This window comes from Ciconia boyciana, chromosome 3, assembly GCF_034638445.1.
Source record: "Ciconia boyciana chromosome 3, ASM3463844v1, whole genome shotgun sequence".
NCBI classification, from domain to species: domain Eukaryota; kingdom Metazoa; phylum Chordata; class Aves; order Ciconiiformes; family Ciconiidae; genus Ciconia; species Ciconia boyciana.
In genome coordinates this window covers 106,573,078-106,645,166 of record NC_132936.1, presented here as the reverse complement: position 1 = coordinate 106,645,166, position 72,089 = coordinate 106,573,078, and the positions used below count along the sequence as shown (strand labels likewise).

At 39.4% G+C, this 72,089-nt stretch overlaps 1 protein-coding gene across 1 annotated transcript; it reads right to left on the bottom strand.

Annotated features, from left to right (window-relative positions):
• Positions 1–43,253: 43,253 nt before the first annotated feature.
• On the bottom strand, positions 43,254–70,585 carry LYPLAL1 (lysophospholipase like 1). Its single transcript, XM_072858371.1, has 5 exons — positions 70,395–70,585; positions 66,192–66,291; positions 55,636–55,805; positions 44,140–44,255; positions 43,254–43,515 (listed from the first exon to the last, which is right to left on the bottom strand). Exons 1-5 carry the CDS (start codon positions 70,477–70,479, stop codon positions 43,276–43,278), a joined length of 711 nt encoding a protein of 236 aa, XP_072714472.1. The 5' UTR covers positions 70,480–70,585; the 3' UTR covers positions 43,254–43,275.
• Between the last annotated feature and the right edge of the window lie 1,504 nt (positions 70,586–72,089).

The window sequence follows — 72,089 nt, the reverse complement described above, 5'->3', positions numbered from 1 at the left end:
GTGCTAGAGTTGAGGAATCATGATGCTAAGTACTAAAGAGACCTTCAAGACAGGAACATGGTTATCTTTGTTTCAGAGAATTTAATCCTTAAAAAAATGATTAGGTTCTTCACAAAAAACCAAAATTCATTTATTGTTTTTGTTTTCTATAAATGAAAGGGAAAAAAGTGTGTGGCTTGGCTTTTTTAATAAAAAGTTATTTTTTCTGCACTGAACCGCTGACTGGTATCATATAATAGAATGAAGGGAGCCCTTCCTTGGGATAATTCCCAAAGGGGCCCAATTGTTATTAGGATATGTTTTGACCCCATGTTGGAGGACACCCAAACAAACAGGCCTACAAAAATATCTGCCTGCACTACTGGCTAACAAATAAATTACTATTTTCTGCTGTAAGAACCATCAACAGGGGAGAAACAGGATGCTCAGCAGAGCACTTTTCATCCAAAAAGTCCAGATAAATTCAATCTGTTTTAATGGGTGGATAGAAAAAGGTCTCTTTCAGGTTCAACAGTCTGGTGATGATCCACTGTAGTTCCTACTGGGTTACCACCTACCAAGATCTTGTGTTCAAAGGCTGGGACAGAAAATCTTTCCAGTACCAAATGCAGGAGTCTGGCAAGTACTGCAGTAGGTTACTGAGATTATTAGGAATACACATTTTCAAATGCAACTCTTCTAGCTGCAAAATGCTATTGTTTTAGAAGCTCCAGCTATTTATCAATTAGATGAGGATGACTGTGATGACTGCCGGGAATCTGCTCCGCAAGACTCCATCTTCTCACTGTACTTGTCTGCAAAACATCCCACTGCAAAAGCCTGAACAAATGTCCTCAAAATAAAAGGCTGCCTTTGGATTTGGCTCTAGGTAAGACTAGCACAGCCAAGACTGGTTTTGCCACATGTCCTGGAAAAAGGGCAGTAAAACTGGACTATCTTAGGGCTAGTGGCCAGGCTAGTGGCCAGTTTGTTTTTTCCTTCCTCCTCAAGAAGGTTAATGATCTGCATCTTACCCATGCCCCAAACCTGGCCAGCTGCATGATGTTTTGGGAGGTGAACCAGAGGTCTTTGGTTCACCTCCCAAGGTGAACCAAAGGTTCACGTCCCTCACCAGAGGTTCACTTCCCTTACTTAAGGTTCACTTCTCTTACCAGAGGAGTTTCTCCTTTTGGCTACCCTGCAAGCTGCAGGTGCCCTCAAAGCCAAATGCAGCACAGGTAAATAGCAAGGAGGATGATGATCTGGCTTTCATGTAAGAATGGACACTTTTCTGAAGAGGTAAGAGACATGCAGGCACAGTTTCCTTTCCCTCCACCACCACCTTGGTCCATTCAAAGTCCTGCAAACACAAACTGGAGAACTGCTAGGTCAGCTTCCCGCCATCCGCACAGCTCACACAGAGCAGGGGAAGGTCGAAGGGGGCCAGCATCCCACCCAGCCCCATGGCTTCTCACAACTACGACCAGCAGGCGCAGACCCAGATGCGTCTTTAAAGGCGGCGTAGCGAGCACTGGGGATCGCGCAGTCCCCAGCGGCCGCCTGCCTTCGCCAAGCTTGGGCTCGCGTTACAGCCATGCAAAGCTCACGCTGCTCCTGCTCAGCCACCACAGCGGCTCACCCCAGCTCTGAGGGGGCCCAAAGGCACATCATGACCCTTCACTTGCACTCTGGCCTAATTGCGATGTTTCACTGCATCGCAGCATTTGCTGATTGTCATTTATTAGCGCGGTGGTAAATGTTGCATCACACCCCCCTCGCTCCAGAGCACTTCCCTGGAGAGCGGCGTGTGCCCCAGCAGTGCAATGAAAAATCTTTTTCCCCCTTTTCTGTGGGAAAAGAAAGTGTTGTCTCTGCCAAAGGACATATTTTATGTCTGTGTACTAGGAGGGAACTCATAGGCCTGGTGATTTTTTTATTGAGCACTGGTGGGAAGCCCCAAGTCCTGTGTGAAATAAATATTCGAGGAAAAGCATGCTCTGTGTACCTATGCCCCTGTCGGTGATGGGTCCTCCGGGTAAGACTGAGGCCATTTAGCTGACTGCATTTGAGACTGCAGGAGAGCTGGGAGGGTGTAATGGGTTCCCTGAATCATTCAAGCCCCACCTCTTTGTTTAGAAAAAATAAACCAGGCTGTGCAAATACTTTGGTGATCACAAAATCTACTGGCAAAATTATTGTATTCTTCGTTTTGTACAAAAGGGAAAACAAACGCTGGCAAGGATCGCAGTGTGGATATTTATGTCAAATCCAATAAAGGGAAAAAAACCACAAGTACTAGTCAGCATCTGAACTGATATGAAATCAAAAGCCATTTTTGTTAAAGTTGGTTGACATAATCTAGAGTAATTCTTAATAAATCCTTTCAACCAGAAAGAGGTAACAAGTTCAGTTTAAACTGTGGGGGATTGTTTCACAAGATTAAGAAAGAAAAATTGAAGGGCAAGATAGAAGGCTATATGAGGGTATAACAAACAAGAGTGAATAAGAGGTTTTTAACAGAGAAAGGGAAAGAGCAGTGACAGTGACAGAGTAAGGTACCTTGTGAAAAGGTAACACCCGTGGGACAGATGTTTCTTAAACAGGCAGATGCTATCATGGTGGTGGCAAGATTTCTCACAGGCATAGGCATGCCTTCTCCTGAGGAGCTGTGAAAGGTTTGCAATACCTAGGAGCAAAAAGGTCATCTTTTTGCTGAACAAAACATGGATTTTGCTTGTGTATATGTTCTCCTTTCTGCCTGAACTACAATGTAAGAGGTTTGCCTCAGATGCTCAAGCAGATGTTGCACTGTAATTACTGTTTTGGGTTATCATAATATAGGCCAAAGCCTTTTAATTCCTCTTTCAGCCACGAAGCAGCTACCGCTGCCTTGCAAGGTCCGGCTAGGTTACCATCTGATAAACATTAAACCAACTTTTGTTTCAAATCAATAGAAATATTTGCTTTGCAATGTAAACTCTCAATTTCCATTGGAAAGCTCAGTACTCAACTCAGTACCCTGCTCCCATCTTCTTTTCGTTGGGAGTGAGAAACAGTGTTTCATGGGAGCTGAGGTTCAAACTGATGGTACAAACCAAAGTGTTTCAGTTCCAGTCCACCAAATTTAAATATTTGAATTTCTTTGTTCTTATGAAAATTCTCAGTTTTTCCAGAAATTGTATTTTCCTGATGTGTTCCAATTATATCTGTGTACTGACTGACAGCTGAGCAGAGACACACCACAGAGGGGATGGCATTTGAACCACTTTGTGGCTAACTTTGGCAGCAGGAAAAGTTCTTCATGTCCTAATTCATAAATAATCCTTTTTTTTTTCTGGAAAGCTTCTTTTAAAAGAAGACAAACTGACTTGGCATGATGATAAATGGTCATGAACTTTAATCACAGAAAGGAAAGTACCTTTTAGAACTTTTTTTTTTTCTTTTAAGACTCAAAGAAAAGCAGATGACCTTTGCAAAATTTCCAGTGGGATAAGGTTCATATTCCTTGGTCAGAAACAGCTTGTCCTTTTGTTTCAAAAATAGGTAGGCAGCTGAAAAAACTCATAAGAGACCTTGTCCACGATGTACAGATTGATCTGTTATGATACGAAGAACAAAGACTGAACAATATTTTAAATTGCTACATTATAGCAGAAATTTATTGCCATATATGGTTCTTCCCTAAACTTGCTTTCTGGGTTCTCCCTGCCCCATTTTATTTTTCTTAAATAGACCACATGTTTCAATAGAACCTTTTTTTTAACCTGTGACTAACCCATTACTAATGAACCAACCTGATGCACAGAAGATAGGATATTTTTGATTATTGAAAACGCATTCTCTTACTGGAGAAAAGTAAAAGAGGGAGAGAGGCAAGGGAATTTCTGAACACTGCCGCCACAAGAACAGGCTCTTGTTATAAGCACATATATATATACGTGTCCAGGTGGAGCTGCCCAGGGATCAAAGCTCTCCTAAAGGTTTCATGCAGCTGAAGCAATATGCTCTGCTTTATGAATTTGCTAGGAGAGGAGTTTGCCTGCCATGTTACCTGCCTTCAACTCCAAGCCTCTTGAAATGAGTTGAATATGAATCTTCAGCAAGATACGGCTATAAATTGTGGGGAATCCCTTTTGGGACACTGTATTTGTTGATTCAGGACTAAAGACTCAATTTGCTATTTATTTAAACATTCCATTCACCAGTACACAGCCACATAAAATGCGGAATCACATTCTTGTGAAAGTCCTAGAGGCCAGTAGGCCACTGCCCCATGCCAAATTTCACTTGAGTCCAAGCCAGGTTTGTTCAGTTCGCACATACAGTGAATGAGAAAATGCAGTCCACATATTACAGTAGATGTTCATCAACTTAAAGATATTTAATTTATACCTCAGATTAAGGCCAGAATATTTCCCTTCTATTGTACAATCACCTGGCAGTGAATGCAGGCTAAGGAAGCACAACTTAGTTAAAGCATTTAATTAAGACCAAGGCAACATTTGCTACCAGCTGAACCTCTCTTGTAACCAGCTCCTCAAATTCTGAACTACAGCAATATTCTGCTGCTAGAGAAGGGCTGCCCGAGGCACCCTCCTTTCCCAGGAAGACATCCCCAGTTCAGACAGTGGCTATTCCCTGATATTATATTATTATCTTAGTTGTATCCCTGCCCAGAGGTAGAAACTGCTTTACTGTAATGAATGCATAAATATTGTTTAGGAAGTGTCATCCTTACCCTGGTGCAAGACGCCAGAAAGTGTCATAGAAACATGACATTAATTGTGTGCTTGCTGGTTTCACTGAAACAGTCGTTTTGACAAAAAAAGTTTAGAGAGCATGAAAATGAATGAAATATTTAAACTGTCCTCACAGGACTTTTCATTATTTAGTCTGTTCATGTAGGGAAGGATCACACATATGCTTCTGTAACACTTTTTAAACAAAAAAACCAGTTAATCTCCCCCTCTATAGAAGCTATTAATTGATCTGTTTTGCTTTGTTACACAGATCGTTTTAAAGAGAGGATTAAAGCATGCAGTCGCAAAGCAAGCTACTGCAGCTGAAGCTGGGGAATGCTTTGGGGAAAGCTTTAACCTACAAGAGGGAATTGACTGTGTTTTCTAACTGGAGGGTTTGAGCCCTTCTGAGCTTCTGGGAAGTTAAAAAAGGTATCACAGTCTAAGACATGCTCGCAGTAGTAAGTTTCCTCCATCTATAAGAATTCAAGTGGAAACATGTACTTTCAAACCAGGACAGTACTTCCCTTGCCCACGTCTGCCAGGTGGGAAGGCAGGTAGGGGACTGGGAGTCAGGAAAGCATTATGTCAATCCTCTACTGTTGTGTGGCCTGTTTGTTAGCCTGTACTCTGTCTGAATGATTTACAGACAATTCACAACAACTTAAAGTCTGGCCCCAGGACCTTACAAGTCACATTTGACACTCCTCTCAAGGATCTTAACATAAAAAGTGTATTAATCCCTTATATTCTATACAAAGCATGTTTTATAACAGGAAGTACAAAATGAAAAGGAGGTGCATTTATCTTTCCAAAACCAAACCCCTCATTTACATTTTAAGATCATTAAAAGTTGGTTGAAAAGAAAAAGTATAACTGAGATTCAAGCAGAATATGTGAGCTACCACTGCTGGCAAACAAAGCCACCTCCATTAACGACAGTTAACAAATGCGTAGCATTTGGGAACATAAGAATACAAGAAAAAAAAATTGGGAACATAAGAATACAAGAAAAAAAATAGTAACATCTTGAAACACAGAACTTTGGTAAGAGGTACAGAGACCTGCATGAGGGAAACACCATAAGCCTGCAAGCAGAAGTGAACTGCCTGATACAGTGAGGAGGAGAACTACAGAGAGAGATGACTGACTGGTAGCAGAAGAGGTGGGGTAGGTAACTTAGAGAAAGAAAACGAGCTTCATTAGAAATGCCTGGCCAGGTAAGAATATCACCAGCAAGATCTAGTACCTATGGAAGGTGAACTGTCACCTGGGGTGGGGAAAACAGAAATAAGTCCAAGCCACCCTGGAAACAGGAAAATTAAGAAGTGAACAGAATTACCATGACTGCTATCCCAACAGCAGACAGATACCTGGATCTGCATTGTCCCTTACCTGACTTTGATTTCCCTGCTTCTGTCCAAGTTTTGGCTGCTTCTTGTAGGGAACATTTTTTATTCAATTTAGCAATACAGGCTAGTCCGGACTGTATAAACTGGCATTTCCCTCCCTAGTGTACAGGCTTAGAAACAAGCTGCCCCACTGAGCTTTCAGAGCTAGCTTACTACTACAGATGGAAATTTCTGGTCCTTTTGACACTGCCTCCTAAGAAACCTGCTCCCTTCAGCTGTACTAAGCCTACAACAAAATAGCTTTCTCAGGTCATTCTCTACCCTTTTATAACCTGAAACCCCAGCACTTCCTTCCTGATGTCACCAGAGCCAGCCAACAGCTGGACAGGGTTATTCTTTCTAATCAGTGGCAATTGCTGCTTCAGATGACCCCCCCATATCACCCTTTCTTAATGAACCCTCTGACTTAGCAAGTGGGTTGTGCTGAGTGCCGTAGAGAGTACAGACAGGTTTTACTTTGCCCTAGGCATATCAATAGGTCAGTGGCTTTTTTTTCTCAGATGTTACTTGTTTTGGTGACTGTTCAATGTGGTTTTCTCTCAATATTTCTGCTCAGTGATTTGAGCCTGAGAAGTTCCATCTAAGTCTCCTCTTGTGTGTTCTGGCAAGTTAGCTGGTCGTGATGGGCTACGTGTGCTGTGTGGGCACTCCTGCCCCATGACTGGGAAGGGTAAGGCCAGGAGCCAGAGGGGCTGAAGAAATGTAGATGCTCTTAAGGGTATTCAGCAGGTGGTACACTTCTACCAGCAGCTTTGCCAAAATCTAAAGTGCAAGGGTGTTGAACAGTTCCTGTGGAGGCACCTTGCAGCACTGTATAAAGTTACTGGAGGAATGTGCTTCTTCCCTGATGGTCTCCAACTGCTGGATTCTTCTTTGAAAGACAGCAGGAGCCCGTTTCTACTCTCCTCTATATACCATCAGCTTGCATCACTTGGTACCCATATTTTCCTTACACCAGACTCAAGTTACAGATATGCAGGTAAAAGATATTTTAAATTTCCAGTTCACCCACACAAACTGGTTCTGCTTACTACATCTTCCTCCTCTGACTTTCATTGTGAACTACAAAGCCACCAGCTCAATCTTACAGTGTTGTTCTTAGAGCTGGGTGGTCAGGTCAACATTTTCTTTATAACAACAACAAAAAATCCTACTTTTTTCCTTCATCAAACACTTTTTAGGTACCCAGGTTGGTTTGTTAATTCACAGAGTAGCTGGTACATTTCATTCTCCTCACTTCATCCTGAGGTCATACATAGGAAAGGGTTCATGGATACCAAGAAATATTATACAGCTAGGAATAAGGAGAGACTGAGCCTTTTTTGAAATATCTGCCCTTGGCAAGGGTTGGCCATCATGGCCTATAGAAAAAGGTACAACTTGTTATAGAAATCCTTGAACACAGATTTACAAAAGTGCTCCTTCATGTTTGTATTTATACAGAGATATTGAAATAGATGTATTTGAAACACTTTCATCTCTGTGGTTTGCTGTCAATTTTAAGGATGTTACAGTATTCCTTATGAGTCAAAAGTGCCTTTTTTCCTTTATATGGAAACTTTATTTAAAAAAAAAAGCTCTCACTACTGTAAAGATCAAGTGTCTATCTCTGGGAGATCGTTACATTCCTTTTTCAGGAGCCAGGGCTTAACAATGCTGTAGGAAAAAAAAGAATCTATATGGTAAATCTTGTAGTACAAGTTTTTGTGGTTAACCGAGAAACATGCCATGAGTCAAGCCTTTAGAAACAGTTTAGTAATTAAAGACAAATGCTATGACATAATCATTTACACGCAGCAGAAAGATTTTTAGATTAAATTTGGCCTGACCCATTGCTCAGCAAGTGTTATCTGGGATTCTTGAAAGTCATTCATTTATTTACATACTAATTTGGCCCACATGTTTTATTAAAAACAAAAGCCTAGATTTCTCAGAGGAGTGAGCTCTATTCCAGCTCTGGTTAATGAGTTTGGTCAAGCAAGGAATGGACCTGTTCCAATGGGTACTATATGGAGATACTCATAAAACAACAGAGAAAGTTTTGGCTTTCAAATAACTTTTTCCCCCCAAACTTATGCTCTTTAACTGCATTTATTTCAGGTAAATAGTCCTGGTTAGCTGCACTACCAATCATGTACTTTTACTCTACACATTGTAAATAAGCTGGTCCATAAAGTTAGTGGAGAAACCAGCTAATTTGGCTAAGGCAGCTGGGCACTCCTTGAAGGGGAAAAAAACTTATAAATAAACACCAGGCACACACCTATGTGTATGTCAGAATATTGCTCCATGTTACCATTGAGCTTAAATCTACCTTTTCTTTCTTGTTCAGACAGAATTACATTACTACCAGTTCAGCTAGCTGAAATGCTTCTGCTGGGGATGAGCTGAAAAGGAGGAAGGAGCTTTATATGGACGGAGTTTTGGAAAGAGATAATGCAGTAACTGCTGATAGGGAAGCACTGACAAGAGGAGGAGCTCAAGGTGTAATATACTCTTGACCTGGCATAGCCAGAAGCAGACGAGTGTAGCTGAAAGACTGATGACTATAAAAAATTGAATAGAAATAGAGAAAGCATTTTTTGGTTATGAAATTCTGGGTTGCCTTCCTCCTTCCTTCCCTGCTCTATTCTTCCATTTTGCCAGTGAGACGAGCAGTGTGGGCTAATGGAAAATAAGGGATTAGAAAATGACAAAACAAATGGGATGAGGGAAGACTAAATTTGATGTTTCTGCAGGAAAACAGGGTTTCTTTCCAAATGGAAACATGTTCCCCAAAAGGCTATTTTTCTAGCCAAAAATTGGTCATGCTCCTTTCATGCAGGGCAGTGAATTTCAGAAGTAGAGTATTGTAAGCAGCTGTCAGGAAGGAAAGGTTAGGCTTTATTTTAAGTTGGTCCTCACATAAAAAGAGGCTTCTAATGACCTACGCAGCTTCCTATCCTCAGTTGGTGCCTACTCCCACAGAGACATAAGACAGACCAGTCTACTGATACTAGGCAGGCGCCTGTGTGCAGGCAGCCAGTGTCATCTCTCGGCAGGCCTCGGGGAGTACGAGCTGTTAATGCTTGTGTGGGAAGAGAAGCACTTTAGAAGTTGGGCTGAAAAAAAAACAAACCCGCATTGCCTCAGGTACAGGTGAGAGTACAGCTGGACTTCTCCAAGGGGCTGGTGCCAGCTGCTAATTCCTGCTTAGAGTGAGGGGAAACCAGTGGCTGATCTCTCTGTTCTGCTTTGCAAAGTCTCAGCCAGCTATAATGCAGTTGACAGTGTTGAAGTCACACGTGAGCACACAGAAATAATTTTCCCCAAAGCCCCCACATATTTGGATCTTGTTGCCTTTACAGCACTGCAGTTCTCATCCCTTAGCCCTGAGGCAGATGTGCTGACCTGGCAGTAGCTGTGTTTGCAAGCGCTTGGTTGGGCAGTGTCATTGCTCCACTCCTCCATGGTAGACTTCAAGTTAAAGACGGGCATCCACTCTGCATGGCTCTGCCCAAGCACCTGGGTGTGAGCGGGCAGGTGCTTTTGCAGGACCGCACTGCCACTGCCACAGCTCCCTGAGCACGAGCTTGCACGTCTCCAGAGTCAGGGCACCTCATCACAGTGCGTGCATACTTTGCGAGTAAAGAACCAGGGACTCTGGCCCTAAACATTCAAAAAGAAGTATGAAAAGGATTGCAATATAAGCTAATATCTTCCAACATGTGTTTTTCACTTTTTCATGCATCTGCAGATCAAACAGAGGTGCAGGAGAGCGGCTTTCTTGATTTGCTGGTGCAAATTTTTTAAATTTATTTGCTTAGGAGGGGTGAAATCTGATTCAAAGATGCATTTGCCATTAGTAAGTGCTTGGCACTGGTATTTAAAACAGCTCTTTTCTATCTGTGGCAGCTTTTACCTTTGCTTAAGCCTCACAAACCCAAGATTTACAAGCTAATGAACACCAACTGACAATATGTAGATGATACCCTGTGCACCGGCTGTTTGGTGTAGATAACTAAGGCTTGTGAGTTTACTCTCAAACTGACTGCCTAAGCCTGGATATCTGTTGAGATACTTTATCCTTTTATGAGGGTGAATCCAGAGTGCACTGAGTAATGCATAATAAAATTAGTTGGGGGGGGGGGGGGGAGAAGAGAGCAAAAAGATAAGCACAGTAAAATAAGCTCAAATGACTTCACTGTTCAGTAATGACTCCTACCAAATAACTGCATTGTAGTTTTATCTTTCCAACCAAGATTGTGTTAATGCTCTAAAATTAAATCTCTTGTGAAAGTTATCTGGAATTTCTCAAACAAGTTTTAAAGGGGTTTATTTTTTCATCAGAGGTCATGCCTCAAGAATTTGTAGGAATTCCGCCTGGAAAGTAATAATCAGTGGAAACTGGCAGTCAAAGCTAATTTATATTACTCTTCCAGATAAAAATTCCTTCCGTCTTAGACCTGCATTTCAAAAAAGATGATTATCACTCTTGAGAGAATACATCAGTGAAAAAAGAGAAGGAATGACTTAAGAGATGTCTCTCCTGCATCTGTAGATTTGGGTTTTATGGTGGGTTTTTTATAATCCTTCCTTCTGAAATGTGTGAAGGACAGAGACAAAAGGGCAGGAAAGGGAGAAGGAGAGGTATGTATAAGGAGACACCAAAGCAAACTTAAGAAATCAGCTGCCAGGTAATTTCCCAGGAATTTCAGAATAAGTGACTTCAAAGCAGGATGATACTTCAGCAAATAGAGATGCTAGAGCCTATTCTTTCTTTTTGTTCTGCTTGTGGTGTTATACCATGTCTGCCACTACTGTCTGTGGCTTTCTGTCAATATTCAGTTTAATAGGTTAACTGCTGCAAGAGCAAAAAATAAAGCCATCTCTCTAACCCAACTTAAAAAAATTTCCACCTCTGCACGCTGGTGGGCCAGCTGTCACTCATGGGCTTTCAAACTCCTCCCCACACCACCAGGCAGAGGCCGAAACGGCAAAGCTCCTAACGCATTCACAGAGTGGATCCTGGACCCGTCTGTCCCCGTGTGGGAAAGGGATTGAAAGGAGTGGCCACTCGCAAGGTCAGAAGAGCAGGAGGTGGTATGAAGTCAAGATGAGGGCATCTTTGGCAATGACACCTTAGGTGGCTGTCATGTGCCTTCACATGTGCCTTTTTCATGTGCTGGCCCTGCTGGCAGACACTGCTTGCCTTCCAAGTCCCACGGACTAAACTCTGTCAAAAGTGGCATTAGTGAGATCTGGTGTTCGTTAATCATCTTCCGCAGGGCAGCACGGAGCTGATGGGCAGAGCAGCCTCTGCTTGGTTTGTCATCAGCCTCGTAACTGAAGCACTGATCAATTGCCAGCAGCACCGGTTCACATAATCTGCTTGTAGAAAACCATGTTAAACAACCCCACGCAAGGCAGAGCGAGGTTGTTTGTTAATTGGATCTCAGTCTAAGATGCTGCCAAATGCTACACAGCCCATATGCATGTTACAAAACAATATGTTTTTGCTGTTCTCCCGCATAGTCATGCTAGATTAGATATTTTCCTGTTCAAGCACAAAGCAGAACATTTGTGAATATAGGAAGCCTTCTATTTATTACAAATTCAATCTCTTTTTATTGTAATGTTTCAACAAGTTTTTTAACTTAAATCTGTCAGTGTCACACACGTGTGTGTGTGTATTTATTTTTTCCACAGAATTCCAAACCATAATTTTGGTGTAAGGCCATCAATAACCCCATGCGCTTCAGAGAGTAGGTAATCCTTTAGGAGTGGAAACAGAAGACAGATTTGCTTCCAATGGTGAGCTCATTCCTAGGTCACCATTGAAAGCAGAAAGAGAAACATGCTCCAAAATAAACAACAGTTTGAACTCGAAAGCATTTTTCTTTTAGGGTGCCCAGCTTTGCATGAAGGAATTCCTGCAAATTCTCCTTAACTGTTCTGAGGGCTATTTTGGTTTCCCAAGTCATTAGTGTGCATTTCCAGAGAGCACTGTGACAACGTACTGACTCTACAATACTTTCTGAACGGGAGGATTTAAAAGAAATACGTAACCAGATCCCTCACAGGCTTCACAGTTGAAGCTACCTGGAGGAGGGAACAGGGAGGTGGACACAAAATCAGTTATGAACAATGCGAATAAAGACCTCGACGTGGTGAGCAAGACAAACCTGAGTAAGTGCCAGGCAGTTTAACTTTTCCTAACTTAGAGTTTTGCAGCAACTATTGGCTAGCAGATAGCTCTGTAGAGTTGCATCTGTAGACTCTTGGAATCCTTCTCCAATTAAGCAAATAAAATAACAGTTACAGGTAGGCTGCATAAAAGTGATTAATGAAAAAGCCAAATTGGTTACCCTTAAATAAAGCAAGAGAAAGCACTTGCTTGTGAAGGTCACATGTGAGGAGTACCATGTTGTGTAGTAACAGGTGAGGACTTCCAGTGGGACTCCTTACCAGACTGAGGGATTTCTGTGGCAGAAGAAATCCCAGAGATAAAAAATAGGCTATTTTCCAATGACTTGACTTTCATTCAAAGGGATATCTGCCTTTTGGAAATCCAGGTCGGTGATTGGTAAGATACGGGTTGCCTCTCATGTTAAGGCAGATAGCTGACAATTGGAAACAGCAGGAGAAAACCCCTCTGTCAGAGTGAAGTATTTGGTTTATGGAGAAGCAGAACAAATGGCTGGATGATGCAGACAACAAATGGACTCATCTGCAATGAACAGCCAAACCCATCCTTGACAAGGGGAGTTAGGTAGGAATCAGGATTCATCCCTGGACAAGCACATAGACAGTGACTGCAGTGGAGTGATGGCCCTTTCTCTGAAGGGACAGAGGATGGGAAGGAATCAACGGACCTATTAACCGAGTGAAAGGATTTTCACTTGTGTATTTAGGTGTTTGAAAGTTAGGGCACTCTGCTGCTGTTGGGAAACAGGTAGTCTTTAATTTTTCTTTAGAGTTGGATGCCAAATTCTGGGAGAGCTATTTTCAGAAAAAAGCTGAGGTTCAATATGACAGTGTTCCACTAATTTGTCACGGCTTTATGAAATTGGTCTTGCTGATTTTTTTCCAAGTTGATATATTTCTTTCCTGCATTTTTGAATGAGAACATTTTAGTATCTGATAAGCACAGTTGCTTTTCATTTAAAATATCACCTACTTTTATTAAAATGAAAAAATGTGAATTTGAAACAATGGAAAAAAAGGCCAATGAATGAGAAATTATTCATACGTTTGTTTCAGAGACCTTAATCTCATGTTACCCTCCTGACTCATGCTGAGATTTGTCCCGCTTAGGCAAAAGTACGCTTATGGGGTTGCAAGTTGTGTTCACTGGGGGCCTCCTTCCTTCCTCCCAAATGGAGGCACAGGAAACTTGTCTTAAATGTATTTCCTCCCATCCATCCATCTGCCTCAGAGACAAGGGGTGGCCTCCATCCAACTCATTCAGTGATCTGCTCTCAAAGGTCTTTTAAAATATGCTGTCAAATAAACAGATTATTTAACTCCTGCTAATCAAATCAAATAACCCATAACTATCTTAAAGACTTCCTCACACAGTGATTTCTTCATTCCCAGCTCTCTAACTATACCTACCATCAGTATCTAGGCCTTTGTAACAATCATCTCTTATTCTCTTTTTAGAATAATTGCAGTGATGAAGATTATTTAAAATAATACAGCTATGGGGAAGAAGTAAACCCTAAAGATCCCTAGGCATTAAATGTAATAGGTAAGCCAAAGCTGCTGGGAACAAAACTTGTTTGAGCAGAAGCTATCTACCTGCCCACCCCTGTTAGAGCTCAGACACAGTCATAACCTCAGAGGTATTAGAGGGGATCTGCTGAGACCATCCAGACACTTTTCCTGCAAAGGATGACTTTGTGAGTAATTTCTTGGCTTGTGATTCTCCCGGTAGAGACACCCTGAACCGCTGGAAAGAGAATGGCTTGTATTTGCCTTCACTGCTGGGAAGGAGAGATGTGCCAGTGGTGTTGTGGCAGTCTGCTCTTTCCTGAATGACTTTCCACCTTGTCCTTTGCATTTTATTCCTCGGGGGGTACTTTGCCACCATGGTTCTCCCCATTACTGTTGGTCTTGATTTTTTTTTTTTTTTAAATCCCTCAGTTTAAACTGCAGTCTCCTTTGAATCATTCTGATCATGGGAGCAAAAACCTGTCGTAATAGGACTGAGGAAAGACACTTTGAATTTCTCAGTATACAGTAATTGGGTGGGTTTAGTACCAGTTGCCATTCTAAGAGGTTAAATGAAGAGTCCAGTCACGACTAGTGATCTTTGAAGGTTCTTTGTAGACCCTGCTTCTGTGGGCTTGGGACCTGGGCTTCAACCAGAGCTCTCATTGCCCATGCTGCCTGTGTATGTCTGATCTGTACCCCGGTGGGAGCAGACAGAGGCAAAGCGGTTCCTCAGGTAGGCAAATACCAATGCAGTTTTGGGACTTGTTTGAAACAGATTCTCACTGCCACAAGTTTTGAATGATTTAAGGGGATTTAAGAAGTTTGGTATGGCTAACGAACAGTACAGACAGGATCTCTGTGAACATTTTAAGTCTGTTTCTGGGGTTTCTGAGAAGACAGGATGTGTTTTCTTTTTACATCCTCCTTTCTTCATTCTCTGCCCTGACTACTGCAAAAATACACCGAACTCTTAACTCCCCCTTCTTGTGCTGGCCTCCCACTCTCCAGAGCAACTCTGACATTTGTACCTGCCTTTCAGCTGAAAGCTGGAGAGTCAGCTGAACAACCTGTATTCTGTATTTATTTACTACCAAAGTGCTCTCAGCATGGTCTCCGCTCAGGATGAGGGAAGGGATGAGGCCCTGGAACCTCTGGCCAAGGTTTTTTATGGGTGATATAATCCAGTTGCAGATCCTGATTTATGGAAGAGAACCAGGCTGTGATGAGCAAATTACAGCTCCCACCAGATATTCCAACTTATGCTTTCAGGCAGGAGCTTTTAGGACTTCACTTGTACTTTCCTTAAAGTGGAAACATTTCCTTGTTGGGGAATGGGAGAGGAAGAGAGGACTTCTTTATATTGAAATTTTTTGAAAGAGGGCAGTAAGATAAAGAGAAATCACTACAGTTCAATTCTGTTTTTTCTGTCCTTAATCAGTTCCCACCAGCCTGTTCTTTTCATTCCTCATTTCTGCCTGCTCCTGCTTTGTTCCTGAACTGTTACTGGCTGCACCAGAAGGTGAATCAAGATTTTCTTTGTATTTACTTCTTAATAAAGAGTGTTGGTTATACGATCCCATATTGTCCAACAGCACTCTGAATCAACTGGTGAAAATTTTTGTAAAAAAATTACAAAATGTGTTCATTTTGTAATGAACACATCTGGGAAGTTATGGCATTGAAATGGTAATAAGGTGATGATTATGTTCCAGTTTCCTTCTGAATACTGGTGGTGCTTAAGGACAGGCAGACCCTGTTTTAACGATTTCTGAAACCTCAGATTGTTTTCGCCATCAGTTTCTGTCTAAGCTGAGGACCAAAAACGCCATTACAGCATTTAAAAAATAATTTCAAGGTATTTTAGGCAAGGGAAGCTACCAAAAAATTATGATATACTAATTCTAGCTCAATTACACATATAGGCTCAGCTGATTATGCAAGTTGTCCAGTTCTCAGACCCTTTCCATAAGGCACTTCTGGAAGACCTGATGTAAAGGAGTTTTAAAGGGATGACAGACATAGTGACTGGATGGCTTATGCGATGGATGCTTCAGGTTAGTTGGGGTAAGAGATTAAAAATGAGAACGTTTTTTAAGATTAAAAAATCTTGTAGGTTTACCTAGAAAAAAAATTCCTGAGGATTACTCATCACTAATTTTGAGATCTACAATATCTTCATGAATTAATATTTTCCTATATAAATGTAAAAATGTACTTAAAATTCAGCAGTTTTTTTCTGAAAGACAGAATTTGTAATGTGCTGTTAAAAACAAACAAAAAAACCCCAAAACAAAACAGCAGGACCCAAGATCTTGCTATTTTCCAACTTGCTATAATACTATATTTCAACGCTTCAGCTTAGCTACTGTGCCACAGGGAGGTCAATATCTGGATTAAAAAAAAAAGGGGGGGGGGGATAGTAAACATGGTTCTTGAATGAAATCTTCTTTCAGATAAGAAGTGATGGTGTCCTTTTTTTTTAATTTCTGAGTAGGAAGAAGTAAAATGATTGCTGCGGCGCTTGAAAATAAGCCATATGATATTTATTTTGGAAAAGAATAATAATTTGCTTTGAGCAATTTATCAAATAAGTATGGTGGTAGGCACTGCCCAAGGTTCATACGTGAAGCTGTAACAAGGCTCCTGGCTTAAATTTCTAATTCTGCCAGTGACTCATGGACAAGTCACTTAGTGCTTTTATTCTCTCGGGAAATTTTGTAAAATTTCCCTTGATAATAGCAGCACTGGTAGCCAAGTTACCGGTATTTCCCAAGAGGAGATGCAGCATCTGTATCATATTTTCCTTGTCTGCAAATTATTGATAATATCATCTACCTCATGCAAATGTTGTGAAACCCAACAGATTAATAGTGGTATAAAAAAAAGAGCAAAATGATTTTGAGCAAAGGTCAGACAAAAGCTACCACATATGAAGTGGAAGGTGTTACGTTTTATCGTTACTACTTTATGATCAGTATTAAAGCTGTATGTATAGTCCCTTCTCACAACTGAGAACTCTATGAAGAGTTCAAACTGATAAAGTCGTATTAAATACAGCTTAGCTATCCTCTTTAACCAAATGGAAAGGTCTGCAATGAATAGCTAAACTGAGACATACAGCTTGCCTTGCAGACTTGCAGACAAACGCTCAGGAAATGACTAAAGTTGGATGTTCATGCTCACAGAAACTGGCAACAGGGAGAGAAGTCAGTGGGCAAACGTGGGTTTTGGATGACTGGCTGTGGTCGCTTCAAGTTGTTTTCCATTGCACTCACCACTTACTTTCAAAATACCCTGTGGCAAGCAATAAATAAATAAAAAATTGGGTTCAGAGCCTTCACAATAAATTCCAACCCTTAATCCAGTCCCACAACAGTAGGAATTCATTCACATAGTTGGGGGCTGAATATCTTCAAATGTCACCCTGTGTTTCTGTAATGTCATCAGAAAGAACATGAAATTCCAGTTTCTGTATAAAGAATGCATTTTTTTGTTTTTCATTAATCCATCCTTTGTCAACATTGTACCTGTTCACAGTAAACTAATTCCTTTCAGTCACTATCCTTAAAAAGCGCAGCTGAGAAGACAGGGTAAACCAAAGTAAATGAACATTATTTTAAAAATTTTTTTCATTGTAAGAGAATTCATAGTGCTATATTATCCTGATCAGTTTCAGCCTTTATGTTTTGAGAGTACTCCATGAAGTAGATGTTTTACAATATGTATCACCTAAATGGATTTTCTTTACCAGCACCATTTTAGAATTAAACTCCTGCCAAGGCTGTCAGATTTCCATGAAAGTGACATTGCTTTTTTAATCAGACTTTGTGACAGCTACAACATTTGTTTGCAGCATTAAATACATGCTTGCAGCAAATATGTTTTGTGCCAAAGGGAGGTATGTCTTCTGAAGAAGCTGGCAAGCATCTGACTTTCTGGTCATACAGAAAATTAATGCTACATTTTCATGGAAATACAGAGTGCCTGATGGGAACTAGATTTTGAATGTATCAGAGTTAAATTTCAAAGGTTTTTAGATGCTTGTCTAAAGATGCAGACATGTCTGAGTAGGTTTTTCAAAAGTGCCTCGTCATATATGAATTATTTCTCTGAAAGTTTCATTAGGATCCCACTATTTCTGTCTCGTTTGGTGATTCAACATAAAATTTAATCCATAAAATCTCAATCACCTGGCTCTCCACATAAAAGAACTCAAAATATTTTGTAATAAGCAAAATACCATGTGTCTTTGCCTCAACCAAAATTTCCTACCTTCGACGGACAGCAGGGTGAAATTTTGAGCTGAAAACGATTTTCACCTTTATTTTATTTATTTTAAATTGACTGTGTTAAAATACCTTTTTTTTTTTTTAAAAAAAGGACAGTGACACTTTAAAACCTCAGCCTCACAGAAATCTAATGTGATTTCAGCCCCTAGGGCCTAAGGGAATTAGAAAAGTGAGATGTGGTGCTTTTAATTTTTTTTACTTCAAATCATTGAATTAAACATATGGGTGCCTGTCTTAAGACATTACCGATTTTTTTGAGATTTAATCAGGGAAGAAAGTTTATGGCAATAACCTAACTGGTTATACCACGTTTTATTGTCTCTTCTTTGTCATTGTCTCACTCCTCCTTAGAGCTTAAGAAACACTTTGTAGTGCTTTGTCAAAATCCCGGCTACACAAAGGCAGCTATATACTATTCACTGAGGGACTCCAGCTCTGTTTTGTATGAAGCTACTAATGAGCTAATGTGTTGTTACTGCTTTGGAAAGCTGATATATGTGCCCTGACACGGCCTTCAGCTGAACAGCGATGGGGACTGAAGCCTGTTTTATTGCCTTGACTGGAGGTTTTTTCAGAAAGGAGGCAGGCACATAATGGAGACGCTAATCTACTGTACTTCTGATCTTCCCTGAATGACTTTATTGCTATAGACAAAAAGCTGTGCCTATTAATCCTTGCCTGTGCCCAAATAATGCTCGGCTTCAGCTAAAATAGCTTTGAAGGATGTTAATTAGCATTTTGCAGAGAACTGAATTTGTGATCCTGCCATTTATCCAATGAGAAAGTGGATTAGGATCATTAGACAGAAAGCACCTGCAATACTAGATGGAAATGATTGTCATCTACAATGCAAATTTAATTTTAGTCATAATCAGAGTAGAAAGTTTTAATGTCACATTCTCAAAAAATTAGAATCTCTAAAAAAGCTAGATCATGCAAATATCTTTGACTCCTTATTTTGCTTTTATTTTACCTTACTAAAAACTGAGAATTACTTGGCCAGCAACTCTTGGTGAGATAACAAACATGCATAAGGAACAGAAAAACTTAAGAGGGAAAAGAAACAGCTCTACTGTATTTTTTCTTCTTTCAACAAATAGTTTTGTTTCTTGCTTCCTTATTCAAATATTTTACAGTCAAAATCTTTGAAGTGCAGGGATTTTGTTAATTTGATTTTTGTTTAATCAGAGAGGAATAACGTGAAAACCAGTGAGAACACTGAGGAAAGCAATAGTTGTCGACATCCCTGTTAGGATGCTGCTGTTGTTTTTGTGCTCCTGTAGTACAGGACCACAGGCTGGGGAGGGACCTCCTGGGCTCCTTGGGCCACTGAATAACTGCATTATACAAGCTCCTTTTGTAACTAACCGTGCTCCAACTGAAAGTAGGTCAGTGTTTCACCCATTTCTCCTGACTACAAGACTGTTCCAGACCTGTACTTAAGCTTCTTCTGAAAGCTTCATCTATTCATGAATTGTTCAAGCCCATTTGTTCATGGGTCAAGAGTATCCTTTAGTTTAAGTAATTCTTTCCTTTCCCCTTAATCCCCATGACTGGCTCACATAGATCAGTCATCTTTCTAATTTTTCTGTGCTGGACAACCAAGTGTCTACCCTCCCTTCACAGAAGAGACATGCTTTAATTTAATCTTTCCAGAGCACAGATGACCAGAGCTGTGTAGTGCAGTTTTGATGCTGTCTCACCAGCACCCTTCACAATGGCTTTGTTCCTTCTCTTATTGAAATAGAGTGAAGCAAGAAAGGTTGAAAAGTTCCCAAAAAAGTTTAAAGGATATCAGCCAGTTCCTTACATTCTAGGGAATTTTAGAAATGTGAATCCCTACTTTATTGAAAATTATTTGTATAAGATGAAATGGGCATTGTCCTAATCAGACCTGTATTTAACTGATGAACTACTTCCATCCTAACCAATTTAATACTTATTTTCAGGTTTACCCATCATCTAGCTGGGGCCAGGAGCTAGAAGGCAAGTTTTGCTTACTGATTCTGCAATGCTCCAACAGCAGCATTGTTTGGAACAAGTTCAAGGATTCATCTGAGTTAAGGTAGTTGCACAATAACAGTCAAAAATCCATTCTTCATCCAGCTCTCTTCTTAGGTCAGCAGCTGAACTTAAGAAAAAAAAAAAAAGAGTTAAAAAGCAAACAGATTCCAACATTAATATCTTTCTTAAATTTGTTTAAATTAAAAAATAAGTTACATAAAAATAATCCAAGTTCAACTGAGAACATTTTGTTCACACAAGGTGCATTGCTTCATTCTTTGGCGAAGTTTTTAAGACGTCATTTTCTCTAAGAGCTGAGGTAAATTTTTAACTGAACCTTGATAGTGAGTTAGTCCTGAAAAGAGGCTAGCAACTTAAAAAGGAATGTAAAAATAATCTGCACTTCAAAAAGTGAGAGAAAAACAAAGGAAATCCTGCATTTAAAAATTTCCACCGTGAAGTACTTGGATGTTTTCTAAATCATTCCTGCCCTCTTTGGGATCAAAAATGTGTGTAAAAAAATCCAATTGCTCACCTAGAACGAGGGCAGGGCAAAGCAACCAAATGTCAAGGTAAGGGAATTCTGCACCTGACTTCAGGCACTTACTTCTCTCAGATACCAAGATCTCTGCAGTTGGAGAAGTTTGCAAATGTGGTTACAAAGCACCTGAGGCAGCTTCTTCTGCAGGCATAGCTGGGGGGTTACCCTGAGATCATGGGAAAAACATTCATATTTTCATCAGGGAACTGACTGCTCTGAGTCAGGATATGGCTGTTCTTCAAAGACCATAATTGTTAATGAGCAAACTATTATGTGCTGAGAGAGCTAGCACAGTTTCTCTCAAGATTTGATAAATTCTGGGTCTTTAAATGAACTATAAAAATACTTGGAAGGGTCTGATTAGAAATTAGATAGAACATCATCTGGAAGATAATTTGTTCTGCGATTTGTTTTGGAAAAAAATTACATATTGTCCCCAAGTTAAATAAATACCCTCAAGTGCTGTAATAAATGCTTTGTTAAGACTCTTCTAATGGCTGTAAGATAAAAAACCCTAACCTGTTAAAAAAAAAACAACTAAGTGTTCTATTTGGCTCCCTGGTGCTCATGGACACAGGCTTTATGAAAACTGCTTGGTCAGTATGTAAGTCAGGTTTGATTGGTGTCTGAATGAACAAATGGATTATGAACACACTTTTCCATTAACACACTAGAAATAGAAAATATACACAAGCATAACTTGTAATTGCAGTTATTACTATGCAAAAGAGGTTTTAAACATCTTTATTGGTCCTGGTTTATCTTAATCTTTATTCTCATAGAACCATCCATCTCAGAGGAGGCTTGAAAATAGATTGAATGATATTTCTTGATCATTTGTAACTTTTTTTTCTTTTTAAAGCCTCTTGCCCTTTGTTCCCTTCTTTCCTAATTTACTGCATCAAAGCCTCAGGAGCCATGGATTTCTACTGTGCTGTTTAGACCTCCATTGTTTTCCTAGAGAGAGGCATTTCAACACCGGAAACTTTTCATAAGTTTCAAAACTTCACATCTCCAACCAAGATATTGAAATACTTGCTAAAGGTTCCTTTGTGACTTCCATTTGTCCTTGAGGAAACCACAAAGCACAGACTTTCCATCATAAACTTTGACACAAAACAGACTACCACAGACTGAAATGGAAGAGAAATGAAAGTCAAAATCAAACACGGCTAAGCCCATGTCTGAACTTGCCCCTTGATGAAATAAGTAGGTAAAAGGACACATAACAAATTAAAGTAAGCCTTCTCTGGCCATTTTTAAGATGTAGGCCCTAATCATCCCTGGAACGAGCGCAAACTAATGAGATGCACATTCAGTATGATGAAGATCATCACCACCACCATATGGTCTATGGTGACGCTTCTGTGGTTGTCAATGCTTTCTTTTAAATAGATATGTTGCACCTTAACTTAATGATAGAAGGGATTGTGACTAGTTAACCTAGAAGATCCTGTTCCACAGACCTGACTGCTTTGAAGGTTTATTGTAAGTGGATGAGTGTGTTTTGGTTTTAAAATATTGTTCCCCAGTAAAATCATTCAATAAGTCAAAATTAAAATTGGTTTAGGTCAAGCAACGAAGAAAACATCCAACTCTGAGAGTTACCCCACTAGTGCTAACTGTTGGTAAAAGATTTCAGCCCTGTAGAGCTGTTGGTAACATGGCTGTTAGAATTAATTCTAATTTCTTTCTTTGCTAGAGAAGTCCTACATTTAAACCATGCCTTTGGCTTACATTTGTAAGACTGAAGACAAAGAGAACAAACAATTGCTTCATGCTGACCCAAAGCTATGAAAAAGTGAGATTCCAGCAGTAAGCAAATGATGCAGCTAGAGAAAGCACACACAAATTTATAGTGCATTTATAGTCACTATTTTGTGAATAAACTGGAGGACTTTCTTTTTTAAGGCTGTCAGTGCAAAACCCCCTCCAAAGATCATATTAATTTTAATGCTTTCTCTCATTACACATTTTACTGTGCAAAATAAGTTTCATTTTTTCTCTTAGTACATAAATAAAACTCCCAAACTAATGAATCCATTGCTATGTATAACCTCATTGCCCCATTTACTGATATGCACCGAAGACAGCACTTTCATGCAACTGGGCTAACAGCTAGCATTCAGGGACTGGCAGCACTTTGAAGGCTTCACTTTTTATCTGACAATAGGTCACTAAATACATGATATTCTTTTTTCCCCCCCCTCACTCTTGCAAACTGAGAAATCTAGCTGCCATCTGGAAGTGGAAGGGTGCAGCGTTCATAAATGTTGCACAGTTTGACCTCTAACTGAATGCAGAATCGATCTTAATTGTTGTTCTTTGTCGATTCACCCCAGAGACCTCAAAGACTGTATAGCTCTGTTTTGGAAGATTGGGGCATTTATAATTTCTGCTTTTCTACAGCTCTCCAAAAAAATGTAATACATCTATGGTGATATCTCCTAACTCTCTTATTAGAAATATTTTTTTGTCAACTTATCCTTAAGACACTATTTGGTACCTTGCACTGCTTAAGTGTAAATCTGTTTCAAAAACAGAGCCCTTAGCAATCACATAATTTTCTGTACTGCCCCGTTCCAATTCATAATAATGCTGATGGTGCCACTAAGCACCAGAAGAAGCCGACCATAGTTTAACAGCTGTGAGCTTATTATGCACTCATTTCCTGAAGAAATGAGCTAGAAACAACTTTTTTTTTCTGCATCATACCAAATAGTTACAGAAGTATGGTAAGGTGCAGCAGCAAATTTAATTCATGTATTTGAGGGAACATGTTTCCAGCCTATGCAGGGGTTGGAAAGTGATGTGTGCAATCAGCTAGTTCCAAGGGCCACACAAGCTTATTTAGTCTATAGCAGATATTTCTGATATTTCAGAAAAACAAAATTAAGGTGACTGATTTCTATTACCAGCAGAGAGACCCACCCAGACTTGTTGAAATCCTGGGAGGCTCTGATTCCCTTGGAGAAAGTAACTGAAGCTGCATCAAGCATACAAATCAACAATTGTCTATTACATCCAGGCTTTTCAAGAAGAATTCAAATGAAGTCAAAGCTTCCAAATATTAACCTAAGAAGTATTCAGAACTAATCAAAGAAATTAAGAAGCTGATGGACATGTCAGCATCCTCTGAAGTATTACAGGATATCTAACCCCCCATCAGAGGGCTGAATTTATCAGTGACTTCTGCTGAGGATCCACTCCTGGCACTTGTTTTCTGTTTCTTCTCTTGCTTTTTGCTCTCTATTGTCAAGAATGACTACTCAAGCTCAGCCGCCATGGTTCTCCTTCACTGGCCTTTGTGGTAAGTCATCCTGGATTTCTTATTTTTCCACATTGTCAAAACTCCCCAACTCTTCATTTGTTCTCAGCCTTCATGCTGTAACTGAGGGCTTCACTGTGTACTCCATGCAGAATCTCAGCCTCTGAGACCAGATTCTTTCCCTTTTTCCTATGTAGCGCACCCATCTTTATTGCAACAAAATTTAAAATCTGTTCCTTTCTTTTCACCTTTAGATCATAAACTTTGCACTTCTCTTATCAAGCTGGCATTTGGCTTTTTGCTACCCAAATTCATTCCTGTCTCAGTGACTTGAATACTACTGTTTACTGGGAGTAACCACAGTAGAAATAATTCATTGGCATCCCAGTCAGGGTTTGGGTCATCAAACTGTGAGATGACAGAAAGATGAGTCTTGTCTGATGGAGCTTGAGTCTAAGAGTTTGGCAAATGACAATAACATAGCAAAACCTATACAGAATAGGTGGAAGCAAAGAAGCAATTAGATTGTGATGCTACATTAGAAGCAGTAATGCCAGAATCAACATTTCCGACATGCAAAGACAAATCTTGATCTTATAGTTAAATCCTATCCAGAGATTGATGACTTAGGAAACTTTTAGGGAAAATTCTACTGAAGAAGGTACTGAAGTACCCCAGAGAAAGCTGGGCATATCAGCATAGAAGCTGCAATCACCAGCAGGGCTGAAATGGGGAATTATGACCCTAAACCACATAAAATAAGGAAGCCTAGACACAGATCGAGATCATTCTGTTTGGTCCTGAATAAATACAACAATCACACACACAAAAAAGGGGGTTGTTTCAAAGTATCTTGCTGCCACATGAGTATGCCAACATAAGGTAAGTTACTTTAAAGCCACAAGGTCATGCTTTGGAGAGCATAAAGGCAATAACAGATAGAGAGAAAAATCTGCCAGTCTGTCCCACTGGTGTCTTAAGCTGTCAACAGGTACACTACAAATACACACAAATCATATGGATACCACATTTTATATATTGCCTTTCACTGTCTAAAGGAAAAGTGAAATCACAATGAGGCTCCCCATCATGAATGAAGGGTATTGAAGTAGCCTGCACATGCCCTGGCAGTGCCACATGACATCATAGGATAGCTCAAGATGGATTTCATGTTGACGTAAACCACTGTTTAATTTCAGGAGTATAGGTATCAAACAGCTCTAAGACTTGCTTCATGGACATTAAAAGAAATGTTTACTTTTTCAAGCAATTACTTAACTTTCCCAATTATCCAGAAAAATGACCTCATTGTAGCACGTAAATGTGCATTGGAGACTCTGTATGTGAGTTATAAAAAAATATAGCTTTTAAAAATAGATATGCAACAGGATTGAGACACGTGAGCCCTAGACACATGCAGTATGTATGCAGTGAGAGTAAAGGGATCTTTTCTACTGTTACCACTCAAGCCCCACTGAATATTTACAAAAATAAGAATACCTTCCCAAGTGTTTATAAAAGTATCTACCTTATTTGCAGGTAACCAGCCAGACAGGATGACAAAGATCAAGCATTCACACTGTGTGAAAAACAAGTCTTTACTTCCAACCTCCTCCTACAACCCTTAGACAGCTCCTACTATCTACTTTGTGCTGGCACTTTGCTCTGCGTTACCTTACCATCATATAGATAAGGTTGTGGGATGGGATCTTATTGGATAAAAAAAAATCTGAGCTATTGCATCTCTCAGCCTCTAAACTGAACACAAAGAAAACCTGCAGCGAGGTAAATTCCATCTACCTTTAAAACTTCTTGTAGGTAGCATTTAGTCATTCCTCGCTGCAGGTTTAGTAGGAAGACGGCAGCTGTAATATTCTCTAGTAGAAAGGTATTCTGGTGTCTCATACATGGTTTGAAAGGTTTGACAGAGCTTCTGCATTTACCATCAACACAAGCACAATTTGGAAATATCTTTCTTGGACAAAAGGCTTGTGATAGAAGCTATTACAAAGCTAAGTAAATGCCTGCCTAAAATAAAAGGAACCTATCTGTGTGTGAGCTGCTATAAGGTCAGGAAGTTGGCAGACATTTCCTAAAAATTATTTTGTCCTTACTTGCAACCCTCCATTCTCCATTCAGCAGTGTCCTTCCTTGTAAGTCCTGCAGGTTTAATCTGTGCAAATTAGGAAACAGCAGGCAAAGGCTGGAACACAACCAGTTATGCCAGCTACAAATTGCTTCTCATGCTCTTCAGCAGCCTAAAAGAGCCACGTAGGCACAGGCATGTGCAATACACGTGTGTAAAAACTGGGTTATACATCAGCTTACTAAATATCTACAGGATTCAGATCAGTCCTGTAGGTATTCATTCTTCCATGAGACATTGCATATATTTTCCCAAATAAAATAATACAGTGGAGACTGAAGGGATAAACTCACGGGTGGCACTGAAAAGTATGATGCAAACACAAGCTTTCCCTACTGTCACCTTCTAATGCCTCTCTGTAAAATATTAAAAAGAAAAATTATCATCAAAAGAAGTTTGCATCCAGGGTTTTGAGAGAGCTGGTTAATATGCACAGTTGTCCCAATAAATCGTTAAATGTGTTTGCAGTGAATTCGTAAATCACTGTGTGAGGCATTGAAATAACTGGCACTACTGTTTTGGCTCAGTTACCAGTTTTACATCAGGGACTTATTTTCCAGTTTTTTCCTCTAAGTTGCTGTAATCATGTGCTACAGTTGAATCTAAATTGAATGGCATGCACAATAAATATGCTCCCTCACTGAGATCATGCAAGCACTATAAAATGTAAAAGAAAACAGTGGAAGGCATTGAAGTGGTTCACACTGTGACCTTTTATAAACCAAGAAGAGAAAAACAGCAGAAAAACAAAATCTGTCAGATTTATCTGCTCCTTTTGGCTTAATAACAGAGACTATGTTTGCTTGTCTTGTGAGGACACCTATGGCGCAGGAAAAAGCTTACCTGAGCAGAAAAGAAATCCCAGCTCAGAGCCTTCTTTCATCCACTCACAGATGCAACCCAACTGTGTATTTTTTTTTCAGAATCTTACGTCTGAAGTGATGCCCTTATGCAAAAGGAGTCACTGGAGTGAGCAGACACTGACTTGCAAAGTAAGCAACATGTTTGGAGCCGAAAGACTCATTCTGTACCTCAACAGCAATCCTGTCTGTCACAGCTTTGTTATTGCTTGATCTTATGCCATGTAAAACCCACAAATCTTCAGAAAGAAAAATAGCTACAAATGCCAGAAGGGGCATTAGCATCTCTCAGTCTCTTCCAAATGTAAACAGCTACAAATCAAAAGCTGATCTTACAAAGTGCCCTTATCAGTGTTTAAAAACAATCAGGATCCTATAACACAAGGTTATCTGCTTTTGGTGGATTTTGGTTCTTGGTATTAACAGCAAAGTGCACTGAGCAGGACAGAGCAAAGTGAGCTGGACTAGCCTAGAGTACAGAAGACCTGCTTTCTGATCCCCAATCTGCCTCCTGGCTTCCTGCACAACAGAGGCTCCACAACGAGCACCGTGGAGCACCGATTACTGTGTCTCTGGTTGTTTATTAACCTGGTCAAGTTAGACCGTTTTACAGGGCAGCCGATCTTTCTGGTAAGCTTTAAAGTAAAGCTAATGCAAAGTGACAAGACTTCGATTGCTATACAGGTGATATATTAGCAAAAGACCAGTTCTTCACGTTTCTTGCCTTCCACAATTGTGCTTCAGCTGAAGGAAACAAAAAAAGTCAGTAGTAAGTGTAAATCACCTTAGCTTTTCATTACGCTCTGTAATTTTTTGAGTGCTGTTTTCCAAAACATCCTATATGACAACTCCATGCTCACGATCTTTAAAATGCAAAATTATGTACATTAAGTGACTGAAAATGTATAAATCAAAGTTTATATATATTTAATATACACACACAAACACACTTGAAGAATGTGACTTCGATACTTTTCAATGCATATTAAGAAACATTACAGTCATTCTCTGCTTTGCAATGGAAATATACACTTTTTTAATGATGTTTTACTTTTGAAAAACAGGAGCTAAAAATATTAAGCTCTTCTGATTGTAACTGGATTTCTCACTTTCAGACTCCAGACTATTCCTGATTTTATTTTCCAAAGGAAAACTAAACCACTAAAAGTAAATAGCTGGAAATCTATTTCTCTCAGTTGATCATATAGATATATACCTCTTCTCAAATCCTCAATTCTGATACTTTTTTTTTTTTTAAATTATTCCATATTGATGCTACCTGTGGTAAAATTAATTCAGTTTCATAGAAAAAAATAGGTTGGAAGGGACCTCAGGAGGTCACCTGCTCCAACCTCCTCAGAGCAGTGCCAGCTTCAAAGCGTTCAAAGTGAGATCAGGTCCAGTTGAGGTTTGAAAACCTCCAGGGAAGGACTTTTCATGGTGCTTAGCCATTCTCATGATGAAGAATACATTCCTCACACCGAAACACAACTTCCCTCTTACAGCTTGTGATCATCACCTCTTGTCCCTTTGCCATGGTGTCCTTCAGACAGTCTGATCCCATCTCCTCTAAAAGCTCCCTTTGGATAGTGGAAGACGGCAACTGGATCCCCTCAACTACCCCTAGCCTTCTCCAGACTAAGCAAACCCTGTTCCCTCAGCAACTCCTAGCACCTCTCATGCTCTAGCTTCCTAACCATTGTGGTGGCTCTCCTCCGGTCTTGCTCCAGTTTATCACTACCTTTACTGGGGGCTCAACACTATCTAGAGTTTTTCAGATACAGCTACAGGAATTAACCTACAAAGTCAAATGGAACAGCTCAGCTCCTCAGTGAAAGCTAAAGAACTAACTTCTCCTGCAACAGACTATGGACCTCGCATATGCTGCCATCCAGAAAAGAGCTACAGGTACTGTAACTTCTGGCAAATGACAGGTACAATCTTCAGCCACATCTGGGTGAGGTTGTTTATCTCCTCTCTGGATCTAAAATCATTCTAGAAGGGTCTGTGTTTTGGAGATGCTTTATGCTGAAATCCACTTATTTTGCAGTAGAGAAAGGATGAAAATAAGGAAAACCAGAGTTGCCCAGTTTCTTAGTTGCTCAGTGTCATTACTATAATTCCCTCTAAAGGCACAAAGTGTTCCAGGCAACTGGGAAAGAACAATTGGGTTTTTCACTACAATGGATTGCAGGCTTTGCTCCTACATCCAGGAAAAAGCAAGTGCAGAAATAGGATGGACATAGATAAAGCCTTCAGCAGGAACGCTAATCCAGCCTAAGCTAATTCACTATTCCGAAATGATTCTCAGTCACCCAGGGGTGTAGACACCACTTTTATCTATGGCCTTAAGGGTAATTTTCAGGCACCTGTCCCCTGTATCTTGTGTTAGAATCATTCCCATTATGGCCCAAAGAAATTTACCTGCTGCCCATGGAGAACTCCAGAAACAGTGAGCACACCCACATGCCAAAGTCCCAGCCGCCTCGACAGCCTGGTGAGTTGTCACAGGGTTGAAGGCAAAACCGTGTGGACAAGGCAGCTAAATACAAACCAGCTAGGAATATATCACAGCCCTCAGTTGTTCATGCCAGAAACGACCACAGACCCATTGGGATGCAACAACAACAACAAACAAAAAATTTCATCTTCAAGGTGGGACCCAAAACAGAAAAGCAAGGGAATGTTATTTGCTTGTGCCCTCGTTCCATAATCTGTAAGAGGAATACCATGGGGGCCAAACGAGTGGCATCGTAGCTCTTGCCCTAAGGACTGAAGTAGCTACACAGATCATTTGCACTGAAGTCATTTAGAAAATGGCTATAAATAACCCACATGTTGATCTTTGGCTTCCTGCAGCCCGCGCCAGTATGAGAAATGACTCCAGGAATAATTCCAGAAAAAAGCCCTGTCCACTTGCTGACTTCCATTCTGCCTTTTGCTTTCACATGTACTTTCAGATAAAATTGCTCCTGTTGGAATACCCTAGCATATTGCAGTGCTATGAAAAAATCACATTGCTGCTCTATTTCCTGCCTTGGGAAAGGAAAACAATCTTGATATTCTCTTCTTAAGAGTTCCTTTGCATCTGCTTTGTCAGTGGGTTTGGATGGAGTCTAGAAGAACATTTCTATTCTGCAGAACGTTGTAGGGACCCTTATCATTTCATGTGTTTTGTGAGTCCCGTAACACTCATTCCAGCCCCATTTGCTGTAAATTTCTTCCATAAATGTGCACTGTAACTTTCCTCAAGCCAGCATTACATTTCCTAGCACCCTCTACCCCAGTAAACAACACTTTGTTTGAGTATCTCCATTGGTAAACCTACTGATTGAATGAAACGAACTGCCTAGTCAATAGGAAAAAGTCCAATGGCAACATAGGAAGTCAGGAAACACTGGACAGATCCAGCAGAAATTACTGGGGGGAAAATCAAATGCCTGTATGGAAAGTGTTGTAATTTAGTTTTATTCCAGGTCTAAAAGTGGAAAAACTTAAAGCTTCATACTACTTTACAGCGGCGCCGTTCAAGGTCTGCCAATGTTTCCATTATGAACTGCAATTTTCAGGGGTTTATAACTCAGCCATAAAAATTTGCTTTGGGACGAAAGTAGAAATAAAAGCTCTCCACCCAAAAACTAATTCTCCCCCCCCCCTTTTTTTTTTTAAGAAGAGAGTTAAATTGAATTTGCCTATTTTTAAGCCAGATCAGTTAAAAAAAGAAGAAAGATAATTTTTTGTCAATTTTTGTACTATTACAAAATACAGATTAACTTAGAAGGATCTGGGGTTTTAGTAGATGACAAACAAAATACACATCAGTATCATTACGCTGCAAGAGGACAATGGTCTTTTTGGTTTGCGTTAAAAATGTGAACATCATTCCTAAAAGACAGGCAGTAGTTATTCTCTGCAACTTTGCAATGGCAAGGTCCCATCCAGAGTACTCTACCCAATTTGAGCATCATGTGTTAAAAAGGAGTAAACCACAGAAGAACAATAAAAATTATACAGACCTACAAAACATGACATAAGGAAAGATTGAAGAAATTAAGATTTCATCTAGTAACAGAATATCAAGGGATAAGTGGCAACAGTTTCCCAATATGAAAGAAAAACCAAATTGTAAGGAGGATGGTGATCAGATGCTTTCCAGGTTCACTTCATAAAGAATAAGAAATTAAAAAAAAGTTTATCTGCAAGAATGAAGTTTTAAGTTACGTGCCTGTAAATTCACGTGGCAGTGAAGTCATGCAGTGGAATCACCCTCATCTTGACCTGGTCATATTACTTAGCAAATATTTCTCTTGAGGTTGGATAATTATTTTGAAGTTGGTGGTGAAACATAGCACTCAAATGCAGTTTACTCAAATATAGCACTCAGATATATACCCTGAAGTTGTGTGACCAGCTTAAAAAAACCCCACGTTATCTTTTTTACTAAAGATAATTTGGAGGGTTTTTTCCCTTTGCTTTGTATTTCTAGAGTTTTTAAAGCATATTTTCAGTTTCCCTGCAATTCAGACTAAAAACTTGATGTGCTAATAAGCAAAAATTCTCACATAATCATGACTCTATATGGGCTACAGCTTTATGAAATACATCACAAAATCATGAAATATACAACAAAATGACAAGAGTTTTTAGCTCTGCATTTATTCCACTATGCAGCTGGTTTACTTTCCACATTTTATTTGGGACAGAGAAACCAGACTGAACAGTTTCTCTTTTTTTACAGTGTGACTTTTGTTTCACCTTGCTAAACTAACATAATTTTGAGTGTCTTTTAACTAACAATCTTCTAACCTTTACCTAAAGAGTTATTCCCTATATAACCAAAGCGCCAGTTATCTACACCAGTTTGAACAGAATTTGGGAATCAATTTTTTCAGTCTTTTGGGAAAGAATTAGGAGTTTCTTGTGAGATTATTAGCAAGAGATATTTGCTGGCTTCTAGTCCTTTCTGTGGTAGCTTATCACAAAGGCTGGGAGTTTATGGTAATTTCAATATAGTGTAAAAACACTGATTTATAATTTAAAAGATTATGAAGCTTTGAAAAGCTTCTGACTGTGTTTTACATTTGGCTGAGGGATCAGCTGACAAGGCATTTTATTTTATGCACATCGCATAAATTTTAAATATTGCTGATTCTTTCCTAAAGAGAAGCTTATCTCCAAGTGGTGGCTGGGGAACCGATCATAACCTTCTGCCCCTCTCAAAGGCTTCTGACATTTTCTACTCCCTGTTTGGCCCCTGTAAGTATTACGTCTTCTCTGAACTGAGGTTATGGTCCCCAGGGTCCTTCCTCTGAAGGTTATTCACCATCTCTGCTGTCCTCCCTCACCCTCTCCAACCATGGATTGCATCATGCTTGTACCTCTGATATCTGCTTCCCAAGTATTGACTGTCGACTTCAAACACTATCCTGGCTCACCATATTATACACTGCTTTTGATCCTAAAAAAAAAAAAAAAAAAAAAGAAATTAAAAAACCAAAACAAAACAGTAGTACACATCATTCTTCTTCCTAGAAGGTCAAATCCTCTGGGACAGTGTTTGTCATCCATGCATACTGCTATGACAGCACCTCACTCAGTACACCTCAGGTTGCAACACCAGATCCAAACACACTCAAGACCTAGATATTTTGTCTCTGCATCTGGCTTGTGCAAGTAAAGCCCAGTTTACTGCTGCCTGAACAGGCAAGATCATAACCTACTCACAGCCAACCAAGCTAACAGCACGTTGACAGGCTCACGTTACTCTGATGCTGACCAAACACACGATACCCTCATCATCCATATGCCAAACACACCCCTGCAGGCAGAAGAAACTTCCTGAGCATTTGGCTCCTGCCCCTTCTACACTTCCACTCTGAGACGAACCCACTGCTCTCACCAAGTGGACACGGAGAGGAGCTGGGCTCCAGTCTGAAAGCACCTTGGGAAAGGACAAGTTACCGCTTTCCAGATAAGACCAAACAGAGCTCAGGGCGAGCACCTCAAAACCCTTTCAGGGCAAGCTAACAAATCAGCTTAAATTATCTGTAATGGTACGGACTACATTGAAAGTTTGGTTTTGCCTTGAAACAGTTCAAGAGTTGACTGCCACTAGAGATGGCCTGAGACACAAGCCACAATTTTCTTGTAGAAACATGGGCTTAAGCATAAGGTCACAGACAGACTTGGTGCACTAAAAAAATTACACAAAGTCTGTGTGTCAGCAAACATGGGATAACTGAGCTTGGATTAACACAGTGAAGTCACAGAAGGGCACAGATGATCCCCGTTCTTGGTCCTGCTCTGCATGGTGCCCCACAAAGTGCACTGCACCGTAGGAGGACAACACACAAGACTCAATCCCCACAGACTGCTTCCCCTCCTCATTAGCCCCCCCCGCCAAGATTTTAACAAAATAGGCAGCAGATCGTATTAGATGCACAGAACTCTCACTTTTCAGTCTGGCACTTGAGGTTCCCTAGACCACATCTCACCTTCAGCTAAGAAATTTTCAAGAGAAATAACAAAATGAAGCAATACTATTATGAGCAGTTCTTGGGTGGGTTACAAGTCAAGCTGCTGATGACTGAGTAAGTTTAATCACCTTCAGAGCCCTGTAACCTCCCCGAAATAGCCCAAAATGTTATGAAATGGAATTTGTACGCAGCAAGCAGGGAAAACAGACTTTTTAATTTACTAGACCTACAACTATGATTATGACAATAATGGTGGGTCAGAATGTTCCCATTACATCAACAGAACTATAATTAGCCCCTAACTTTGTTTTTGAGGGAGTAAGAACATCTTTCAGCTTGCCTCTGGTTGATGTATTAATTGCAACACAAGTGCCCCCTCTCCAGCTGTCAGCATCATGCCACCATTTCACCTACATTTTCTCAAGGCTTTAAAAAAAAAAAAAAACAACACACAAAAAAACCCCATACTGATGAATTGCCCCTTCGACATTCTCTTCTACTTGATGTACTATACAGGAGAAGCAGCTCCTCAGCTGGCACAGGGTCAAACCCCCAGTAACTCCACTCATGTCAGGTCCTCAGCTGATGTGTATTGGCACGGTTCCACTGGTCCCATAGGAGCTACACCAATTTACAGAAGGAACTGGCACAGACAACTCCGGTCTCCTCTGTATAGCATTAACAGGTCCTCCTAATTATTTATTGAAAGAATGTTTTATTTTCCTGCTGCTCTCTAAAGCCAAGTCCCTCCACGGTGGTCTCAATCCAGTGCCTGGAGCTGTATGTTAAGCTATTTTTGAATACCTGCAAGTTTTGCGTGCCACCATCAGGTGACCTTACCAGGTTTGGCCAGCCAGCCAGAAGCTAAACGCATTCAAAGCTCTGAGTATGACACCGGGCACAAATCTGGGAACACAATTTGCGCCATTTAAGTGTCTCAGTAAGCCAAAACACCATTTCGACTACAAGAGACATCAGCGCACGCAGATGTTATACATGTAAATCATTGTAACACACTCACTTGTGGTTATAGCACTGGAGGGAATTTGACAAAGTAAAATGAGGCCCATCCTTCTTAGCACCAGTTCAGCATTTGATTAAGTACAAAGGGAAGGTTTTAAAGAAATTGCAGCAAGTTAAATTTAAATGACTTGAGGTAATTACAGTACAGTAATTTTTAAAGCCCACCTTAATGCACTGACTGCTATGGAGGAACACTATTAAACTTTCTGACACTTGTGCGTCTGTTTCACTACAAGAAGGGAATGACACTGATTTCAAATACTGCTACACACAGCAATCAATGTAAGTACACACAGAAGCGTTTCGTAGCCAAGGATCTATGCCATTACTTCTGCTGCAAGTGTAATATAACCTATTGCGTTAGCCCATTAAAGTTCTGTGGTTAAAAATGTGATGGCTGAAGCAGCTTTCCCAATACTGCTTCCTGTCAAAGAACACGTACTGTCACAACTAAGAAAAAAAAAAAGGCAATGTTTTCTGAAAAATTATTTTTTCAGAAATATATATTCCTATAATAATAATATTAATATCGTAAAAAGGCAAGGACAAAAATATTTAATTGTATTTCCCTGTCTTCCATTTATCTCCCCTTTTCTCCTTTTATCAATCTCCCCTGGTAAAAAGGAAAGAAGTAGAAGAGAAATGGAGACAAAAATCCTCAATGGAACGAAGAACCTTTATGGCTTTCGAAGATAAAACTAAACTCTTTTCCAGGCTGAAAGGAAGAGGGGGGTGAGAGAAGAAAAGCTTTAGTCAAGCAAATTTTTTTGAAAAAAACTAACAAAACAGAAATTGTTGCACTGTATTCCCCCTCCCTCACCAATACTATTTGTTGCATTTCAAAACCTCATACAGTAAGGGCAGCCAGCCTGCAAGTCTGGAAGGGAATTCAGCACACGTTATTGGTGGATGATTTCAACACAGCCACAAGGGGAATGCATTTAAAGATCCATATGTTTGGTTGGCACCAAATCAAGTTCCATTAAATAACACTGTATTCAGCTACACAACAAATTTACTTACCATACATTTCACATGAGAACTAATTTGTTTGATAGGAATATTGCTGATGTTTATATTGGTTTACTGTAATGAAAACAGTATTTTCCAAACTATGAACAAATGCATACCAGTAGTTTTACAGTGGCTTAACCAAAGTACTGGTAGTGCTTCAAGAAGGGAATTTATACAATACGTATGTTTCTCAGTGCTGCTCACGCCAAACATAGCAAGGGGGTTCCGCTACAAAGACGGAACTTGCTTGTAACGCCGGGAGAGCAGACATAAGTCTCCACATGGGCCGTGGGGAGAGCTGCTGAGGCCAGCAGGACTACAGGCAATTCCAGACTTGACAGCTTGCTGTGTCCGAAAATGCCTTCAGGAAAATCAAACATGTATGTCCAGCTCTGGTGTAGTGGAGCACGACATGAGGCTCTCCTTTCTCATGACACTCTACAGAAATTATGAAGGCAACCACTTACCCGCTGTTTTAGCTGAACGTCAAACCCTAAATTTTAGATGTGAAACCAAGGGCCTTTATATAAAACGCGAAATTCACATACCATTGCCTATCTGGTCAACAAAGCTGCCAAATATTTTCACGTACAGAAAAACACTGGCGACTGAGTTGTGCTATAAAAACAATAGAACATCTTGAGGATTTCACTTAGTAATTCCATGTGGTCTGGCATTAATCAATTGGACATCTTCAGAAAAAATATATTTTCTTAGTGGGGGGAAAAAAACCAGTTCTTCCAAGAAAGTCACCTTCAGTGTTTCACATGTTTATATTTTTGCTTAGAGAAGCATTGTTTTAAAAAAACAATTGAGAATGAGCCAAGGATGATTTAATGATGCACTTACTGAAACCTCTGCAAATTGTCTTTTTTGTCAGCTTTCGATATACAAAATCTGCCTTGGCACTTGTAATCTTAATATCCATTCTTTTCTTTTCACCAGGACAGTTCTGACTTCTGGTTATGAGTCATGCTAAATTATAAATACAAACGGAAGCATGGGCCACATTGTTTCCAAAAAATATGTCAACATATTATTAAAAATACTGGCAGCACCATCCTTCATTTCTGATCCAGTTCATTATCAAGGAAATTATTTTAAATTAGCACAGGGTACTCCACATTGCCTTTGTACGTGCTGCGGGTGTCCATAGTACAAAAATCTCTTCCCATAAATAAAAACCTGCATGGTTCTAAGTGTAAACCTGATGCGACACGTCATGGGATCAAACATTTCTCCACAGGCTGATTGCCCAACAGGAGAGGGAACCTACTTCTAAATAAGCTTCCTCTCCCTTCCCAAACCAGTGGGGAAGGAAAGGTGGCAGTCAGACAGGCACCTATAAGTCCTAACTGGAAAATACTCTGACACATACCAAACAAAGGGTTCATCCCATTTCCAAACCCTGAGCTCCTCATTGGGCATTTATTTAGCAGATTTAGACTGTAACCTCTTCAGTGGAAACACTGAAAAACATTCATTTCTCTGAAAGGTGCAGGATCAAGGCTTCAGTCAAGATGGGTCTATGGATAAACCTGATTTAAATTATTGCATATTTGGAAAAATCCTATTGATGCTAATGCCATAGCTCTTGCCCAGAAGGTCATCAATCAGCCATTGCTGTTTCTGCAGTGCAAAGAGAATTAAGTGAAGCTCCATTTTCTTTCACGTATAAGTGAAGTTTGCTGCCAGAATGATGTATCACATTAACCTGCGGCTGTGTGGTGCTTGGTTGCCGGCTGGGATTAAACCACGACACTTACACTTCATAAAGTAAACCCAAGAAAGAGACCTTCCTCAGATATAAGCATACCTTAACTGGGCCAGAGATTAGCAATTAAAAGTCACAGCCATGGAAGGGAAGGATGGTTGAGCATTCAACCATTCTTATTACTCTGGAAGTATTAAATCACTGCCTTTGCATTTTCGGCATACTACTGTGACTAACGTTCATAATTATTTTGGCTGCCCCCCACAAGACCTTGGCTACATTAAGAACTTCACCCCAAACCCTCCAAACTCAAATGAAACAAACTCCATCTTTGAAGCCAGACTTTCTACATAGATCCATCAGTGGGAACCACAGGCTCTAAGGCAGCAGAGGTTGTTCACATGTTTGAATATCAGTATTTGGCTGAAATGTGCTGCAGAAAGGATTTTTTACACTAAGATCAACTATGACAGCAGGTAAGCCTTGCAGTCTGATTTAGTTCAGCATATTTTAAAGGCCAAGAAGCAGCAGAAGTCATATTTTTAAAAAATCTGTACTGTATACATGACAGTAACATCTCGATGGCTTTTTTAATTCAAACTACAATCTGATGTGCTTGATGTCTACCAGTATACATTGACAAACACCTTTAATTACACCAAGACGGCACAAGCAATCAATTAATTCTTCTATGGTTTTATTCTGAGCTTCAGAGTATTAGATTATTACTCCTTCATGTTGCATTTAATTTAAAACAATAAGCAATTTTGAGAACCCTGAGCAACATATCCTCCAACCACAAAATACTGGCCCTGTGAAGTAGTGGAAAAGTTTTAAGTATACTCTCTGGTGTATTTTGACTGTCTTCACTATGTTTTAAGGCCCAGGCTACAAAGTCTCATAGGCTTTGTTCTCAGGAATCTAACTTCCTTGTCACTAGCAATTAATGATCCAAGAATAATGTTTAACACTCATTACACAACTGTGTTTGAGAACTTAAGTTAATAAGAAGCAACCAACTTTTGCTTGCATTTTCAAAGGAGCCTACAGATTTACACAATGAACCCCCAAAAGATTTCAGGTGCCTCCTCACCAAAGCAATGTCTACAGCCATCACATGCTTAACGAAAGAGTGGAATTTCTGTACTTCAAATCAAACTCACAAAACCTATCTCGATGACAGCAGGTTAGCTAAGGCAGTCAGGCTCACCCCTGTGCCTGGGGAATAAGGGGCCTTACTAGATCCATGCCACTGGCTCTTCTAAAAATTTTTTTTTAATATAACTGTTCAGTAAACACAGTGATCACCCAAAACACAGGGAACAAACTCATTTCCTGCATCAGCCTGAAAGGGTGCAGGTTGGTATCCCACACTCACAGGAAATTACTCAAATCAGGGATCAGCAGACTGATGATCTTCTTCTTCTCTGTCTTCTCTACTTCAACTGCAACAGTTAAACACTCCTTAAGAGAGAGATGGAGAACAAGCATAACTCTTGCAGGTACTCATCTAAGCAAAGGAAAATCTGGAATACCTTCTCTGTTCTAGTGAATGATGATACAGTCTATACTAAAAAGATACTAGATAAATTGACTATACAGGTAACATTTTAAGGCCTGGCACACAGGTGAACATGCTCAGATGGGCAGAGGACTTAAATCCAGGTGTCTCACATCTTTAGCTAACACTAGCCACTGAAGTACAGAATGGGGGTGGGGAAACCACTGCCTTTTCCTTCTGGCTCTCATTTGTAAAGACAACTATTCTCACTCACAGCTCTGTAGAGGAAAAGCACTTGCCTCCCACATGCTGAGCGAGTGCTACTGATCAGTCGATAACTAAGACATGAACAGGATGCTGTTAAGTCTCATTGCAGTGTATAGGGAAACATTCGAGCAGACAATCTGGTATTGAAAATAGAACTGCCAGCTGCTGTTTCTTCTGAGTAGCAATATCAGGTTCCCACAATGGAAGGATGTTTGGAAAACAAACAAACAAACACAGGAAACTACATGAATTGGTAATTGTGTTATTTCCTTTCTCTAGAGCACCTTTAAGCAGCTGCATCACAAATGAAGATTGACTCAAGCTGGAAAACTCTTGGAAGAGGTTTTTCTTCTAAGGTCTCCCAAACAACCTTCTCAGCTGTCCTAGAATGTGTGTCAACTGGAAAGTAAACTCCTATTGCTTTCCTCCATCTATGCCTTAACAAATTTCATTCTAACATCGTCCACTAGGTTCCCATTTCTGTGTTTTGCCATCTGGATCTCATCTTTATAAATACAAGTTACATTCACCCACTTGGCTCACTTCATCTGCAGAGACTTGTTAAATGGCTTTAAAGATGATTTACTAAAAAAGCTAGAGTTAAAGATTTAACATGAGAAGAGATTAATTTAAGCAGAGAACTTCTTACTTTAATGTCAAAATTACGTTACCAATGACTTCTGGCTTCCCACATTGATCAGCTGATTACTGCCTTATTCACATTTGTTCTCTGGCTCTATACGTCTGTACTAGCACATTAATTACTCAGAAGGCACCCAAGTTCACAGCAATGATCTAGTCACAAATTTCAAACATCTGAAATACGAATGTGTAATGTCAGAAAATGAGAAAGGAAAAAAAAAAAGTCCAAACACTAGTGCTTTGTTTCTAAAGCAGTATGGAACACACTAACTGAGCCCAAGAGAGTTAAAGTTTAATATAAACTAGTTTTCTTTTACTTAGTGAATTATGTTTTTCACCAAAACAGTACCAAGCTCCAACAAAGTAACATCAATCTGAATGGATTTACTCACTCAGTTATTTCAGTTATATTTTTAAATGGTATTAGAAGTTTGTAATTAAATGCCAAACTCTTTTCTAAGTTTTGAAGGGGGGGGGGGGGGGGGGGAGACCTTGAAAGAGTTAGAGTAGGAACATAAACCGCATGCCAACTAATTGCTCCTGCCTCTTCTGGATCAGCACAGCACAGAGCCGCCTTTTTTCTAGTTTATGTTCTCGTATCTTCAGTAGATCAAGTGATACAGATCCATGCTTGGCACTGAAATTTTGCAATTTATTCCTCAAAATGATGTACAGGATTGTATCTTTAAGCATGTTTTTCCTCCTTCAATCTGTTAAGAGAGAAACAGGAAAAAGCCCATGTACAAGACAAAAATTTAAAAAAAAAAAAAAGGAGAGAGAGACACGAGTTTGCTCCTCCTAAGAGTACATGGCATCTATGCTCTTAACATCTTCATATAATATGTAAACACCCTTAAAGATATCAGGAGTGGAAGATTAGGGATGAATGAAAACAGTTGCATTCTTTTCCATTCTCTTCATCTAAATCTAGATACAACTGATAAGACATACCAGTTCAGGGCTCTGTATGCCCCAGCACCTGCTACTGTAACTGTCCCAACAACATGCAACCAGTTAGTCAATAGGGAACTCTTTTTGACCCTTAAACATTCTACAAAGTACTTCAGACTCCACCCAGCAATCAACAGGTAGATCCTGGAGCTGTAGTGCCATAAGCATTGTTGAGATGCCCTTTTGGCAAAGCAACCCCTGCCCTGTGCTCCAGTATCAATCTGAAAATGAATTCTTTTAAGTGTAGAAAAAAGGGGCCAGGTCAAAAAAGCCCAGTCAGTCAAAAAAATCTATCTGGATTACTTCTGAAACATGCTGTCAAGCATCTGGGCTAATTTTGACTATTAAAGTTTTCATTTGACTAGAGATCTAACAGCAGGCCCACTGTCTTCAAGGACTAATATTGCCTCTGGCTGCTTCTCAATACCAACCAGCAGTCCAACTTTTTCTGGGCTAAACTTCAATCTGTCCAACCTGAGCTAGGCACCATCTGGGACACAGAGTCACACCATCCTCAGCAAACGGGCTAGGCAGGTCACACTGTCCTCACTGTAGCTACCTGCAGACTGAAGGAAAACACTATTGAGAAGCTCTCTAACATCCCCAAATTGACCTCAAAACTCTGAGATTTGGGACCCCTTTACAACATATACCTAACATTTCCAATCCTATGTCACAATGCATCTCCTGATTAGCTGGCATTTCACTCACAAGACGAGGAAGATGGAAGAAAACAGACGCAAACTGGGGACTTCACTGTTTTCTAAGAATGTCATGAAACGCAGACCTTCGTAATTGCTTCTCAGCCTATACCAAGGGAACAAAACCACACTCTGTATCCACTGCATTTGCAATTACTGAGACTGCAAAAACAATCGGAAGAACTGGGTTTGGCTTGGTAATAATTTCTATTCCCTCCATGATCTTATTTCAACTGTTTTGCGCTGTTCTCTGACCTTGTTAAAAGCCACTTTGCAAGGAGCCCGCCATTTTCCCATATGAATGCACTTGTCACCAAAATGAATTACCACCTTGCATTAGTGGTTCAAATAGCCTCCTGATAGGAACTGCAGGAAGAGCAGAAAATGGTGCAAAACTCAAAATGATGTATTATTGCTAAAATGCTACAAATTCACTTGTCAGGGATTGTAATTAGAGTTGGGCCAAGGCAATGTTAGCTCAGCTGCCTCTGAACACACCTGTTTCAATTTAATTTGTAGTAATTAGGAAGCCTAGGGCACCAGGAAAAAATGCTTGTCAGTTACTGTTTCAAATAGCTGAGTTTTCATGTGCCATTTAAAATCCTGTTTTTCAGAACAGACTGCTGACTTGCTAATGCTAGCAAAATGAAATAAAGCAAAATATTTTTAGCAGCAGGAAGTTGTTACTTGCTACTGCCAATTACATGCCTTGTACTTGAACAGTGACATTTTTTCCCCCTTTGCTTATTCTTCAAGATAGGTAAAAGCTGGCTTAGGTCTCGGTGCATGAGGATTTGAACAAACTCTTAGTCCCCTGGAGTTGGCCGATGCTTCTGGAGCCACAGCCAACACTGGCAGCAATCTGCTGTGACAGAGCAAACAACAGTGTCCTAGATCCACTCCTCAGAAAAGGGGGAAGGAGAAGATTAAGCAAGAGACTTGGATCTACTGACTTTGGCAAAAGGTTGAATACCTTGTCATGCTAATAAAATTACTGAATTTGAGGAGGAGAAAATGGGGCAGAGGGGGGAAAACTAGAAAAGCATTAAAATTACATAAGAATAGATATTTATACTCTGAGTTAATTTATCAAACTGACACAAAGATGAATCATCCACCATTAAAATAATGGGATACAAGTTTTCTTTGTATCACAATCATTATTTACAACTCTTAAATATTCACAGAGGAGTCAAGCATCCTCATCTTTTAATTTAAAAAGTGATCTTGCAGACCAAAATAAAACTGTTGGCAAAAATAAGTTTCTACAGGAACAGTGCCCAAAGAAGGATTTCTTCAAAAACAGGATAGATCTTAACAATCATGATGACACTTTTTTTTTTTAAACCTACACTACAAACCACACAGGGCTCAAGCAACTCACATAAAGCTAGACCTCTGAGTAACAGAACAATGAGAATGGGTAGTAACAAGAGCCTCTGGTATAGCTAGACACAGCTACTTACGACTTTTAAAAATATAACACAAACCTCAGTTATTTTTTTGAGGTGACATACAACTCTTTGATGCAGGTTCATTCCCACATGCTGAGAATCCAACTGAAGCCAATACGGTTCCTCTCAGTGAACTAACTTGAAAATATGCATGTATTTCTGTAAGTAAAAGTCCATTATTTTAATAATGGACCTTTTTCTGCTGTAATGGCATGAGAAAGACAACCATACAACTGTATATTTTTCCATCTTAGAACACACATCAAAAAAAAAAGTATCTAGGAAATTCAGAGCAATGCTTCCTGAATATTGTTTTGATTATTTAGGAATGGTTTTAGGATTATCAGTCATTATTTCCCATAGACTGATATGGATGTGAATTTAAAAACTGGAAAGAAAACGGAAAAAGAAACCCATATGATAAAATGTGTGTTAATAGTCAGCACCATCCTTTCACCACTTAAGTGAACTTTATGGAATGTAACAGTGTCTACCTGAAGCTGTGCTTATATAACGTACGTGGGACACCCATATACGTGCCACAGATGATCTTAAAACCACAAAAATCAGGAAGTACATGAAAGCTGCATCTTCTTTTATTCATTTGTTTTTGCTGCTTCAACAGGTAATTTCTTTACAATCCAGTTTTTTAGTTTTTCTATTTCAGTTCTGCTTAACTCATGATTAAGCTTTGGAAAAGTATGAAGTGATGTCGAAACTCCCAGTGACTTTAACATCTTGTTGGTCTCTTCACCCCATGAGTAGAGAACTAGTTCATCAGCACTTCCATGACACTGAAATAATTCTGGAAGAACACCTTCATTTCTTTTCAAAGCCTAGATGGAGAAGAAACACTGTCAGACATATCACTAAAAATTTTAAAAGAATAGTTACAATCACATGGTGACAATTGACATAGCATTTCATTTATTAACCTGCGTTTGAGTGGTCATATTGTACTATCTCTACAAAAGCAAACAAGGAAATATTGGAAAACAACTGCACTTCAAATTCCAATGTGCTAACTCTTGACAAATGATAGGGTTTACTTTAAGGTCTATATCCCTCTCCAAATAAGAGAAATAGAAAAAATTCATGACAGCAGATGGAGCCCATGAGTATTATAATTCATCATATATTTTCAAAGAATAGTTACACTTACATGGACCCTCTAACAACTAAGGACAACTTGCAAAGCATTTCATTTGTTAATCTGCCTTCTACACGGACTTACTTTGAATAAAATAATTGTACTGTCTGTGCAAAAAAGCAACAAATCATCATGTAAGGACAACTTTAAAGCCTCACTTCCCTAATACTCTGCTTATCTATTTCCAGAAAATGTCATAAGTTTAGAATATTAATCTATTGCCTCAGATGTATAAACATGCTATACTCAATTTTAATTACGTCTTTCTTTTAGCTAAGCAGTTTTTCTGTAAAGCGTACCACACACTCACCTGGTAAACAGCAGAGTCTTTATTGAGAAAACTAGACAAAGCAAAGACTCCTGCCAGATCTTGATGAAACCTATATGCTAAATGCATTGCCATTCCACCTCCCATCGAAAAGCCTCCTAGGATGCAACAAAAGAAACAGAGATTGGATTTTGCTGTAAGTCTTTGTAACCTAGTGTCCAATTTATTTTTATCTTCAGACTTGTTTCTTTTATGCATAATGCAATCAAAAAACATCCTGAGTAACATAAAGGTTCCAATGATCTTAAATCAAAGCATGATTCAATTAAGAAGTTGGATAGCTAAAGTACTGCTGAAGATTCATTACTGGGGGGGGGGGGCGGGAATCATCGCCAAAATGCCATTACTTTAGAAGCCATTCGTGTATGGTCCCTACCAGGAGGCAGCTGAACACTGTGGCCATATATTCTCTAATGTTAACAAAGCAAAACTCTACAAACAGGTAATTCTCACTGCTTTTTATCCAACTTATTTTTCCCCTAGGCTAGTAGCATTCACACGTGAAAGATCTGTATCACTACTGTACATAATCAATGAACATTCAGCACATTAGACTAGTACACAGAGGTTGAGGGTTTTTTTGTTGTTACACTTTAGGATATATAATAAATAGGGAAAAATTGCAATGTACCCCACCTGAGCTCTAACAGGATCTCTGAATTAATGGCCTTCTGTGTTCCATATGTCTCTTCAGCTGCACTAATTCCTTACACAAGATAATTCCTCAGGGATGATTTTTACATGACAAATGCTTATTCATTAGGAAAGAAATCCAGACTACCGCATTACTTCACAAGGACACAGTATGTAGGCTATTACATTGACTGTATCCAGATAATGCCTAGGGTGAAGAATGACTGGCTGCTGAAATCTCTTCTAGCACAGAGATGGCAACCAGCAGAAAGGTTATGATTGCATCTCTACTTAGAGTGACATTAGCATCCAGGGTACTAGTGATACAATTGGTTTGTGCCAGGTAGTTAACTGGTGTTAATTAGTTGCAAAATTCTGAGCCCAGACCTTTTCATACAAGAGACATGAAATTAGGGACTGAAGAAGAAAGGCAAAAATAGTAGACAAAATACCAAACCATTTCAGCTTGTTATCTTTTTGAAGCGATTAAAATGAGACCCCAGAATGGGAATGGCTCTTTTGCAAGGGCTACATAAGCCCTCTGGGGTTGTCTTCTGTGCTACGCAGAAGTTTGACATGGGTCCTAAACAAAACCCAGGCAGGAAGCAGTGCCCCTGCAGCACCAAAACTGAGCCCAATGACACCCTGCAACTTTGGCACTTCACTGGATCTTGGGACCACACAGGAAATCTCTGGCGCACACAAGCTCAGAGGCAAAAAACGCTGCACTTCGTAAATATTAGTTGGGTCACAGAGAGACTGTTCCTAATGGGGAATTCTCTTCCAGCATGTTTATCTGCAAGTCCCAGCAGGTCTGAGGCCCTTCTAGCTCACATTCCATCCCATGTTACAACTGGAAGATTTGGCTGGATTTGTGTAGGCCTCAAAACACTAGACTAATCCAGACATTAAGTGTTTTCTTTTTTTCTCCCACACAACAGTAGTTTTTGATTTCTGATCAGAATTTCTACTGAATTTCTGATTCTTCTTTCTACTTACTGTCACCTTGTAGTCTTAAGAGACGATTATGGCCAAAAGCGGTAACTGCAGGTTCCTGACTTACAGAACTTGGACCTTAGGGAGAAAGAGCAAGACCACACAACGTGGAAGACTGGAGTCCTGGTTTCCTTTTTCAAACACAGTCCTTAATTGAATTAGCAGAGCTGTATCCTCAAACTAGGAGATATACCTGGGATCCCCTAGCTATGCAACCAGGGGGCTGATAATACCCTGATATTTATCTTTGGTAAATAAAGCCAGGACCTGCTATTTACCCTACAAATCAATCTTTAAGCACTTCAAGTAAAATGTCATATGTCTAAGTGCCCAGTAGCATTTCAGAAACAAGGTAGTTGAGGAAAAGTAGGAATGAATGTGGGTAAACAAGTTAAGAGCACACCTTAAAAACTCACACAGCCCACATAATCTGAAATTTTGAATAAACTTGTCTTCACAAAAATAAAAGTATTGAAAATACTACTGCAAGCCTTTCATCTATTTCCTACCAGACATGTTCTCGTCACATGTAAAAGAATTCTACACTGAAAAAAAATACAACAGCTACACAAAGTTACTATGTAAACGACAACATCTCGTGCTGAAGTTTCCTTTATTCTCTTCTGTGGAATCTGATAATTTACTTCTTCATTTCCTTTTGATCATTCTGAATGATGCTGTCATCCCCAAACCCAAAAAGTAGCACTTAGACTCTAAGAAACCATTTCACATTTGCTTACAAATAAATACAGATATACTTTGTCCACATATAAAATGAAGTCCATTTTAAGTATTTTAGAATACAGGGAAAAAAGCTGCATTGAAAACTCATTACTAGTTTGTAAATGATTTAATCTAAAATTTTGTACCCAGTTAGTCACAATCTGGCAACACTATCTGCAATTACTCACCAGCAGTCTTTGACAATGCAGTCACCTTCTGTTTAGAAGAATATTAGGTAATGGTTCTTTTATGTGGCTCATACTACTATGAGAAAATGTAATACAAAGGACTAGTTCTTTGAATTTGGTTTTCTAGGGGAAAACCTGAAGTTTATCACTTGATACCACAACAATCTCCGAGTAAATGCCATATAGTAAATGCTTCAGAAACAACAATTTGAATAAGCGTTTGTAGCTGGAGACACATTTTTTCAATTACAATAAGTATTTCAATATAAGCGTAAATTTGACATAACACATGAAAGACATGCTCAGTCAAGAACTTTCATAAGAATCCAAATTTTGGATTAAGGAAAAATAAGAGGCAGGTACAGATATTACACGAAACAAATGTATGAAGTGACAGTCAGAACGTAAGGAAAACACAAAAGAAAAGTACAACTATGCTTATGTACACCAATAATCTCACCATAAGGAATACGTAAACCTCACAGCATTGCTAAGCAGATTGTGTCATGAGTGTTAATCAAGATCAAAAATTACATGGCAACATTTCAACCTTAGACAGGCAGAACATAGCAGGCCCTTCGCTTGAGACCAATCTATTCCCAAGAAGTACACAGGGTGTGCACAGAAGTTCAGAATTTGCCAACAGGTTTCACATAAAAAGTATGTTAATTTTCCATTTTTCCCCTTATATCAAAGAGATCTGTGATTAATGCTTCAAAACAGTTAATAAGTGTTGGCTCTACAATGCTCAGGATACCAGTTCAGGAAAGCATCTAACTATTTGAATTAACTTCCCTGCCTTACAAAGGAGGTTTATGCACAGGCTAAACGTAAGCACATACAAAACAGACTCAATTAAGTACAGCACCTCTCTTTCAGTTGCAAAGAAACTTCACTCAAGTACACATTTATGACCTCAAATCTGCTTCTGTATAGTGCTGGTTTCTAGGCAGTGAGAAGAAAGCTGCTTTGCAGTGAGAAGAAAGCTGCTTGTAACTTGCTTTGCTAGTTGGGAAAGATCTGCTGAAATCACAGGATCCTTATACTTCCAAATTAAAGAATCTGAATCAGAAGGAAACTCCCATGCAATACTTTAGTAAAAATGAAACACTCTTTGCTGGAATATCATCTGTAACTATGTAAAGGTAACCCCAGCCATATGATGATGTAACACAGAGTGAACAGAGACTGAATTTCTCATAAGTAATTTATTCCTGCTTGAATAAAATAGAAACCTGCATCACAGCTGCCATTTTTTCAGTGATAAAACCTTCTTTCCAGAGCTTGTAAATGGCCTTAGGAGCCTTTTAAACATCAAAGTGCTTGTATAAAACCTTGAGCTCACTGCTGCTAAAGATCTTGATTTATATTAATTTGCTCCTCATTTATATCTGTCTGAAATGATAATCTGGTCCACGATGACACTTCAACATTATATCGAGTTCAGGAAACCAAGTATTTACCTACTGTCAAACTTCAGCTTTATTAATTTCTTTGTATTTGGTCTAACAACATTTGGGTTTGTATCTCAGAAAACGACTAACTTTATTATCTACCACAAAGGTTTCTTTATTTAGTCTCTCTCTCGTGTCCTGTATAGATGAGAAAATGCTAAAATCTCTGCCTTTTCCCCCGTGCTCCACTTCAGTGCCTGCAATGACCTGTTCCTGAGTTCAGAGAGCTCTTTAGGTTTTCATTCTTCTTTACAGAAAAAACACCTCTAACAAACACAGGTTTGACATTGCTGATTGCTTCCTGAGTCATATAGATGTGACTGTAAAATGACTTAGTCAATTTGTTATAGATAATGATTATGGACTTAGGAAACAACAAACCAGATCACTTTTAGGTCTTTCCAGGGTAATTTTAAAATGTGATCAAAGCTGTTTTCCACACTAGAAATCACAGCCGTAGGAAATAAATTTTAGTTATTAATCACATTTAGTGCATCACTTCTGCCATCTGCGTTGAGTACAGATCTTCTGCTCCTTGCCAAGACATACCTTGAGCTCTTCTCACATGAATTTGAGTGGCAGAGGTAGAAACTGCTTCATTACAGCACAGAACTAGAAGAGGAAGAGGAGAAGCTAAGCCCCAGACTTCGATGAGATAAGGATTCGGACTTGGGTGTAGGGGTGGGTTTTGGGGTGTTTATTTTAAGCAATATTTCTTCACTAGTTTCTCTCTAGTAGTTGTTCTTCATCTTCCCTGTATTTCTTCAAATTTGTCAGTACGACTTTGGTAACAAAGTGGCAAGAGATGAATGCTACAGCACACAGTGCCTGTGCCAGCATAGTGCAAGGAGAGACAAATACTCTTCTGTTATATAAGGCTACACCAGCACAGTTAGAAATTGTCTTTGCCCGTTCTGTTATCATCACAATACATTACATACTCTTGCCTCATTTTCTTGCCATTCTCCCAGCATTTTTCATTCTCAATTTCTCCTTTCTTTAGATATTTCAACTTACAGTTACTTTAATCAGTCTGTTATCAGAAATTTTTCCCTAAAGCTACATTTCAGTTTACTTTCCGCTCTCCCTAGGGACTTTCTATGATTTACCTTCTATTAATGGTAACAGCAAAACCTTGTTCTACACATCATCTGCAAAGAAGCTGACTTTCTGTTTTGACCTTCCTTTTTCATCCATGAATGGAAGTATTATATACATTTAACAGTGTTCACATATGAATATCAGCAAAGAGTACAAATGCCAGTGGAACAGCAAATTCACTTCTCCACAGAACTCCCTGAACACTGCTCCTGTGTAAGTGCTCAAACATGTACTTTGTCTCAAGTGAATTTCCTCACAGCAGTGATTTTCTCCTTTTAATCTATTCATGAAACTTCACTGAACGCTAACCTTACACGCTAGTAGAACTGCAATGAATGGTTTCCACCTTTGATAGCCTTTTTATTCTGTTTGTTACTCAGTAACTGAGAGTCTTTACAAGAACAAAGGCAACTTCCCTTCACTGGCTCAGCCACTTCCTCTTGTTAGGAACACGAATCAATTTGCTATCTAACTTTCTCACCAGCCAAACACATTTTGAAATGCATATTTAAGTGGTACAAGTTTTACCACTTTCTTGTAAAAACAAGTATACAATAGTTTCTAATGTATTAACTCGCAGTAAACCCAGAACCAGTTACGGTTTTATTTTCAACTGAAATGGGTAGTAGAGGGGAACCCAACATGTGTACCTAAGGAATCTTAATTTTTAGCACTAGAAGGACAATAAAATCCATGAAAAGTCTCAAATCAATTTTTACTAAGATGTTACTCTATCAAATCTATGGCTTGCTTTATTTACCTACTGTGTTTGCTTGGTTGTTTCTGAAGATGACAGCACAGCCCTGCTGCAACACTTACCAGTCATTTTTACAGTCAGCATAACCGCACAACATGGAAAAAGGAAGAGAATTACCTATTTTTTATGCTCATGGTATTCATGATTTTAAACCGAATCACAGAAAATAAACCAGAAAATAGGCTCTCTAAAGCAAAGAATAGTGAAGCACAGGAACAGGTTGCCTTGGAAAGCTGTGAACCTTCCATTAATGGAGATCTTTTAGAACAAGTCAGAAAAGCAATGGTAAGGATTGGCATAAATAGAGCTGAACCTGCACTGACACATGAAGATGAGCTAGCAAATGTTGTTAAGCCTCACTCTTCTATGATTCTGTAGGCACGACTGTGAAGAAAGTACAGGTTAACGTGCACCCTGTGGCATGTCTACACATGACTCTCAAGCATTCTAAAAGCCCATCCATCCATTTAATTTTGCACTGAATTCAGGCATTTATTAAAGATGAGTAAGCATATGTTTTCAACAGAGTTTCTACTAAGGCTGAAAAGATCAGAATTCAATTCACTTTATAATTCTTTTCTTCCCAAAGCCATTATCTGATGATAATATGTGATGACAATATCATGGTTGAATTATTTTTGGTTTTACTGCTGTGAGCCTTATTTACTCCTAATCTTCACCATCATTTGCGAAGCCTGTCATTCACCATGCAGATTGAAACTGAGAATATGCTACCTTTCAAAGACCCTCCAGATACATTAACATGGACCGTTTCCAGATACATTAATATGGACACTGTCAAAAGCTGGGAAACAAAATGACAAGTGGTGGATCCTACTCTCTCCTTAAAATTATTAGCATTTGTACTGCCTACGGAATGATTTATGAAGGAAACAGAAACATGCATTTGTTAATGTCTCTTGCTTGCGCATCAGGAAGTAAAGAGAGTAGTAGAGATCCAAAAGAAAAATAAATGGCCAGTCCAGGTGCAAACAAACAAGAGGAGAAAACACTTTCCCTGAAGTACAGAAGCAATGCAAATTTACACTAATGCACTGAAAATTAATGAAATGTTTGCTGGTATTATGGGGGATATGGAGTAGCAGTACTGCTTTGAGCCCAGCATCTCACAGGCATAATTTAGATAAACCACAAAGCCAAGTAATGGGTGGTACAGAAAGAGAAATCTCGTTTGAATTGCAGTGACAAGTGGCAATGTAAATCCATTAATTTACTCTGTGAGAGCAAGACAGTAAGTGCCTCTAAATGAAAGCCAACATTTTCCTAATAAAGACGGAAGATTCAAGATAGGATGAGTGACAGCAAAAGGCTTAGAAGCCAACAACATAAAATACCAGGATCGTAGGTGAAGTAGTTTGCCCAACATTTTAACGATTTACTGTTGATTATTTTATCTTCCCCTATTTACAGAATCCTCTTTCTCTGGGATGTCAAAGCCAAGATATTTCCTCCCCATCCCATTCTTGCACACACTGAGAGGGATGGAAATGCTAATATTTATGAGAAGCACAGTGCTTTCATGTTACTTCCACCATGGTTCAGTAGCTATGCAAGAAGTCTAGCAATAAACAAAAAGTGGTTGTGTGTCTTGTGTTATTGTTACAGTACAAGGGGTCAGGAATCATGCATGTGTTTTTTGGCATACAGTCAAATCCACAGGACTGTTATGGAAAGTTTATTTTCACTGGCTGCTTACACAAGTGACTACAGGTGGCAGAGACCAACACGCTTGGATCAGCATTTCTGCGCTACACAAAAAGTGACCTGTAAAAGTAGGAAAGGAGTGCTAAATTAAGAAAAAAAAAAAAAGAACAAAAAGACTGCCTTTCACTGAAGTGTAGTTGACTAAAGTGAGCACTGTCGGAACGCTTCAAATGTGAAGTGGCCATTTATTTCAAGAGCTTCTAACATATTCTTGAATAAGATTGTTGAAATCTTTAACAATTTCCACCTAAGTAGAGCTATTTTGTAGTGCACTATCACTACAGAAGCAGTTAAAAAAAAGCCACAAGAAAACATAAAAAAGCAAAACCACCACCACCTGAAAAACCAACTCAGCTTTAAATAGAAAAAGAAATGATTGTCCCACATTTCAAACTGTGGTTATTTACTTGTTTAGCTAATTTAGCAATGAATTCAGGCATTTATAAAGAAGGAATACATGCAGTTCTCAAGAAAGGATACTATCAAAGCTCTAAGTGTCAGAATTTGACTAATTTTATCATCCTCTTTTTATCTCCAAAGTCAATATAAACCTACTTACAAGATTAGTTGCAAGAAGTGCTTTAGCCAGGAAGACCAGCAAGAGTAACTCAACAGGAATGTTTGGCTAAAAAGCGACTTCCACTATCAAATTCTGGGGATGATATAATTATTCAAAAAATAATTATATATTGCAGTCAGTCTCCCTTCCTTCCTCCTTCAAGGTCAGGGGAAATAAACTTTACTGAACCAGAAGTCTACTTCCTTCAAAAGACTTCTGTATTAATAGGAAAGGAACTCGTGAAACTGTCAGGAAATAGGAATGGGTAGGTGACCCGTGAACTACTGTCTGCTGGTTGTTACACTAAATTGATATGGAGGTTTTAATAATAAGAGTTTATTTACCTCCAGTGAATTAAGTAATTTAATTCTTTAGAAGTAGATTCATACAGCATCTGTTAAAAACAAGGCTGAAGCAATATTCTTCTTGATATAGAAAAAGAGGATTGGCATTGCACAACCTGGACGCTACCCCCAGCATTAGAGTTCTGCCCTACAAGCAGCCACCTGTGGATTTCAGAGCTAACTGTGCTATCAAAACAAACAGCACAGGCTGTAATTTCTTTCAGAACAAATGATCTTACTGTACCCACAATCTTGAGACTTGTGGAAAGTTTGAATGGCTCCAGGAGAATCATCCCCCAGAACACCACATATTGGGCTTCTCATTTTCCACTGCTTGAGAGTCTGCTCCTGCTTCCCCTTTCTTCCCACTCGCTCTCCTTTGCACAGTGCTCCCTCAGATCTTGCCTTCTTATCCCCACACCTCTGAGCTGTCAGCAGCTACCCACCTTCCTGCTTGCCTAACACCTCACTCGCCCTCATCTAACAATATCTGACACTCATCCTCAGCCTGTAATTTCTAGTCCTCTATTCCATATAAAACCATAACCTTCAATCTTGTTACCCTCCTCATACTCATTTTGTTTTCTTTCCACTCATTAAAACTCCCACTCATTACAAAATAGACAGTCCCACAACTCAGTTCTCCTTAACTCTTTAACAACCATCTCATTCCATGTAACTCCCTCTTCATGCAACTGCTCTGCTCTCTTGGCTTCTGTGACCTACCTGAAAGGCCCCCACTGCTCTTCACAAACTCCCAAGTCCTCCAGTCTCTTCTCTTAACTATTTTGTTTCTATTTTCTATAATAAGATAGGTACCAGTATTCCCATTATAGATCTCCTACATGATACGACGTCACTGAATGCACTGTGAAAATATTCATAGCAACATTTCACCGTGGTTTCCTCTGTTCTAATAGTCTTCCCCTTCACCTCAAGAAGGCTGCTTCCTCCAACTCCTATCGCACCAGCACTCACAAATCCACTGTCTGCTCCCCACTCGTTACCTCAAGCCTCCTTTTCTTGTAAGAGATGTATGTTCCTGACTTTTTCAAAGAGAAATCTAACAAGATCTGACATGATTTAGTTCTTCAACATTCTGAGCAAATGACCGTATCTTTCATTATCTGCTGCACACCAATCTTCCTTTAACTCAGAGAAATTTCAGGCCATCCATTTCTACTTTTCCAGTGGAGGCTACAGTTTGGTGCAGACATACTGACCACATCTTCATAACCAAACTGCGGCCTCATATTCTCTTCTGATCAAAAACGTTATTAAAGCTGCCAGGTGCCTTTACAGAATTTCTGATTTCCTGTAAGAGACGATGCCAGAAGATGGGCAATTATTTGCACAAAGTCCCATCTAAAACAACTAAGAATGTCACGTTAGGCTGACTTAGACTAATACTAAACCTAACCTTTAGAAACCTTACAGGATCTCTAAGCTTAATCCTCCATTGCATCACACACTGGTCAACCATCAAAACCAGTGCAGAGAAGGCAAAAAGTCCTCATGGAAGAACACTTAATCTTGTCCTGCCACAAGTAACACAATTCATTTTCCACTAGCAAATTTCTTATGCATCTACATGGGTCCCCTTCTGCACTTTGGATGGACCTAATTCAGGGCTGCCTTATTTTGTTTGTTACACAAATATTAGATTCAACTGTGAGAATGTATGCATGTAGTCTCTGGCACAGAGGCAAGGAAACAGTGCCTTACTCTAGAAGCTTGAAATCAAAGCTCTCAGAGTGAGAAAATAAGTATAATTATTTCTGATTTACAGATGAGGAATGCAAATACACAGAGACGGGGACTTCCAGACAATCTACAGGCTGAAACAATCGGTGCATTCCAACTTCCTTACTCTGCTTATGACTCGTAAAACAACTTTCATGCTCCACAGTCTCACTAGATCTAATTTTGAAGGCTACAGAGAAAGGAGAAAAGCCTAGTAGCAAGTTGGATCTGTACACAGAACATCTCCCAGCTCACCTTACAGAAAAAACACCTGCACTTCTTCAGCCCTTTCCAAGCCAGCAGGTATAACACAGGAAAGACAGATCAAAGAGACTGTGCTGACAGCCATCCAAAACAATGCATTCTGAAGCCAGGGCAATGAACCAGACAGGGAAAGTAAACAGAGGCCTTCAAAGAGCAACATGGGGCTGGACCATGAAAACAGGTAGGCTGAATGGTAGTGGCTCCACCATGCAGGATTTTGATGGCATGACTCAGCTGGCCATAAATTTATAAGTTCCCACATTAAGAGTTTTTTCCCCAACCTGAAATAGTCTGTGGCCTAGGGATGGGACAGGGAGCCAAGGACTCGTGAATTCTCATTCCCTCGCCAACACAGGCTACTCCATTCCCTCAACTCCTGTGCCTCAAAATCCCACTATCTGTTTCACAGTTCCGTGAAAGTTACTGGAAATGTGTGGAAATTAAGAGGGACAGGAAGATAGACACATATGAACTATGACAGCTAATACTTCGTTTGTTATCAAGTGTTAATCTTTAGTGATATGTAATATGCGACTTTTTTCCCCATGAATTAACCCAAACTGATTAGAGCAGTAAGGAAAAGCTCATGATTGTTTATATGCTACACCTCCACTCTCCAAAATACAAGTAATTTTGGGAAAGTATGCTTTTCATTCCTCAAAAAGGGCTAAAAGGAAATAGTAAAAATATGTACTTTTAAAAGTGTATCACGGCCCACCCTGTATTTTAAATAACGATTACGAATTACTCTTTACAATAAAAACAGTTTTAAGTTACATTTTTGAGGACACTGCTTGAAGTTAGCCATGTTCCCCACCTGATACAGGTTTAAATAAAGATTCAATATTCTTGAGGATTGGCTGTTGAAAGGGCTGTTCAGCAGTTGCAAGGCATGCTCATGAGTTTTCAGAATGGAGTAAATTTGAAGTAGGTGATCTCTTAACAATTAAAAAAAATTAAAATAAACTCATTAAAGATAAGTCTCTCTTACCTATTAGTATCCTATTCTTTGCAATGCCATTTTTAATCTCATCGTTGATCAAGTCTGTAAGTCCCCGGCACATAGAATCAATACTTTCAATGTGTTCTGGACAATCATTGGAGATCTTATACCTGTCAAACCACACAGTGGAAAAGGCTCCTTTCATAGGTGTATATGGCCTGGAGTAGTGGAAGGAAAGAAAACAAATTATTAACCAGGCATAAGATCAAAAGCCTTCAGCATATCTGATAAACAAAAACAATTCAGTTTCTCTCCAGTGAAAGAGAGAAGGAACCTTTTTCAGGTCTAACTCAATTCACATCCAGTCACATTGCATCTCCTCGCATTCAAAACACTGTCCTTCAAGAATGAAGACAGCACTTGGAAGCTGTATAAATGTGTAAGTTTCAGTCAGTTCAATGTCAACGTTGATCAGGTCAGCTAAACATTTTAAATCCTAACACTGTCAAGAGGTTCTTAATCCTAAACAAAGTTAGGGTTGAAATCCACCTTGGAATAGGACAAACTGAAGTAACTGCTGAACAAGACAGCTTTGCAGGAACTAACTTTATGGGATTCAGTTGTCTTATTCTTGTCAAAATTGACAGGAGATGGGAATCATGATCCTCTAGGTATTTACAAAAATTTCTTCCCTCTGTCAATTTTTCTTTTTCTTAAATACATACAGCCACCCTCACCTTAATGGGGCAGGTATCTCATAAAAATAACTGAAAGAAATGCCATGTTGCTTACTGGATTGGTGCACAGACACAAATTAGAGACATAATGATACTTACCCCCCAAAATACTGTGTTGTCAGATTAGTATTTTAAGTGCTTTAACATGCTGCCCAAACCTCAGATAATCAAGGAAGCTACAATTCAAAGCAGCATTTTCTTTGTTTTTGAATAAAGAAGATGAATAGAGCCCTAAAATCCCAAGAAAGGTGATCTAATTGCCTTGCAATGGCTCTATAATTTAATACCAAACATACTGCTTTGAGATCGATGCTTCATCTCAAAACCAAGCCCCCTAAAATCCTTAATTGCAATGTTTAATCAGGGGGCACATTTTTCATTTTTACTTAAGCTCAGATGAGCTCCGATCAGATTACAAGCATTGCCTACAAACAGACAGCCTTTGATAAATTTGTCTGGATGGGAACCCACTGAAAACACTAACACTGACTTCTGTGCTCTCTCTGGATTTTTTTCAGTACTAGGATTAAACAAAAACACAACTAACCTAAAATGAGAAAGCCACTATTTCAATTATTCTTAATGAAGGAACAAATTCTGCCTTTATTAATACCAAAGAGCCTTCACATATGTAAACAGCTATTTCTAAAGCAGAAATACTGCCACTAGTACAAGCATACAAGAGGCAGTATGTTATTTGCATTACTCAGTCACACAAGTCAAAAATGAGAGAACAGATTTTCTTCTGCCTGGTGCCATGAACATGAAACAAATAAAGTCCATGACTTAAAAGCTGGTAAGCCAAATACAAAGAAAGAGGCAACAAACAGCAACAGATAGGTACAGACTACACTGTTTCATCTTTTTGAGCACAGCTTCAGGAACTAGCACCTAAAAACCATAACAATCTACTATTATTCAAAATGGCATGCAAGTATGTTGTTAAGTTTAGTACAGTGTGTGCCTTAAGTAGCCCCTCATTTGCTTAATTCAAAACAAACCATATACTTAAGCACCAGAATTAACAATTTTTTTTCAAGTTAGCCCTTACTTGTCTATTAAAAAAAGGTAACTCCTAAATTAAAGGAAATTCAGTGGAAATATTTTGTACACCCAACAAGCTAAAGCTAAGTTTAAAAAAATGTTATTAAAATGCCTTTTTTAAAAAAAACCTTCTCTTTAGTATTACCAGCGTCTCCAGGATTCTTCCCAAATGAATTGATCAACACCTAAGAAACAAGATTACAAATCTCTAATTCGCAAAAGTCAATTTCTAAGAGGGGACATTACAGTCAAAAATATCAACAACAGCGGAAACAGTGGAGTTTCTGGAAGTCACTTGGAGAATGTAATGTACAACAGACTAAGCGCTTGGGCAAACAGCATTTAATACGCGGTTTTAGCTTCTCTCTCAAACACTTTTACATCAATCCTGGTTAAGATGCTTAGCAGCCAGAGTGCTTCATTTTCTAGTAAAACCAGAGTACCTTATATTTGTGTGACAAAAGATGTGTAAGTTTTTTAGTATTATTACAGCAGGCTGATCCAGGATTTCCATGGAATGAAGATACATATTTGTACTACATTACAGAAATTTACATTTACATTACAGAAATATTAAAACAGGCTTCCCCACAATTGAAAGACAGAATCGTACAATTTATAAACAGGACAAAAATCCATGATGAGATTCTAATACTTGATCAGACGTCAAAACTCAGGACTTTCACCTGCTGTCTTTGCAAATTCTTCAATACGATAGATGAAAGAATAATGTGTCTTAAACCCACAGGAAAAGACCCCCAAGCAAACAGACAAGATGCTTTCAGCTGTCTCAAAAACATCCTTGCAACCATTCTTGATTCCTCAGAAATGCATTAAAAATAACCTTTACATAAAGCTGAGAAGTAAGATTCTTGTAATGGTTCACCCAACTGGCACATCTGTTTTAGTCATTCACCTTGTTCCTTAAATAAATCCCTTTATTAGCTGGCACACTACAACTCAGACATTACCACGGTAAACAAATATGTTTGGCATGGAACCATCTGTACAGCTCCAAGAATACAGAACAAAATTTTTTCATACAATTAAACCACAAAAGAAAAAAATTTAAAAAATCCCTATGTTACAGTGACACGAGAAGCTGGACTGAAATACACAAAAGCAAAGAAATACAGAGCGGACTGAAAGATCAGCATGGTCAGTTAAGGACAGTGTCAGACCAAATGGTCAGCTTTCAGTTTGGATTTTTTGCTTTCCTAAGTTTAATCAAAACTCATAACATTAGTCACGATGATTTTTCCTCTGTGCCTCTCTTTCTTTATTCTCTTTTAAAAATCACACTAAAAATAAAGCTCCATGTTTCTAGAACGTGTGCTGTTGAAACTCTGAATGAAAATATATAGCCCACCAAGTTGTGGGGGGTGTTTTTTTGTTGTTGTTGTTTAGTTTTAAAGGGGGGTGTGTGTTTTTGTTTTGCTTGCTCTGGAGCACACAAAAGATTCAAATCCGTATAAGAAAACAAGAATCAAGAACCCTCTCTTTGGGTATATCTAACTTCTGAACTTGTATCCATTTTTAAGAGATATTTGAAACACAATTTCCTACAAATTGAACTAACTCTTAACATTTAAAAATAAAGAGAAAAGAAGACATAAAGGACACATGGCTAGTATCAAACAGCATTTAAGAAACTGCAGGCACCCTGAGGAAAAGAATCTTTAAAATGCTTCCCAACATCCTCAAATCACTCTAGACCATGTTTTCTGATTACTTGATAGGTCTTATTTTTTAAGGGTGTGCATTGATCTACAATTGTTTTCTCACACATACACTTCTTGCATGAGACTGCAGTTTCAAGGTCCTACACACCTAATATTTGAACGTCTTAAAAGGAAAATATATCCTGTAATATCTCTATATTTATCATCCTTTCAATCTTTTAAACATTTATTCAGATAGAAGTAATTTTCACTGTTGATTTCACTGCAAAGTTTCAAATTAATATAGATCATTCAAGTTTTCACAAACTGAAGATAGGTTAGCTTCTGCTAATGTCAGTTATGTACTAACGATAAAAATATAATTAAAGTAGGAAGCAATAACACCATCTTTTTCCACCTTCCTGGAGCATGGATTATATACTCTAGACCTTCTTAATCATGTTTAGAATTGTGCTAAATAGTTTGACATTATCTTAACGGAAGTGGAGAGCAACTGAATGATGGCACACAAGGTCCAAATCCAGATCTAAAACCATGCCAAATCTTATCTCCAAAACAATGCTATTAGCATAGCAATTCACATAAAGCTACAGGTGGTTTTGTTCGTTATCCAATATATCATTGTCCCTGTCCAACGTTTTAAAAGACAAGCCAGCACTACTAGCTGCTTTAAATAAGAAACATAAGAGTAGCAGACAGCATGTTGATAAACAGTAAATATTATTGCCCCAACTCTTTCTCCTGATGCACAGTTGTATCACTGCCTTCACACTCAGCGCTATGATCACCCTGCTAACGCAGTCACATAAAACCCACACCACTGGTGCTGGCTTACAGCTTTCTTGAAGTTCCAGACAGAACTTCCTGAGATGTCAGACAGAACTGGGAATTTATAGTGAAGTTAGGCCTCAAGATTCAAAGAAAGAAAGAGAAAGATCAAAATTTTTGAAATCCTCACTTTTGCTTCCTTCCCAAACCCATCTCCTCTCAGTTAGGAGGCACAAAGTCGCATGAGACATCGTAACTTTGTCTTTTGGAAGTCTGTGCATCCCTTTGAGAAAATCTACAGAGCACACTGACAGACTGCTTAAGTTCTAGAAGCAAGTCTTGACTCTCTTAAAGCTGATGGCAGATTTTTCCAATGAAAGCAAAGTTACTCCCCAGTCCCAAATTTTCTCCTAGCATAATCTTACTGCTGATACCAGTACACCGCAACAGAAAATGTGGTTCATAATTCTGCTTTTTAATTCTCACTGCCTGCTTGAAGCAGAAAGTGAATTTTAAAAGAAAAGGGGGGGAAGGCAGAGAATCCACCTATTCAAATCAGAAATATAATTCAAAGCTCTCATCCAAGGTATATCTTATGTTAAAACTCAGGTTCAACACAACTTAACAATGAAGCTTTGCAGTATGGTAACACAGGATAAGATGTGTCAGAAATTCAAAGAACTTAAACTTAGAAGTATACTTAAGAAAAAGAAATTTAAAAAAGGCAAGAGTCTTCTCCATGAGGAGTAATTTCAGCTGTTCCACATGCAAATGCTTTTGATAGAGTTGTTCTGGATGTATACTGCCTGAAATGAGAGCTAACTGAGCCAGTACAGAATGGTTACCTAAAGAAATACTATGTTGACAGCTTTTGTTACTTGGGAAAAATAGTATTCATTCAAGACAAAGGAAGCCACAATAGAAGCTGACAAAAAACTCGGCAGGTCAAATTCTGAGTTTATTTCTGCTTCTTTGTTTCTGTTGGTTTGGGGGGTTGGTTTGGGGGGGGAGTTTAAATTGTGGGGATTTGTACTAATCAGAGAAATGGCAATAATGTTATGGTTGAGAAGACCATAAATGACCTTTCCTAGACACTTCCTCAGCAACCAGCTAATAATGGCTGCTTTATGAATTCACTGAAAGAAAGTGGCAAGAGGCAAACCAGGGTCCAATCTGAATCAGTTCTCCATTACAGGGTTTGAAAGACACTCTGGGATTCAGTGTGGTATCTTTCACAAGCTGGTGGCAAACAACACTGAGCATGGATGAATGACACCAGCTAAGCACAGAAACCCCTGAAAAGTCTGTAAAGCAAGAGTATGACACATAACTTAGAACCCCACAACTGCTTGCTGGAGAAGCCATATAAAAACCACTGTCTTCAACTCTTCTGCATTGGAAAACAGTTGAGAGAAGAAAAACAATAGGAAGGATGTCTGTGAGCGCGAGATAGTTAAAGGGATTAGAAATCCAAGATGATTGCCATCATGTTCTATTCCGTTTTCCTGAAGCATGACTAAAGTATCTCTGACAAGTGTTTATTGCATTCCACATAGTATTTAGTATATGATGTAAGCATTACATGTATGCATATCCGTATGTTTTCCTCACCTAATGCAAGAGGAGAAATAAAAGGAAACCATGAAGTTTATCCAAGCATGCTTCCATCATTATTACGCAGAATGTTAAATTTCTATTTACAGAAGGAGATGAAAGAACCACCCCATGATACCAACCAAAACCCTCTCCATTTGTCCTTCAAACTTCCACCTCTAAAAAGACTTCTTTGTGTTAAATTTATGAATGAGGTTAGGGCTTATGAAAGTGAAGGATTAATAACATTTTCTTGAGCCAAACATAGTATGATAGGCACCGTGCACGCTCCCCTACACAGCTCCGCCAATCCATCTCAAGTCTGACCTGCAGTACCCCTGCTGCTTTTCCAATCCTAGGCCTCTCACAAGTAGAGACTGCCAATGTAGCTGAACAGTGCCAAACTGTCTGGTGGTTTTGCGATATAGCCAAAGAGGGACTACGTTGAGATGAAACTCATTTCCACCTATGAGATGAGCAAAGATGTGAACTTAGGTGAAAGGATGGCGTACCAGGCCATACAATGCTGAGCAGTCCTTACCAGCCACCATCTTAGAGGGGGGGGCGGGGCCCAGGAACGGGGGACAACATGACACAGACAAGAGACTGCATGGAGACTTATTGGCCACAGAAAGGTATGTTGAATGAATGTCAAAAAGATCCACAAAATAGCCCAAGAAGTATTTATAGTTTACTTTCTGACTTGCAAAAGAGAAGGACTGTCAGAATGGAATGCTAGACAACGCAAAGAATCTTTGACCTAGATTTTTTAAGGGAATTATAGAAGGTAAGGTATACTTATTAAAACAAGTGGAGCCTAAATAGTTTTAACTTTACCACGTTAGCTCCTGCAATGCCAATTTAAACTATCACTTTCTATTAAAAAAAAAAAAAGGTTAAATTGGGTGGTATTCAGTTCTGATTTAGAAACTCAATAGAAACCTAATGTTTAAGTCACAGTTGTAGCAGCTGAAACAGTATTTAAAGCTGTAGCCATCCTGACCCAAATAAAAAAGGAAAAAGGAAACCCTTTCCTTTAAAACTATTACTGTAGACGTGGCTTTAGGGATTGCATCAGCTGCTAGGGCTACAATTTGAGCTTCTTTTTTTTAATTAAAGATATACATTAGCATTACAAGGGAGAGGAAATAGAATTCTGTTGTGTTTAACAAGTTTAATCTATGTACAGAAGTACTGATCTTGAAAGAAAGCTAGATAAAGTTAAAAGAACAACCTATTAAAACAAGTTCTCTGTTCATTTTTAAGTATCTCAGTTGCCTACATTACAGACAAAAACCAAAACATCTCTAAGCGATGTCTAAAAATTTTCACTTGCAAAGCAAAATTTGCATGCTTCAGCTACATGCATTTAATTTCCAAACATATTCCAAATTCAGGTGCCACTACTCTCACTACATCACACCGAGACTTCAAATCCACATATTTTTCCCTTTTTTTATTTAAGCATGCTTTTTACTATAAGCATTGTACTTAGAAATTTTGCAAGTTTTTCTTTTTTAATAGTAAATTGCACTACCTGCATTCTGTTATTTTCGCTCAGAAAACAAATATGAGACTCACAGGACTTTCCAAAGCAATGGGGGATGAGTGTGACAAAATGCTGCAAAAACTTTACCTGTCCAGGAGACATCTGGTGATCATTCTCTACACAGACCCTGCACATTATAAAAATGATTAAAGAAAAGTAAATCTTTTTTTAAAAGTGTAACCTTTTACAGAGACCTACAGAGAATAGTAAAAAACAATTTTATAAAATGTAGTTCAGTAACGTTCTATTGCTTTTACCCATAAAATGGAAGTATCCCCTCTAGTGTTTGCCGAAATCAATGCTCATGAAGCCAGACAACATGTTTTAGAATTCTTCTAGATTATATGCTGGGCTGGTTTTCCAAAATAATTTTCAAACATATTGACTCTTGAATCAAAACATGTCTGAACCTCTGATGATGCAGTAAATGAAAAATATGTATGTTTCAGTGCCTGGGATAAAATCTAAAAAATGTAAACATAAACTCCATCCACCCGCCACAAAGAAAAAAAAAATCTTCAATGTTTTCTTGAAGAATTTGAATTCCACTGCTTTTCAGAACTCTATTTAATAGAGATGAAGAATATATAAGGCCAAATCCATAGATGTATCTACCAGCAGAATTATATCCATCAAAAACGTGAAAAGGTATTCCTGACCTGCAGTTCATCCTGCCAAAGCCTCTAGCATTGCAGTTATATCATCAAACCTGCTTTTACTGGCATAACTACTTTGACGGAGCGCGTTCAATGTGTATGTGGTAAGTTATGCTGGAAAAGACAGGAGTTTATACAGTATGAACTACATCCACATTAACGGTATTTTGCCAGAAAAGCATATTGGCCAAGCAATCCTAGTATGGTCTAGCCTAACTTCAAGCTTTTCTTTGATTTCATCATCAGTGTAAAAACCTGCTGGCAAGCTTTGCACTGTGCTCCTATAATTGACAATGCAGTGGCAGGCTGTGCCACCCACAGAGACTCTCACTCATATCAGTGTAGCTTTCCACCAGCATATTGCTCTGTCTCTACACAATCAAAGACTGGATCAGAACCTTCTTCAGCATATCTGCACACCCATAACTGTCCACCTATAGGTCTCATTATCAAGGATGCTGAATTCACCCATTGGTGCCAGAAGTATGTGGAATTCTTATCAAAAAATATATACATACACACACACAAAATCAGACCATATATTCAAGTTCCTAATGCAGATAAAATTATTTTAATGCCTGCCATTTAAGTTTGGATGTTCTAGGCCTTGTTCTTCCTTTCTGTGGAAGAAAGGAGAGCAACCATTGCAAGTGTTTCAAAAAGCATAGCGTGCTTTGGACTTGAATACCAAAACATGAAATGGACCTGTAAAGGCTTCTGTTATTTCGGTTTCAACCAGTAACACATCTTCACAAACTTCACTTCAGCATTGCTGCAAACAGTGGCAAACATTATTGTACTTATGGGCATCTGTTTTATTTACTATGTCAGCTAATGGTGCTTATCAGCAATAGAGGGCTGTACACAAATATTCCCAAGCGTAGTTCATATTGGCAAAGACAAACAGTGTGGGTATTTTTTATTCTTTGAATATCCAACTTTTCACAGTTTTGCTAAAAAAACACTTCTGAATCAACTCATGCATGACCTTTATCTGCTCTAGAGAAGAACAAGAGTAACCTTCACTTAGAGAAAGAGAGTGGAATTAACTGTTTATTCACATCTTTTAATTAGGACAGTATGTTTCTTCCCATCTGTTTACCAAAGTACTGAAATCCAAAGTCTTAAGACAAAAACAAATTCCCCATACACACCACTCATTTGAGTCAGGAGATCTTGCTGGCTAATCATTTATACATAGTTTACATCTGTAGTTATCCAAAGAAACAAAAACAAATGAGAAAAAGATTGGACCCCAGAAGTGCAGTGGGATGGAAAAATGAAGCACTGGCCTAACAGATATGGTCTGAGGTGCTCTGGCTGCATATAATGTGAAGAAAGATTGTTTCATAGGGAAGCAAAACCTCCTGCATTTCTCCAGTACCTGCTGCGTTGATAAGGAAGAAATGGAGCCCATCAGTATTTGTGATATGCCACTGATAACTCTAGCATCACATTAGCCTGTCATCAATAAAGTAATGAGCACATTATTTACAGAAAAATCATATTCACTACCTACTAACCCAAAACACACTGCTTCAAAGACTTCCACTTACTGGCTTGATTTTTTCTGTAACAGTGAGTACATTCACACTGCAATCTCTCAATTGCTTTTCCTGCCTAAGTAGATCATAAAAATACACGGTCAAGGAAAGTTTTTTTCATGTATGAGTGAGTGCCAGACAAAATCTGCTATTATACTTGTTTATACCCTCCAAGAAAATTTTTTCTGAGTTTCAAACCTCTGTACCTCGAAAGTCCATGTAGAATGTCACAATTTCCTTTTCCTTTCAGCATTCATCCACACTTATGCACAAATTCAGAAAGAAACTTAAGCCCCATTACCTTTCAAGGAAACATTTTCCTAACTTAGAGCCACAGACACCTTAAAAATGAATTTATATTAAGAAAAATTAAACAACTCTGAAATATAAGGCCATGTCTTTAGATAGCTAAATATTTTTATCTACATCTTCGGTCTACCACTGAACACAGTGTCATTTAATAATGAGATTTGTGCCTACAGCAAATGTTGAGCTCAATTCTCTTTGAAACAGCTGGGCCAGGATTCAAACCAGAAGAAATATGTAATTTTAAATTCCCAGTCCTTTCTCCAGCAGCTGAAGATCTTTCACATCCTACTTGCCAAAAAGACCGACCACCTTCAGAACTGAAGCCTGGCATTAAATACAACAGAATATTTTAGTGGTTAATTTATGGAGTTAATAGAGGTAGGACTGTGATCCACAACATGGCTCTATCATGCCATTGCAACACACATTGGAGAATCTTCTTCTATTTATATCAAGAAGATGGAAAGATACTATGAGGACAATACCTAAGTTTGAATTAGAGACTGTGACTTCTGTGAAGTCTTAACCATTGAGAGTCTTAACCACTTAAAATCACAGTCCCTGTGCAGCAATGCACTGTTGAGCTCCAGTTTTGCCAAAAAGCATATACATGAGAAAGAAGAAGGAAGTCTTATGACAGTCTGTACCAATATTCACAAGTGTATTTTACAGTACTGGAATAGAGTAATTTAATCCTACAGTTAAAATATATTAAACGATACCTGGCAGGAGCCGTTGGGTAAATTACTTTTATATGTTGGAAAGCCATGTCTTGATTCAAAATTTGTTTTATCCATGCTCTTGCTCCTTGGCCAGTATCACCTGTATCACACAGAAGAGTACAACAAGAATTATTCTGTGCATTTAGGAAGAAAACTATAAAGTGTCAAATATATTTATACCTATATATTAGATTGACCTAATTTCTAAATCACAAAGTTAATCCTCCAAAATGCTAAAAAAGAACTTTCTAGAATAACCTCAACCCCCTTTCCAATGAAGATGGACTCAAAACTTCCTAGAAACAGACTACTGAAGGGATCCCACAGCATAAGTTTAATAAATACTTTACTACATCCAATGGCTTAAGTACTTCCTAATCAGGCACAAGGCTTTACCTCTCACTTGCAACTTACCTTATTTGCTGGTAACAGTGACAAACAAAAAATACTGATGAACTTCTTAAAAAGTGAGATTAAATACTTGCTGTTCCCCTTAGAAAAGATAATTACTTTTACTACAGAATTTTATATTAACCCACTTCAAAACTTAGTCAAGAGCAATAAAAAGGATCTTCACATTTAATTATGCTAATATCGTACATGGGCTTTAAGGGAAGTATTAGTCAAACACTCCCAACATTTTGTAAAAGTGATCAAGATATTAGTTTGGGTTAAAATAGCTGGCAGGCTCCTCAAAAACCTTAATCCCACAGTTCTGTTTGAAAGCTAGTTCAGATTTGACTCTCAATGTGCTTTTTCCTATTCTTATCAACTCAGTATAGCCAAAACCCCTGCATACTGAAGTGCTATGAATGGACACACAGGATGAATTCTTACGCAGACAGCACGTGTTCCTTTCAAACAAATTTACATATATACACCAGACAGTTTCTAGAGCTTGTCTTTGTGTCACTGGTATCTTCAACTATAACTTCACTGCCACCTCTCTGAACAGCATGCACACGCAAGTCTCCAATAAGACTTAAACAATGCTTCAAGCTTGAGGAAGCTGGCCCATCAAGGAATATGGTTTATAGTAGGCAGTAATACAACACGTAGTAACATTCAGCCTAAAAATTTGGTGGGATTCAGCAAACTGGAATTTCACTACTGCCACTCATGCCATAGAACTTTAGTTTTGTTTGAAGTCGAGGCTCCCACATATTATCAACTCAAACTACTTGTGTGAGTTAAAAGAATTCTCTATTACTTTATCCCATACTGGTCAGTTTGACTTTAGAACTCACCCTATTCTTCTCAATAAAATGGCTAAACCCCAAGAAAAAAATATCACTGCCCTAAGCCAGGCTTACTGCCGTGTTACATGGGTTCACCTGAACAATGTCACATTAATATACCAATTTATTGTTACAATAATTATAATACCCCAATGGAGAAGATTTGCTCTTGCTTTAGCACTCAAATAAAATTCAGTGATCTTTATTTACACATACAATTAATGCATCTTCAGAATAAAAATGGAAGGCAAAAGGATCTAAACCCAGCATTTATTTTTTTTTATGTTGAGCACAAGTGGCATAACTGTGAAGTTCTCTCTGTTTGACCTAAACACTCCAAGTGGCAAATAACCAATAAGGTCACAAAACTGACACAAATCTTATTGTCTGCTACGTTAAACAGTAAAATCAAAGTTACATCTTTAACTGGATGCTTCAGAACACAATCCCGCAAGCACTTTGCTTATGTAAGTAGTATGGCCTGAAGTCCAAACACACATCTGATTCTTGATAGATTCTTGATAGACACTGCAAGGGTTTCCCCATGGTTGCTGTCATCTAATTTATGAACAACATACCTTAAGTAGGCTTGAATAAACATTTGTTTTTCTATACACTCCTCTTTTTTCAACTAGAAAGCAAAAGTCTAGGCTTTGCAAATACTTGCCCAGGACAAACCCTCAGGTAGGTCAACCTAAGCAACTATCTGAATGCTTACAGAATTGGGACTTACTGAGGTCTTTACAAACTCCTTAATGGTGCAGGACACATCTTTTATTATTTATTCACATTTCTTAAGCTTTGCCAAGATCAGCAGGAACATTTACAGTTAATGAAGCTAGTTTGTCCATGAAAACTTCATAGAAAACTTGTTAAGTAAGAGAAAATTTAACTATGACCTTCTGCGTGTCAAGAGACCCCATGGTCCAAACCGCTGTGAGCACCTGCATACAGAGGTAATGCATTTTGATTTGGTAAGAATAGAATTTGGAAGGGAGGCAGAAAGAGAGGAGACTGTGACACCAAAAAAACCCCAACAACCTTCTGAAAGGTTTGTCTTTCAGGCTGGTCTTAGATTTTAGCATTATATGTTCTTCTGAACACTACTAAAAAGCAGCAAACAATGCCCAGACAATTCTGCACTGAGTCTGTTTCCAAACCTGAAATAGACTGATGGCAGCAATATTATCTACCCCCCGTAAAGTATGAATTATTTTCCTTTCAAATATAGCTTAAATTTCCAAATTTTCTTTCTGTGCAAAGTTAACTTAACAACATGTAACAAGCATGTTACAACATGCAAAGTTGTAAGCCTAAAAAGTTGTTATACATTTGTTATGTCCATCTGCCTTCCCTGCCAAATGGATTCTCTACCTAAATCTGATGTACAGTACTGGGAATTTTCTAATATTTTTTTATACCATTTTGTATTTACATTTTCCACTTGTTATAATTTTTCTGGAGCAAGCATTATGAACAAAATGGATTCATGCCACTTGACTGCCACTTTCCATCACAAGCGCTGTACAGAAGGCAACAGTTCAGGTTTACAGGCCAGCCCACAGCAATGGCACTGCAGCTACTTCTGTTTTAAATTCTATTCTGTGGAACTGCTAAACAAAACCAAATAAAAGCACCCTTGTACTTCCCCACTGCAAACATTATGAATGAAATCATATCAAAAATGAAAAATTGTAGAGTACTTTAACCACATGTGGAATCAACCTCTAACCATAATCTTCCCTTACTCCTCCAACATGACAGAGAATTATTTCCACAAGTATTAAAGCATTAGCGTTAACAAGAGGGCTGAACACATCTTATGAACTCTTTTACTTTCATGCTTTAACTCACAGAATTTGAGAAAAGCAAAATTAAACTAGATTATAAAAATGAAACTGATTTAATAAGCATGTACTTCTTTGCTAAACTAAACAGAAGCATCAGCTAAAAGCAAAACTAAGAAAAAGACACCGAAAGAGTTGAGCACACTGCCATATGCACATGGACAACTCAACCGAATTGATTCCCTAGGCCTTGATCTAATAAAGACCTGTGATTACTGTTTTTTTCTTTTTTTTTTTTTTAAAGTCATGTGGACTTTGCTGTTGTTATTTGGCAGGTTAGAAATAACCTTTAAGAAAAAAAACCAACAAAACACTCTCCTCCTGCCCTCAGACTGGTGACTGATGTGGGTAACTACCTTCTGCAGATGGTGCCCATGAAGCCAGTCTGGACATGGCTAGGACCCTTCTGAACGGAGAGAATTCGGTCTATTAACACTGGCTTTTAAAAGGTGGCAACAATACTCAGTGTGATCCTAAAAACGCAAGAGACGTTTTAATTATGAAAATCATCCTTTGCATGTGGCTACCCTTAGAGTGGACGAATTAAAAGAGTATCTTCTGGAACACGTTTGTTCTCATGGTGAAGAAAGCCAGGCTGGTGTATAACGGCACGGTCCCTAAAACACACCCCACGGACCCACCTCAGGCCCGGGAAAGCCCAATCGCCAGACCGAGTCCAGGCACACGCACACCGCTTTGCCCACGGAGGCTCCTCCTCACCGGCGAGCGCCCCAGGAGAGGACAGGGCAGGCTAGAGCCGCAGGGACAGGGACACCTCACACCCCTTCTCCTCCTTTGCCAGCCACGCCGAGCCTGGTGGCTGCCGTGGCAGTGGGCCCGTCCCGCAGGCCCCCTCACGCAGGACCGGGCCGCCACGGCCTGAGGGGGCCGACCCCGCCCCCCACCCCGCCGCCGCGCTCCCGGGAGGGCCCCGCCGCGCAGGAGGAGGCGGCGAGGCGGCGGCAGCCACCTCGGCCCCGCGGTCGGAGGGAGGGCGGCCTCCCCCGGGCGGCCCCGCTGCACCCGTCCCTAGCGGGAAGCGACGCCCACCGAGCCCTTGCCCCGCGCCCCGGCCCCACCGCGGGGTAGGAGGGGAGAGAAGGGGGGGAAGCAGCCACCTGAGCCGTGCAGGAAGATGAGGGAAGCGGTGTGCCGGCCCGCGGGGGACACCACGCTCCTCTGCAGCGCTGCGGGTGCCGCCATGCCCGTTGCTCTCCTCTTCCTCCCGGCCCTGCCCTGCGCTGCCGGTAGCGCGGCCCACCGCGCCGGCGCAGAGGCGGCTCCGCGCCCGCAGCGCTTGGCCGCCGGGCCGGGCGGGTGCTCCGGGCCTCTCCCAGCGCTTCGTGCCGCGGGCCCCGTCTCCCACCTCCCGCTCTCCTCAGGCACTGCTGCCCGCAGGAGCAGCTCTCCCGACCCCAAAGCAGAAAAGTTCTCACTTTTAACGCCGTGCCCTGTTACCAAAATCTGCTTATAGAAAATACTGTATCTCTACACACCCCATATTTAGAAATGCCATATGGTAGGCAAACTGGGGATCAAACAGTAAAGGGGGGTAGCCCCTTTCATGTCGCTGTATGTGTTTGGAAAGGCAATTAGGCTTCAGCCTCACCAGGTGCACGCTTTCAAGGGAAGGCCTGGCTGGCAAGCGAACTGAGGCGAGGCGGGGGGCTCCAGTGGCTCCTCCGAGGCAGTTCAGAAAGTGAAGGGCCTGCAAGGACCAATGTTACCAAGGTCCTGTAGACATTTGAGAGCTTGTCTGACCTTAATCCATGTCTGAGCGCAACTACTCTGATGCTCTTAGTAGTTTCTACTGAACTGCTGTAGGGGGATAAGGAGCAGGAGGTTTCTTTTGCACTTTTAGGTAACCTACACACTTTCAAGGTCGTAAGACTTTTTCGAGTGATGTGTAGATTAACCACCTGCTTTGGTGCTTTGAGGTCGGTGGCGGTGGAACAAGGATGACCAGGCATAAACTCCGCTATTGCCATTTCACTAGCCAGGTGCAGCGCGAGCCAGGGGGTGAGCAGCAAGTTTACAGATTAGTTTTGCAGTTCATCATGAAGTATTTTGGCAAACCATAGAGGCACACCTGTTAGTCCTTAAAAATGTAATGAAACCTTAGCCTCTTGAGGTAGCATGTTATTACCTTCAGAATGGCCTGTGGGTTAAGTAGATGAAACATCAGTGTGTGTGTAATATGAAGAACATGCTGTGCTTATATTTCTGGTCAAATTACTGTCCTGACTACTATTTTCCTATATATTCAGGCCATGAAATCTTAGGGCACCAGTTAAATGTAGACTGACAAATGGCGTGTTATGATGCCCCTTCAAAACGTATGCAGCTGTCTTTTTAATATCTCTAGAAGCATTCTGCAGCGAGTCCAAGAAGTAAATAGAAGGAAAAAAATCTGATAGTTGGGGAAATGAGAAAATTGCATGGTGGGGAGGGATGAAAGAGGTATCTACAATTTTCTACAGTCTGAGTTGCCCAATTCAAGAATACAAAATCTCAGCAAAGTACTGCCACCATGAAAAAGTCAGTATTGCCAGTGCCTAATAGCTGAGACTCACCTTACTTTTCATTTGACTTGCAGTATACAAAAATGATTGTGGTATTTGAGACATCAAAGCTTTTTTTTTTTTTAAATTAGCTTAGCAGGAAAGTTTAATCATGATTATAGGACATATTCACTCATTTAATGATACTTATTTATAATATTTTAATTTATCTTGCCATCTTGCATGAGCATTGTAATTTTTGAGGGCTATTATATGTGAAGGATCACTGAACAAAGGTGGTGGTATGGCTTT

Excerpts from the sequence above, each read along its gene's own strand:
- LYPLAL1 (XM_072858371.1), bottom strand. The coding sequence starts at position 70,479 with ATGGCGGCACCCGCAGCGCTGCAGAGGAGCGTGGTGTCCCCCGCGGGC. Across the intron at positions 44,256-55,635 it reads AAAGAATAGGATACTAATAG|GAGGCTTTTCGATGGGAGGT; the intron begins GTAAGAGAGACT and ends GTTGCATCCTAG. Across the intron at positions 43,516-44,139 it reads AAGACTCTGCTGTTTACCAG|GCTTTGAAAAGAAATGAAGG; the intron begins GTGAGTGTGTGG and ends TTCTCCATCTAG.